Source organism: Solea senegalensis, linkage group LG21, assembly GCF_019176455.1.
Source record: "Solea senegalensis isolate Sse05_10M linkage group LG21, IFAPA_SoseM_1, whole genome shotgun sequence".
Lineage (NCBI taxonomy): Eukaryota > Metazoa > Chordata > Actinopteri > Pleuronectiformes > Soleidae > Solea > Solea senegalensis.
The window spans coordinates 14328381-14400061 of NC_058040.1; the positions used below are offsets into that span (position 1 = coordinate 14328381).

At 40.7% G+C, this 71681-nt stretch overlaps 4 protein-coding genes across 4 annotated transcripts; 2 read left to right on the top strand and 2 right to left on the bottom strand.

Moving 5' to 3' along the window:
- Positions 1–506: 506 nt before the first annotated feature.
- slc26a1 (solute carrier family 26 member 1) lies at positions 507–8625 on the top strand. The gene is made up of 8 exons (XM_044012700.1): positions 507–749; positions 3243–3701; positions 4217–4423; positions 4526–4772; positions 5359–5590; positions 5824–6007; positions 6197–6484; positions 6586–8625. The coding sequence occupies exons 2-8, from the start codon at positions 3294–3296 to the stop codon at positions 7153–7155; spliced, it is 2136 nt and encodes a 711-aa protein (XP_043868635.1). The 5' UTR covers positions 507–749; positions 3243–3293; the 3' UTR covers positions 7156–8625.
- A 2756-nt stretch (positions 8626–11381) lies between these two features.
- On the bottom strand, positions 11382–17339 carry LOC122758485 (progestin and adipoQ receptor family member 3-like). Its single transcript, XM_044012703.1, has 7 exons — positions 17170–17339; positions 16769–17006; positions 15846–16008; positions 14952–15107; positions 14637–14834; positions 14354–14444; positions 11382–13375 (listed from the first exon to the last, which is right to left on the bottom strand). The coding sequence occupies exons 2-7, from the start codon at positions 16963–16965 to the stop codon at positions 13233–13235; spliced, it is 948 nt and encodes a 315-aa protein (XP_043868638.1). The 5' UTR covers positions 16966–17006; positions 17170–17339; the 3' UTR covers positions 11382–13232.
- A 2687-nt stretch (positions 17340–20026) lies between these two features.
- antxr2b (ANTXR cell adhesion molecule 2b) lies at positions 20027–32608 on the top strand. The gene is made up of 17 exons (XM_044012702.1): positions 20027–20328; positions 21374–21445; positions 22175–22246; positions 22375–22456; positions 23395–23499; positions 24012–24080; positions 25901–25981; positions 26071–26131; positions 26788–26883; positions 28129–28198; positions 30012–30090; positions 30314–30409; positions 30569–30622; positions 30944–31039; positions 31187–31360; positions 31447–31527; positions 32442–32608. The coding sequence occupies exons 1-17, from the start codon at positions 20201–20203 to the stop codon at positions 32478–32480; spliced, it is 1455 nt and encodes a 484-aa protein (XP_043868637.1). The 5' UTR covers positions 20027–20200; the 3' UTR covers positions 32481–32608.
- Positions 32609–32817: 209 nt separating this feature from the next.
- On the bottom strand, positions 32818–48415 carry LOC122758483 (ras-GEF domain-containing family member 1B-B-like). The gene is made up of 14 exons (XM_044012701.1): positions 48181–48415; positions 40349–40918; positions 39464–39586; positions 38890–39027; positions 37879–38094; positions 37615–37689; positions 35559–35651; positions 35342–35444; positions 34921–35000; positions 34729–34824; positions 34535–34630; positions 34187–34310; positions 33986–34058; positions 32818–33878 (listed from the first exon to the last, which is right to left on the bottom strand). Exons 2-14 carry the CDS (start codon positions 40910–40912, stop codon positions 33845–33847), a joined length of 1815 nt encoding a protein of 604 aa, XP_043868636.1. The 5' UTR covers positions 40913–40918; positions 48181–48415; the 3' UTR covers positions 32818–33844.
- Positions 48416–71681: the final 23266 nt, after the last annotated feature.

The window sequence follows — 71681 nt, forward strand, 5'->3', positions numbered from 1 at the left end:
AAGGAATACCAGGTACACACACACACACACACACACACGTTTGAGACACTGCATTGACCATTTGAGCCATTAATTTGAACCGTAAACCAGTTAACGCCTAACCCTACCCAATAACCACAATTTAAATCTCAACTTAACCAGTTCCTCATAGGAACGTTTTTTTGACATACTCCATATGGTTTATATGATTTTTTTGGGTCCTTACAAAGCCACACACACACACAGGTTTGTGACACTGCATTGACTTCATTTAAACAGCCTCATCAAACATTATTCCTTACCTTAACCAGTTAACGCCTAACCTTAACCAGTAACCAGTAACCCTTTTTTTTTTTTTTTTTTTTTTTAAATCTTACCCATAAATTGAACCAGTTCCTCAGAGATGAGGTTTGGACTCCATAAGGACCACTGGTCCTGACAAGGTCAGTGTTTATATGTCAGAGAACACACACACACATTCATATAAATGTCCGAGACACACAGAGAGAGAGAGTCCCGCCCACTTGTGGTGATCAGGCCAATAAGAAACACTGTGAGTTAGAGCAAAGCAAAGGGCTGCTCTTATCTCACATCTCACTCATGTGTCCAGCAGAGTTCACACTCAGATGATCTGACACCTGAAGGCTCAGCGACAGCAGAGACAGAGAGAGAGAGACACTGACAGCATATAGCAGAGTGAGAGAGAGAGAGAGTAGTTACAGTAAATGAGGAGACATTAATAAGACAGAGAACACATCTGAAATCTGCAGGTGAGTAGACTATTCCACTTTACTGACTGGAACGAATGGCGTGTTCGTATAATTTGTTTAAAGATGGTCTTGGATTATGGATTGTGAATAATCTGTCTGCTTCACTAGTGTGCAGAATAGATGGTGTTGTGTTGCATGTAAGAGCATATTTAGAGAATGTAATACTCTATTTTATTGATAATTTTATAGCCTCTATTTAACCAGGAAGACCTCATTGAGATTACAAGTTTTACAAGGTTTAAGACACATTCAACAGGGTTAGAGACAGGCAAAAATAACAAATAACAGTATTATTCACAGAGAAATAACAGAATATTCCTAGAAGATTCCTCCAAAACAATGATAAAAAATTAACTCTCTCATTATGCATCGTAAAAGGTACGGCAATCAGCAATAAAACAGGGCAGCGTCATCCAGTTAAAACGTCTACGGCGAGATTCAGGCCACTCCAACTGACTCAAAGTTCATTTAAAACATTCTGTGAGTCCAGATTTTAAAGATTCAATGGGGTTTTTTGTAAAGACAGACATTTAACATATATATATATATATGTTAATATATATTGGACTAAAAGTCCTGTAAGACATCATTTCCACCACTTTAAGGAATAATGTGGCTCCCTAAGTGTATTTGAAACCATAAATTCTCCTTTAGACCAAAGAAACAGTCACTTCAATGATTTTTTTCTTCCAAACTCAGCATGTAAACTGAATAAAACCTTTTTTTATTTGCTTTTGTATGGTTTGGAACACTATATGTGATAAATTCTCCGGCTGAGGGAAACCCTAAGGTTATTTCTAAAGTGTGACAGGATTAAAGGCGGGACACTTTGGTTACAGAAACCGCTTTAATCAATTGTTTTCACTGCTGTCCCTTAAATTAAATTAAACGTCCGGTTCCAAAAGGTTCCTCAGTGTGACTCCTGTCATGGTCATCAGTTAATCAGGTGAATTTTTTTTGTGTTTTCCGTTGAAAGAAAACCTTGTGTAGTTTTGTGTCTCATTATTTGTCCCCCTGTGTCTTTTATGGCTTTAACAAGTCAAGTGGGAACTATAAAATCCTAATCCACACAGACTGGCTCTGTATTGGTTGAAAGTAGAAGGAAAAAAAAAAGAATGAGGACATTTGAATCTATCAGTGGTGTAAAAACAGCAACAAACATAAACTTTAATGTCCTCCTGCCTCAGTAGCCAGTAACCGGGTCTAGACACAGGAGGTGTAAATCACGTATCAAGAGCTGCTGCGATGACTGAGGCTGATAATGTGCATTTTAACACGGTTATCTCAGCAAAGGCTCAGCTGTGTGATGACTAACGTTCACTGTTCACACACACTTCTAGTTTCTGATGCAATGTCTGTCAGATCAGTCTGTTATGTTTTGTTTTTTTTTGTGAAAAACTAACAGGCCTAATCACCGCCGTGGGCGTTTCTCCCAAGAGGATATTTGGACTGAATGTTCTGCATGTGTGTGTGTGTGTGCGTGCGCGAGAGGTTGAACAGGTTCACATTGTTTAGTCGCCTGTGGCAACAGGCCGGCGCTCACGTCCACAAAGTGAAATTGAGGCACAAAGACAAAAGTCATGTTTCTTAAAACATCCTGTAGAAAAAAACAAAACAATGCAAAGAGAAAACAAGCGATTTCTCCTTCAAAGTAAAACTAGTGAGTGAAATTTAAATATGTCCATGTTGCAGGAAAAATAAGAAGCTGTATTTCCATCTGATGTCATATCAGCGAGTGAGTCGTCGTGATCAGACGCTGTCGTTTAACATGGGTTATCTCAGAGAAGTCTCAGACACACTGATCACAGGCTTTTATTCCATGATGTAGTGTCTGTAATCGGTATTAAAAGTGGCGTAAACTTCAGGGGACACTGAATTTTGACGATCGTGCAGCCGAACAACTGTGAGATACAGTCTAACCTAAAGTTGAATTCACAGAAAACGAAATAAATTCATACATAAAACTCAAACTTTGTGTAAAACATGCCTTTTCTAGCTTTCTTTCTTTCCACTGTATTAGCGATCGGCTAAAGGTGCAGCTGCACATGGTTTATTAATGGACACAGATAATTGGTTTATTGCACGACAACGTCAATGAATGATTAAAATCTTTGTATATATAATCTTTAAGTCACATAATTACAGTCCTGTGTGGAAAAAGGTTGAATATGTAACTGTCCATGAGCAGTCCAGATTAGCATTTTGTCCTGTGTCTTGATGAATCTGCAGGTTCAGCTGAGGACAGTGGACCTCAGACTGACCCGAGTGTTCCGACAAAAGGAACTGATTTCACCTGGCCTGCTGTTATTCCATTAACTTCAATTGCCTAATGGCATGACCATTAATTTATGTTTAGTGCAGCACATGGATTGTGTGGAGTGTTTTTCTTTAAAGCTAGGCTCACTTCAGCTCCTGATTCATAATCCTGATTCAAAACAGACCACAGCAATCAATTTGTCTGTCCCTCTTTGACCTCTTTATTTTCCTCTACAGGAGCACAGCTGACACTGAGTTGACCTCCTCTGCCTCTTCCCCCTGAAAAGCATGGAGGAGGCCGCTGGGGACCCAGAAACCACACTGGACCCTCCGTGTCTACTGGAGCGGCGGGCCCGCCAGAGACAGTCCACGGCCTCAGTGCTAAAATCCAAGATGAAGCGGGGCGTGAACTGCTCTGCACCCAGAGTCCGATCCACTCTGGTCGGGTTCTTCCCTGTGGTACGCTGGCTGCCCAAATACAGGCTCAGAGAGTACGTCTGGGGTGATGTGATGTCCGGGTTGATTGTGGGTATCATCTTGGTACCGCAGGCCATCGCCTACTGCCTGCTGGCGGGAGTGGAGCCCATCTATGGTTTATACACGTCCTTCTATGCCAACATCATCTACTTCCTCATGGGGACATCCAAGCACGTTTCTGTGGGGATTTTTAGCCTCATGAGCCTCATGGTTGGACAGGTAACCATCATCATCAACCATGGCTAATATCAGAAGCATTGTTGTGGAAACATCTGCAGAGAAGAAACCGGCATCATGTGTTGGTCCACAACAGCATCCAGCTCCTTATGGATGAGATCCACTTCCAGTGATAGTTTTGCATTACAACCAGACCCCTCACAGCTGGGACAAGACGCCTATAATTGGTATCATGCCGGGAAATCCTGGCCTGGCCTCGATACGCCGTCAAATTAGCGAAAGTATGGCTGGAAGTGGTTCTAGTCTATACGGAGCTCCGAAAGTAAATGGTGAAACTTTCAAAGTTGTGTCCTGCTCCGGATGATGCTGTGAAACCACACGATGGCGGTTTCTTCTCTGCAGACGTTCCCACGAGAGACAGTTTCTCCTTCATTATGAGCAAAATCTGGCCACCGTGACACGACGTGTTGGAGCGATTGCCCAGCCGGCCGTATAATAACCTAAAATTCTGAAGTTTATCATGACACCACTCTCACCTCCTTTCACCTTGTCTGCAGGTGGTGTATAGGGAGGTTTACTTGGCCGGTTTTGATCTCAGTGATGATTCCAAAGCATCCGGAGCTGCTGTCTTAAATGATTCAATGGGCCTAAACCTAACACTAGGGAATGTACACAGTGTGGAGCTGATGGGCATGCAGTGTGGGAAGGAGTGTTACGCCATCAGTACAGCTACTGCACTTACATTAATGGCTGGCATCTACCAGGTAAAGCATTGTCAATTCCCAGTAACCAGTGGTACATTATGCATGTTTTTGATGACTAAAGCACCACTGATTCCTAATCTGGTTAATGCATCACCTCAACAGATCATGATGGCGGTGTTTCGTCTCGGCTTCGTCTCAGTCTACCTTTCAGACTCCATGCTCGATGGCTTTGCCACCGGAGCCTCTTTCACCATTCTGACCGTGCAGGCTAAATACCTGCTAGGCCTAAAGATTCCCCGTCACCAGGGTTACGGCACAGTTGTAGTGACCTGGATCAACATCTTTGCCAACATCCACACTACCAACTTCTGTGACCTCATCACAAGTGCGATCTGTATCTTCATATTAGGTAAAGATTTTACTCTGCACACTGTAGATTGTACGTTACCATCTAAAGGCGTGTTTCCATCATGGTATGGTACAGTTCGGAATGGTGAAAACCTCAGTACCTTTGCAAGGGAGCTTTTCTTTCGCCCAATCAGCTGACTGTCAAGTTCTACTTCCACCCGTACAGTACCATTACCCTGGTGCCCCAAGGGAAGGGCACCAAATAATGGAATGGTTGGAACTAGTTATTTTGGTGCTATTCCTAAAGGAAACCCCCAAAAATGGGGTACCGTACCAAACTGAACCGTTGCACTGGGTGGGAACATTCCATAAGTTCTGACCATGAGTTGTTTCTTTTATATAAAATGTAATAAGGCAGCCCGTGACCAAGTGGAAAGGGAACTTGACTTGTCACCGGTTCAAATCCCCACCCGGCCAAAAAGGGCTGGGGTACCCCTGAGCAACGTACCCAACCCCCAATGCTCCCCGGGCGCTACTCAGCGTGGCAGCCCACTACTCCTAATTCTAGGATGGGTCAAATGCATAATAAATAAATAAATAATAAAATTAAATTCTAATTCTAAATAAGTCTGAACTTTGAACCCCAGTGGCAGGGAAAGAGATCCAGGAGCGCTACAAGGATCGTCTGAAGATCCCTCTACCGACTGAGCTGGTAGTGGTGGCGGGAGCTACACTGGCCAGCCATTTTGGAAACCTGAACACCAATTATGGGTCCAGTATCTCTGGTCACATCCCCACAGGATTCATTCCCCCCAGTGTGCCCAGCGTTGAGCTGATGTCGAGAGTGGCTCTAGATGCTATTCCTCTTGCTGTCATTAGGTAATGTACAACCAGTTTAATAACACATTCACTTTCTCTTATCTAGTTGCTATGTGTAATGTGTAACAACCAGATGTCAATCAATAATAAGTGCCTTCAGACTGATTTGAAAACCTGAATCTGATCAATTAATGTTCCTTCAGTTCTAAGGTCTTCAGCGTGATTTATTGAGGTTAAAGATTATTGCACAGCCTCAAATGGCAACAACCCTGATGCTCTACTTTATCTCCTAGTTTTGCCTTTACAGTGTCACTGTCCGAGATGTTTGCCAAGAAACACGGCTACACGGTTCGTCCCAACCAGGAGATGCTGGCCATCGGGTGCTGTAACATCATCCCCTCCTTCTTCCACTGTTTCACCACCAGTGCAGCACTCGCAAAAACAATGGTGAAGGATTCGACGGGCTGCCAGACACAGGTGAAATTTAAACCTTAAACCTTAAACAGTCAAATCAATTTCTAAGTCCTTGTTATATCGAACTGAAGAAAACAGCAATATATCACCAAATCCATATTTTAACCCACCCCTACTGCATGTCATCTGTTCATGAATTTATAGAACGTTAAAACACTTCCATTTTTCTCCATCTCCCGATTCCTCTGACAGGTCTCCAGTCTGATCAGTGCTCTGGTCGTCCTTCTCATCCTGCTCTTCTTCGCGCCTTTTTTCTACGCACTCCAGAAATGTGTTCTTGCCTGCATTATCATTGTCAGCCTTCGGGGAGCGTTGAGGAAGGTCAGGGACGTCCCTGCCAGGTGGCGTGCCAGTCGGAATGACGCAATTGTTTGGCTGGTCTCAATGTTCGCCACAGCTCTGATCAGTGTAGAGCTGGGCCTCCTGGTTGGAATTGTCTTTTCCATGATGTGCATCATCGTTAAGACTCAGAACGCTAAGGTACGTCAAGCAAGTCGAGTTGCTTATATGGAATATAAAAGGTCAGATTAACTGGCCTTTGGTAATCCCATTATCTAATCTAATTTGATGTCTGTTGGCAGTTCTCTCTGATGGGCCGGGCCAACAACTCTGACCTTTACGAGGATGTGGACGAGTACAAGAACCTCACACCGCCGACCCGGGTTCAGGTCTTCCGCTTTCATTCTCCTCTGTACTACGCCAACAAGGACACTTTCCTCAAATGTCTCTACAAAACTGTTGGGGTTGAGCCTTTCTTAGAAATGACGAAGCGGAGGAAGGCGGAGAAGAAAGCCAAAGAGATGTCCCTGCAGCAGGCCAACGCAAACTGTGATAAAAAAAATGGGGAGGTCGTTATTGGACTTGTCCAAAGGGAGCTGGAGTTCCACGCGATAGTCTTGGACTGCTCCGCAATTCCTTTCATGGACTCAGCAGGCACGGCTGCGTTCACAGGCCTGGTCAAAGAATATAAAGAGATCGGGGTGAACGTGCTCCTCGCCAGCTGTAACACATCCGTCATCGATACTCTGCGGAAGGGACAGTTCTTTGGGAAGAACGACAAAGACATGAGCAGCTTGCTGTTTCACACGGTTCACACGGCAGTTCTGTACGCAAACAGTCTCCAGAGCAGTAAAGCAAGTGAAGCAGACTGATCGACGGACAGACAAATAGACAGACTGTAGCTTTTTCTTGAGTTAATTTAATCATTTTACAGTTTAATGTTCACACTTTTGTGTTTTAGTCCAACTTCATATAGAATTCACTTTTTAATCTCCAAGTTGTGCTTTCAAGAAGTTTACTATACAGGATTTTTCTGTCATATATATCACCTTCTGAGTGATGACCTTGTTAAATATAATTATCTAATTTTTTTTTTATCAACTGTATGAAAGTAAAATTGCCAAATGCAAACTTGCCAAAGGTACAACTTGTATCAACTAACTGACTTTTTCTGTGTTCCTGGGTTGACTCAATCTTTATATTTGTTACACTCTTTTTTTTTCTTTTTTTTTTTAAATTTAATTTCAAGGTGATACGTTTGTTTTAAAGGGTTCATTACCAAAACACTGTGGCTCCCTGGCGTTACTCCTTCAAACTCTATTGAGGATATTTGGAGCTGCGTGGTGCAGTGAACAGCAGACGCGACTGTATGTTGTGTTCGGCACAAGCAGGCAGTTATTTAGGTGTGCGCTCGATTTGATTTGCATTCATTTGGCAAAGCACACATTTCCAATATTGGACGATAACGATTGGGAGAAGCTAAATACATGAACTGATTAAAAAAAATGTTTGTTTAAGGGAAGGAATTTTTTAACACGTCTTAATCCTAGTGTTTGATGCTTTAGTTCACTGTTTTGGATGAATATTAGTGGTCATTTTTTGATTTCTTATTAGTTATTACATTTCTTCAACACACAACACATGGTTTAAAAAGCAACAAAAACTCTCGAGTTAAAATGTCGAAGTATTACTTTTACATGCTTGGAAGAAAAGCTTTACGAGACTCATAAAATAGTGTGTGTGTGTGCATGTGTGTGTGTGTGTGTGTCAGCCTCCGTCTCACGCTGAGAGATAGTTGACTACAAACTATGGTTCATTACAATACCCTTGTACTCTTGACCTGGTCTCTGCTCAGCCAACAGGAAAAAATGTTTTATGACTGTTTCACATAAAAACAAAGGACTTGAAGACATGTGAGAGCTCCTCCTCAGCTGCTGGACGACAGCTACTCATTGTAGGTGCTTTGTTTGGTCAAAATGTGCGTGTCGTTGCCGTTTATTATTGTTCGATCAAATATGTTGTAAAAACACAAACAGCAAGCATGCAGTGTTTGTGGAGTCACTGGTTATTTTTCTGTCATAAATCTAGATAACAATAATAATGTGTAGGTTAATATTTGACCTTAAGATTGTGATAATGTTTATTTTGATTAGCTAGGGAAGTAGCATTGTCAATTCTTTTATTTGTTATGAACATTATCATTTTATAATTTTATAACTTATTAATAAGTTCAGCATTTCCACATGTTTAACCTGAATCATAGTAGCTATTTTTTTTTCTTGCTTCAAACACTGCCTTAATGCTCAAATGTGTGAATTAAACTGATATGATTTTTAATAGAACACTTGTGCCTGTGACTGTTAATTCACTTTTAGGAAAACATACAGTGCTTTACAAAGTTGTTAGACCACCTGTCATAAAAACACAAAATATTTTAGAAATCTAATAACTAATAATAAACTGAATTCACAACATTCAACCAATAAAACTATTTTGTCTGTTCAGGAATACAAGTAAATAACTACAATTTGACATATTAATCAAGAAATAATCATGCAATTCACTATTTTTTCTTTTGTAAAACAGTAAATTAGATAACACATGAATAACTATAATTATATTTTAGCGTTAAAATCATAATTTTGTGTTAAAGAGATTTTACATGCTGTATTGTCATAAAATCAGTGGCTTAAAAACGAATGGAAAACCACAGCTTGATTGGGAAAGACAGTTGTAGTTAGATGAGTCCAGTTTTAGTGTCTGTCAAGCTCATTTGCTTTGGTTTTACAGGCCAGCAACTTTTATGACCTGTGTGAGTTTCATGTGACCTTTTTTAAATCTGCCTTTTCCAGATGTAAAATTGTTGATTTTCCAGAAAATCTCATCATTTTCAGCGAAATGAACTCAACGACAGTGTACTTAATCAGTCAGTTGAATGACATCCTGACTGTTTCCCGTTAATGGTGATTAGTGATGGCAGCCTGAGCAGCTTTTATGGCTGACGCAGCAGCACGGTGTCCACACAACTACCCATTAGTGTGCGAGATTATATTTATGCTATGATCAGGACTTCAGTCCAAACGCTGACTGCTTGTCTTTCTTTGCAAGGCACGTCAGACTCACGCAGGTTATTATTTTGAAGGCCTTTATTTTTACTCATTAACTGTAAACATGGTGATGGTATGTGGTTTGCTTTAACCATGAGAGTCAATGATTAGGTTATTATGTGTGAAAAAATGCTGTGTCATCTCCATGTGACCTGTAATGTATGGTCCAAGTGCTGCAGGGCAAGGTTAGGATAGGACTTTTAACTTTTTATTTTTTCAAATGATTTAGTTTTAATTAGTTTTTAGAGTGGGTTTGCTCATTTTTATTAGTTTTTATTTGTTGTAAATGCTTAGTTTTAGTGTTCGTTTCTTGTAATATGGAGTATTTGCCAGGTACAAGACTCAAAAAGGTGAAAATAAGTAGTGGGACACATGAACAACCATCCCTAAATCAATCTACATGTAAATGTGCATAATAATGCAGAGAAAAAATTAATATACTTCATATGAACTCATAAGGATTATGTACAAAATTAATTTACAAAGACAAAAACTAAGCACATTTTCGCTACAATTTTGGTTAGTTTTATAATCACACAATTCAGTTTCAGTTAGTTATCGGGTTTTTTTTGTTTTTTTTCAAAATGATATTTTTTCTTTTGAATAAATGAACGAACCAAACAAACGGGACACAACACGTTAATCCGCGAGCTTTAAAGACAGATATTGTTGCCTGTGGAAAGTGGTCATTACCCACTGTTTATAGCCTTTATGCTAAGCTTATTAAATTATAGAACTGCTGAGAATCCACCCAAAAAATATGTTCCTGTAAGATCAGGGATGATTCTCCACAATCATCATTACTGTGAGCACAAATATTCATTAGAGTTACAAGGAGGTGAAGAGAAGCTGCATCATTTTCAAGCATACTATAATAAAAAAATTGTCGTTGAGGGAAAAAAGTAAAGCAAGTGAAAACAGGTCTCCACTTAAGTCGAACCATAGAGGCAGTATTTTCATATTTTCTGCTGCTGACAATGCAAGCATGTGACATGGCCTCTAAAGTGCCGAGTCATCATGAGACCCCCCTTGTGTTTAACAGCCACGTAACTTACACAATACAACACAATAGAAGTGCGTCCATCCTCAAAGACTTTGACTGATTTGCCCCAATAAAAGCTGACACTGTTTCCACAGATTTACCTTTTTGAAAGAAGTAGGTTTAAGTAAAACCTAAATGTCTTTAGTCTTTCTTCAGTTTGAAAAGGGAATATCAAAACCCTGTTCCTGCATTTGCAGCAGCTTACCATTTTCCTTTATTGACTTGTCCGGGGTGTACACACCTCGCCTCTCACTCATCTCCTCGGATTGGCTCATGAACGTCAAAGGATAAGCGGCGCAGATACTGAAAAGGAGAAATGTGATATTTTTCTTGATAAGAAAACTCCCCATTGAGGGTGAATATTAACCCTGACCCTGTAACATTATTAATAACAGATACGACAGTTGAGTAATACTGTACAAAGGCTGCGTCTTCTCTTAACTCTAAGAGAATCAGAATGAGCTTTTCAGGCCTGATTATGAACCAAGTACAGCAGCAGTATGGCTGAAAACACTGCAGGAAGTCACAATCTTGCTGAACAGCGGCCTGACTATGTGCCTGCACGTTCAATCACAGCTGCTGTTTCATCAACCACGCAGCTCCAAAGATGTAGACAAAAATCTTACCAAAGCACTTTTTTAAGTGCTGACAGGATTTGGCATGCATACATGTCATTACCATAACTCCCTATACGGATATCTACAAAATTCAAAAACTACCAGAAAGCAGAGAAATACAGCTTTGTGCCCATATACTTGTCATTACGGTAGCCCCTCAGGACTTCTGTGGAATAACGTCAGCTCCTCAGTATCGCAAATCTTAGATGGTTCAATAGAACAGCAGAATAGCAGAAGCACTCACTCATTGAACTTTTTTTTCACAATTCTAAAGCCATAAAATCAAAATAAATCCAGGCGGCCTGAATATTGTATAATACTCAGTGACAGTATCATTTCCCAGCATTCTTTATTCAGTTAAAATATTAAAAAATATATTTTCACAGAGGCACTGAAATAGATATTACACATATTGTGAGTCAGTGCTGTACACACAAACAAGCAAAAAACATGGGATAAAAACAATCACAGGTACATTCATGGAAAAACGTTCAAGCCATTAGTTCAATAAGAAAATCACACAGGAGAAAAAAAAGGCCATTTAAAGTCACTTTAACACCCGTAATGTGTTTTTTTCCAGCTCTGCAGGTGTCATCTTAAATGCATGGCTCATTAAAATACAAAAAAACACTGACCTTATTTTGAAACAGCAGATTTCCATCATATTTGTTCTGGTTTATGTTCAAGTCAAAACAAAATGAATTGTAACAGTGAGTGTGCATGAACAGTTCAAAAATCAAGACAAAATAAGGCAAAAGACGTACATCCATGGGTGCATTAATGCAGAAATAAACAGTAATATTATTGCCTCACTGTTTACTACAGAAAAATATTTATCTTTATTCCAAAACCATGTAACATAGCTCTTAATTTAATAAAAGTATCAAGTAGGTTATCATTTTCATACAGTTTTCACCCAGACTGCCACTCAGTGTGAAAAGTTTCATACAGAATAAATCCCCAACAACCCTTAATTTTCAAGTAATATTCACATTTGTTCTTTGCTGAGCTGATTGTATGTTTATTTGTTGAGGTATCTTAATTACTTTATACCAAAAACATTACCGTTGATTATTTGTTCAAATGTTTTAAAATAAATGAATGAATGAATGAATAAATAAATACATAAATTCTGTTCTGTGCTTTTAATTATTTAGGGTCGAAATCCTTAAACAATTGGGATTTATTTGATATCCTTATGGAAGATTGAGTCAAATTTTCCTTACATTTTCAGAAAAGAATGATAAACACCCTAAATCACACAGGCCCTGATTATTTCAGATGTTAAAAAACAAAACAAAAAATCACAATGAAAACAAACCAAGAAAAAATGACTATCAATAAAAGCCTCAAAGCTCAAAGTTTGTTTGTATATATGATTAAAAATTCCTGATTCATGCGTTCAACTAACAGTTATGATGCGACACCAGTGCTTGCATGCAGTATTTTCTGCACATTCAGGTGGATTCTTCTTTGTTCACTCTCTTTAATTAAAGTCATGACCTTACAGTAGGTTTTCTGACTACGAGCCAACAGACCAGCAAACGTAGTAGAGATGAGCATAAATATTCACTTATTGTTTAAGAGTTTTCGGGAATAAATTAAAGATACAGAATTGAAGAACATGTTCGTGGACTGCATGTGTGTTTGCAGAAGGGATGATATTTACAATGTTACTTGAATGCATCTTGAAGCAGCTCCTTTCATTTTTGTTGTTTGTTCTCTTTGGAGTGGAGAATGTACCTCCGACAAAATTACGTTTGATGTTAAAACATAACTTAAAGTCTGTCCTACAGGTTTGGCTGAAACTTTGAACAACATTTTGCATGAAAAGCCCATCCCTAATAGGTAGACAGGTCTATTGCTCTTTTCTCAGTATAAACAAAGCCACTTTTTATTGATATCTGTCATTAGAGAATCATTTAAAAACAGCTGGCCCGGCCACAGTGGCTCAGAGAAAGCGAACAGCTACTCAGTGCTGTCTGACCATTCACAGCGAACAGTCGGGAACAACTGGTAGTTAGTGGTTGACATACCTTTTAAGTAGTAACTCATAAACAAAAGTACGTGAGCTGGTTTGAAGGTTTGGAAATATTAACATTGTTATTGTTCTTTTAATGTGTTGTTCATCTATTCATCATCGTCGATAAACATTTTAAACAGTGTTATTTGAACAGTTTGACTTAGCTTCTGCTGGTGCGGCCCGGGCAGGCCTGAGTGTGCCTGAAGTGCATGATGTGCACGGCAGTTTGGTGCCACCAGTAAAACATCAAAACCACGAGTATGTGCCACACCTGGTGGCTGGCACCCACATAGTTCAGCTGGCCTGGGAGAGGAGAGAGAAAACAAACACTCTAAACCTTTGGATAGTGTTTTTCTTGTCAATGTCAAAGACACGTCAAGTTTAAGATTTAATGTGTAACATTGCGTTAAAAATCTTTTGTCACACCTTGAGTTGTGATTGGACATAAGGGGAACAGCCCTTATGGGTTTAGATTCTCTTTTCATCTAGGTCAATTTTCCTCAGCCGTTTCTCCTCTAACCTGTGGGGTGCCCCCATGATACATCACAGTGAGGAAAAAATAATAGTAATCCAGTGTGCTGTCTTTTGTTTTTGCATTTTTCTTTAAATTTCTAAATATAATCCCAAAAAATCTGCAGATGAAATGTTTAAAAAGTCTTATAAAATAAAATATAAAAGTACATTATGTACATTATTTCCTGCGGTAAAAATAATGCCTACATAGTCCTAGTATCAAAAATGTGTAAAAACGTAAACACACATGAAATCTTTGTTCAGCGATAGCCTCAGTTATCACTGAATAAAGGTTTCCTTACTGCAAAATAAAACCCATGCGTCAGTTTTCCTTCTCATTACACTAATGTTTCCTTTGTAAGCCCATCTGAAAACTTTAGCAATCCAAATAAAGCTATAAACATTGTAGAAATTTCCCCTGATATTTAATCTCTGTGACCTCTGTTTTGTCTGTAAATGTTTCTCTAAAACAATGACCCCTTTGATGATTTGTACAAGAAATGGCAGCAGATGCGTATTTAAATGTGAACAAATGTCAGGAGTACAAATCCAAACAGTACACTGGGCTGTGGAAGTGCCTGTGTGCTGCTGGGTAACTGGCAGAAGCGTTGTCATTGGATGAAAAATCAATAAACTCCCCATGAGCAGGATGAGTCACTAAACAGATGAAGCCATTTTATCTTTAGCCCCTGAAGTTTTATGTAATTGTTTCCTCCTGTTCAGTTCCCAAACTCTTGGTCTCTCTGTTGCTTTAGACAAAAGACTCACCAGGAAAGTAGCGTTCAGGAATTTTGGTGGCGTAGAACAGGAAGGCAGACCCAGCAATCAGGTACATCACTATCACCCGAGGCAGGAAGAGCTGTATGTGCGGCAAAGAAACTACATTTACATGTGGAACACCTACACTGACATCATTAACACTGAAATAACAGTAATAATAAGTACCATCATTCATTGAGGCTCCGCATCTAAATACATGCGTAAAAATGTGCAAGCACATCATTTCAAGCTCTATCTTTTCTTGTTTCCTCGAGTGAACGTATGGTCTGACCTGTACTACATCAGGGGTGAATCCACCATTGAGCCAGACCCAGTGACAGGCAGGAATCACACTGATGCCAGCTACACAAAAGAAGATTGCCATTCGTATGCGTCGCCAGTCGTTGCTGAGGTAACGCGGGTGCACCTGAGCGCAGAAGACGGCCAGGATCAGCGAGAGAACTGTCAGCAGGTAGACCTGTCGCCAAAACTGCAAGATAAGGGAAACAAATAAAGATTACACACAGCAAAATCACAGCGAGAGCTTTATATCTTGAGGAAAAAGAAAACCAATTTTGACACTGCTATGTTGAGAAGTCACACGTACGGCATTACAGTAGAACGCGTAGAAGATTCCAGGGACATAGCAGCCCAAGATACCAACAGAGATGCCGGCATAGTCCAATGCCAGCCAGCGACGGCACGTCTTCTCTGATCGGTGGCATGAAAACAGGTGATACCCCACTGAACACAGCATGCACACCTGAGGAAAAAGCAAACAGTATTTACTGTAAATACCACAGATAACATTTTATAATTCATTTGTGTTGTGTGTTCTATGGGGGCTATAATGATAATAACAATTTAAAGTTCTGAGTAGAATACATTAGCTCAGCTTATAAAATAACATGTATGGTCAATCCAGATACTTACAACATGCACTTCTGTGGACACGACAACAGGTTTTTCTACAATACTCCATTATAAACTGCTACACAACATACAATACACACCATTCACAGCTAAAAAGAAAAAGAAATCTCGTCATCTAGGAGTGGGGACAATGACCTACACTGCTATTGTAGCACTTCTATGGAACAATACATTTTCACCCAACCTGTAAAACAGCTTACACACCTGGGTAGGTAGAGGTGAATGCACCTGTGGCATGGATTATGTTGTTAATCCACAGAAACGTAACTGTAACATGCAATTGTTATACAAACACTCAATTAAGGAAGATGTTTTTAGTCAATAACAAAAAAATTAAAATCTAACATATTAAAACTACTATTCAGACAACGCACAGCCTCACACGACTCTTGTTGTGTTTCTCAGTTTGAGATTTCCTGCTGATTCCCACCATCTGTGAAAGTTCTTATTCAACAACCATTCATTGTATCGTCAGGAATGAAGGTTCACAGTGACTTTGATGCTGTATCTTCATGTACAAACTATGACAGCAAACCTACACCGACACATCCAGTAAAACAAAATTTACCTGGAAGCAGAATAGCCCTATAGCGTAGATGACATAGTCCTCTCTGTTTGCTCCGGACGCTGGCAGTATGGAGGAGAGGTCGTTGACGCCCAGACCAAAGAAGAGGAGGAAGCCAAGCAGGTGGCTCCAGATGTTCACCGTCTCATTTGATAGAATAAAAATACTGCCAAGAAGCAACAAACATGTTACCAGGGCAGAACAATTTATCATTTGCTATAGAAGCATATCAATAAATAAAGCTGCAATTTAAGTTCATATCTTCAAATACTCATCCTTGCAATATGATATAGAGAAGTTAATGTTTAGATTTGAACGTGTGTGTGTGTGGTATGGCTGAAACAATTACTATGTGAATATCTTCTGGTTTCTTTTCCAAAGAAATCACTTTGGTTTGTGGACAAAACACGACATTTTAAAATATTATATGGACCAAGCGATTGTACAATTAATCTAGAAAATAATCAACAGATAATAATAGTCGTTAGTTGCAGCCCTAGCGTGTGGTAATGCTTAATAAATTGCGGTGCTCTAAAGTAAACATTCCCTGCCAGTTTCAGGAAACCGAAGGAAATTACCTGGCCTCTAAACGTAGCAGAGAAAGCTACATTTAGAGATGCCCCATCCACGTTCAATACATAGACTTTAAGCACTTTATTCTCTATGTTATGAATAAATAGAGAACTCCTGCATGTTCAACTTTTCACAGACCTTTTGCTTTCTTTAGTTAGACAGATATTGTGATGTATCGCTGTATGTATCTTGCAATACAGTGATTATCACAGTATCGTGATATTATTGGTATTGAGGACCATGTATCGTGTATCATATTGTGAGGTCCACTGTGATTCCCACCCCTCTTTGTTATTAACATCATATGCCAGAAGTTAATACAATAAATTGTACATATATGAGTGTCCTCTCACCTCTTCAGACAGAGTTTGGAGGGCAGGTGAGCCCTGTAACCATCTGTGATATAGGGGTTTTCTTTGAGGAAGAGGGGGATTTGTTCGTACGTGTACAGCCTTATCCTCTGAGGTATCAGCACCGGCCAGTGCTGGTAGCTGCCCAGCTCAATGTAGTGGGCTGTCTTCAGCAGCTTCTGTGGCATCTTCAGCAGCATCTTGTTCTCAGCTCCTCTAGTACAATAAAAGAGTGTGGAGTCTGAAAGAGACGAAAATCAAAACCACTGTTCACAACGCTTTAAAACCGGCAGCAGAACATCAAACCATTCTGTGAATGTGAAGCTAAGTTAGCAGCAGCAGGCTAAAGGCTAGCTGACGCCGCTGCTAACATCAAAAGCTAAACTGATGCAAACACAGCTCACCATGAAAAACAGTCCGACGGTCGACGTTCGTGTTCGGTCAACTGAGCCATGACCGGGCGGTTAGCTACAAGACAACGTGGCGTTTTTCAAGCAACATCATTTTAGTAAAAATGAAATGAGCCGTAGTCAGTCTGTGCCTTATGCTTTGTTATTGTTGGCTACAAGGGAAAACGGTGCGTCACTGCCATCTAGTGGTAAACAAGGCGAAACGCACCCTACCTACTGGAAGATACGGAAGACGATTAGGGCCACATGTGGAATTATTTTTGGAAAAACATTTTTTTAATAAAAATAAAGAAGTGAAGAATTATTACTTAAATGTCTGAATTTGGACACTTTTTTCTCAGAATTCTGATTTAAATCTCACTTAAATCACATAATTCTCAAAGTGACTTAAATCTGAGGCTAAACTACAAATTTGCTAAACTAGAAAAGCTATGATGATGCAGGACGTGCAGCAAGCCAGCCAACTAGTTAACTTTAATCACAGAATAATTAATTCTATTTTAGTAATTCTAAAAGTAATTCTATTTTATTCATATTTTAAAGATTTTTTTTTACATGTGTCTCTATGCTCTTTCTTAGAAAGAAAACTAGCTCTTCAATTTTACAGCAAAAAAAAAAAACAACTTCAAAGATTGATTTCATTTCAATGGATGAGATAACTGTGGTCATGCAGAGTTCAAACATACCTCCCCGTTTTGTTTTTTTCCACTGGAGTCAGAGCATATCTGAAGTACAGTGATAATCCCTCATTTTTCCTGCCTTACCCTTTAGCCTGGATGAAACAGATCCAGATCTTTCACTGAAAAAGAAGGAATCCACCTGCAGCTTAAACTACAGATTCCTTCAATTTCCTCTGACTTGAGTGGAAGACTCACTTCAGTCCACAGTGTTTGGATTTGCTGTCATGTAATTTTTATACACATTTTTTTCCCCCTGAAGTTCTTAGAGAACTCAATCTGCACAATTGGAGATTTTTCCGACTTTCCTGTTGGCAAATGTCACACATACTCTAATAAACAACATCATGCATTAATATTTTTTTTACTTCCCCCCTTTGTTTTAGCCTGCAGTTGTTTTAGAAAGACTGGATAAATTGGAAGGGGAAATGAACGAAGCATCCCCCACACCCTCAAATACAACAATGATGACATGACTCCTAACAGCCATCTGTGAAAAATCAGACATGGATCCCTGACCTGAAGCATGAGAGAGTCAACTGAAATGCTGCCATTTACCGACACAATGACTTTGGTATGTTATTATTCAGGCAGGACATTTGCTGACATGATTTCATCCATTCTTGCAGACATTAATGTTATATATACACTGTAATTACAGCTCAGACGGACTGCTGGAATGCATAATGGTCACCAAAGATTGTGATGGTGCAAAAACAAGTTACAGCTTATAGTTGTTGTCCTTCCCAAGACAAAACAAGCGAGGAGAGGAAACGTTCAGGACCGTAATCATCGTGCAAGAGAAGCAGGAAATCCTTCTGACACAGAAAACTCATTATGTCAGTGTGTTGGTTAATCCTGACTTTACATCTGCAATAGATTTACAGGAACAGGAACGTGTTTGGTCCTGAGAAGAGAAACAGCACATCAGGCAATCTGAACATAGAGAGAATGATTAATGAGACAGACTTGGATTGGATTAAGCAGCTGCAGCTCACACCCATTTTTTCCACTACATGAACTTGTCCATGTCCAGGCTGTAAAATAACATTTAAGATGCAAATAAACTCTCCATACTAATGTTATCAGTGAAACTGTTTTAGTTTCCTTAATCTCTGATGGCATATCATGGTAAAATTATGACTTAATATAATACAATTCTTACTTGCAGTACCTTTAACCTAATTAAAATAATGTGAAACTATACCAACATAATTAAAGGCACTGGAGGAAGAGATGAATTCCTTTGTCTCTGTTACACCTGTTTAAAAACAAACAACCAGAATAGACATTCATTCATTCCTATTCAGTTATATTAAGTCGCATGTCGTTCTTTGTATTTCTTTGTCCGGTAAGTCAGTTACTATTTCTGTCCTGTAGTCAGCTGCTCCTGTAACCATGTCAAGTTCAGTGCCACGAGCAACATGGGAGATCTTTAGTCCTTCAAAATAAAAGAGCACGGCAGCAGCAGTAGCACAAGTAGTACAATAGAAGGAATATTATGTAGAAAATAAATGAAATTTATATCACAATGACTCACATTCTTTGCAGTATAACAACATTACATTTTAATTACATGTTAGTAGAGTAGAAAACCACATTTTGCTGTATAATACTATATTATACTACTTGACACCCACCTTTTCACCTATGTATAAATATCCATATTGCAATATATATAATAATTATTGTATTGCATGTATCTTTCTGTGTCTCTGCCTCCAGTGTTAAAAAAACAAAGCTCAGTTTATATCCATTTATTACTCAATAACAGCGGCTATGTTAAAAGCAGTCTTATTGTACATGAAAACACCGTATCTTTGCATTATTATAACAAAGTCATAGCTATATTTATTAAATATATATACAACGGAGTTGAAAAATACAAGACAATATGAATATATATAGTGTTCTTATGAATATATTCAAGCTTATGCAAGTACAACAATCTGCTGTATTTGAATAGACAAATTATTTTCCTATTTATATATAGCTTGAATGCATAAGAATGCAGTGGTAGTTTTTTTAGTTTTGTGTTGTGTGTGTGGCTTTGCTTTAATTTGAAGGACTCTGAGGGAAGCTGAGTTCCGTTGTCATAACAGTTGTGCTGACAGGGGTTTGTGCAGCAGCTGAGCCCTGCCCTGTTTATATTATTACCATTCATCAGCCTGCTGCTGTCAGTGAACTCACTCACACACACACACACTGAGTACAGAGAACACACCAGTGGATCAGCATGTGTGCTGCTGCTGCTGCTGATGTGGACACAAACGCCTCATGGCTGATTTAAGGACCTTCTCTTTTTAAAAAATGCAAACCTCCTGCTCATATGAGACACATGGATTATTATGGATGTGATATGGAGATGCTGTAAAGTCCTGCTGCTGCTGCTGCTGTTGTGTGTCTTGGTGGAAGCAGACGTGAATGAAGACACGTCCTGTGATGGAGCGTTTGATGTTTACTTTGTGTTGGACAGGTGAGTATGTGGTGAAGCTCGTGTGTCTCACACGCTGCACAGATTCACTTTTTCATCTCCATGTATGGATGTGTTTATTCGGCCACGCTCGCTCCTCTGCTGCATCGCTGCACGTCTCTCCTGATCAACAGTGTTTGTTGAGTAAACTGTCGAGAGTTCATATCACAGTTCAGCTCAGTGTGATGTTTGTTATCTGTCCAACAAAAACAAAATAGATAGAACTGAGCACATTTTCTATTTATAAGCTGAGGAAACTGGCCAACATCTGTTCTGCCTTTATTATAGTTCATGTTGCTCTTGCATAAGCGCTGTTGTTATGTAAAATTATCATATAAAACTGTATTTATGTTGCTCATATAGAAAAAAACAAGCTGAATTTAAGTCAAACACTCAAACTGCTGCCATTCTGTAACTCTCTGACTGACTATAGTGACAATTCTGACCCGTCTGCATGTTTATTATTTCAGTAAACAATATATTTTTGTGTCTGTTGCTTCTACATAAGAGTAACATATGTGAAATTATAATATAAAACTTCAATTTTGTAGCTCATGCAGAAAACAAGCTGTATAAAGTGATTTAACACTGATTCAAGTGCTCATTTTGATATACAGTACATTGCATTGGATTATTACTTTAATATTAAATATACAATATAATAATAACATTCAGGACATTCAATTTAAATGTGAAAATGTAGAAATTCATATGCAAACACAGAATACTGTATGTTGTTTAAAATACACATCATAATGAAAAGATTGACAAAAACTGACAAATGAGGCTACTAAGCTTTTCTACTTTTAGTCCCTGGTCCTGGAACAATCTTCATCGCTTTAAATGGTTTTAAATGCAGAATAATTGCTGTCATTTCTTGATAAAAGTTGCTGCTAACTGACCGTGTCATACTACTACATAATAATAAAGATATTAATCTCGATGGGACTTCCTAGTGCATCTTTTTATTATCTCTTTATTCGTGAAATGAATTTATAGACACATTGTTCGAATCATAAATCAAAACTCCTGAATGTTTGTGTTGCAGGTCAGGCAGTGTGTCGGGACACTGGCACGAGATCTATGGCTTTGCGGAGCAGCTCACCAACAAGTTTGTCAGGTGCTTTTGAAGTTAAAGGATGGGAAACCTTTTCCTTCTTCTCCACCCTCCTCCTCATGGATTGTTGTGGTTTTTATACCGTTTAAAAACACACTGGCACACTGAAGCAGGGAGTATTTAAACAGCCTGGAGTCTGTGTATAGGTCTTTAAATTACAATACAAAAGAGCAGTAGTGAGTAGAAAAGTAGGGCATGTCTAATTTGGGGAGGTACCATTAACTGCTCCAAAACCTCCGCCTGGTTATGATGCTCAGGGTGTATGTGTGTGTGATATCTTTAGGTTTAATAGTGGGTTGCTAAATATGACGGAGCAAAAACATGCAGCCAGATGTTGAAGGTGGTGACGGCGACCACAACAGAAAGTCGTGCCTGAAGTAGAAGCAGGGAAGTCAACCTGACAAGCGCTAGAGATTCAGTGGAACAAAACACAACAAGGCAAAAGTCAATGTGACTAAAATGGACTGAGTTTCTGTCATGTGACTGGCTGACCAGAATATTTGCATTAACAAACAGTACAGGAAGTGTACCTAATAAAGTGGCTAAGGTCAGTGAGTTCGCTCCGTGAGGAACATGATTACCTTTCCCCAGAGTTCCAGAAGCCCTGGAACATTCCCAAACAACATGTATTAAGTTGACAATCGTCCTCGAGGAGTAAAATCCAATTTTTTTCTTTTTAAATTTGTACTTCAGACAAGATTCATGCCTTTGTTCTGTGTGTTTGTGTTTCAGTCCCAGGATGAGAGTGTCCTACATTGTCTTTTCAGCCAGAGCAGTTGTAATTCTGCCTCTGACAGGAGACAGGTGAGGAACTCATCTCTATCCTCTCCACAGGGACTGCTGTCTGCTGTCTTATCCCTCTGTTATTTTTTTTTTAATATATTTACACTGCTCTGTCTTTGTTGCTTTGTCTTTGTGTCTCGGCTGTGAAGGTCGAAAATAGATGAAGGTTTGAAGAAGCTGAGCCAAATCAAACCTGCTGGTGAAACGTACATGCACGAGGGCATGCAGGCGGTACGTTCAAGCCACATCAAACATTCAGTTTTACGATCAAGGATCTCCTGTATACTGTCATCCAACACATGAACAGAAGAATCCTAGATATTCAAATGTATATACCAACTCGAAAGGTCAACAAACAAAGAATCCAGATCTACATTTAAATATCTGGATTCTTAGTCTTTTAAAGAGCGCATTCATTGTGTTTTTTTTAAAAAACTGGACTCTCTGGACAAGTCTTGGTTTTCTTTAAGTGTAAACAAAAACTGGTGGAATCCACCATTTTATCTGGTATTGACTCATTACAAACACTGGTTCTTTTTCTCACCACTGTGTTCTCTGTTCTAAAGTGAATCGGTCACCACTTTGCTATGTGTTTGTAACTGGTATGTGTTTTTCTGCAGCACCATACTGGGCTTATCTTCTCCTTTCAAAAATGGAAACATGGAAGTCGTACTTTTTTTGCTCTTTACATATTGTGTGATTTGTTGTTCCCAAAAAAAAACGAGTTTCTTTCTCTACGGGGACCCGCTTTTTAAGATGGCAAATTATTGTGATGCGATCTACAATATAAATCCTGAAAAAGGTAAATGTGTGGGCAGCATAGCAAATAATTAACAGCCAACTCTGTTGGAGTAATTACTGCTTCATGCCATACATGTTATTGAAAATATTCACATAAATCTTAACTAAAAGGTTTTCAAAACCCTGCACATTTGTTTTTAGGACCCATAAAAAACCTATTGTGACCCATCTGTGGGCCCTGACCCAGTCTTTGGGAATCACTGATCGAGTTTAGAGCTCTGGTGAAGAGTTTAAACTAATATGAGCACGTTTCAGTGTTTTTATATTATGCTTATTATTAGTAACCTGATTAAATAAAGACTAAATAAAAATAACTGCACACCTGAAATACCAATTCCACCAAATATGTGCCGCCTTTCTCTCGTCAGGTGTCGGAGCAGATGAAGGCTCAAACCACACCCTCATCTACCATCATCATCATTCTGACTGATGGAAAGCTGGAGGTCTACCCCTATGAACTAAGTGTCCGGGAGGTAACTGTGTGTCTCTCTTTCTCTCCGTCTCCCCAGAGGACATTCTCCATCAGTTTGACTTGTTTTATGGCTCCTGACAGAAAGACTCTTTCAGTTTAACCACAGTACAAGAGAAGAAAAAGGGTTGAGTGGGTTTTTCACTCTTGAGAATGGTTTACGAACAGCAACTCTTGAGTATTTGCGGTCATGAAAGCAAAACACACACACACTGACACATAAACATACTTGTCGAAACCACACACTCTGTTATTTTACCGAGTTACAAAACACCAATGAAAGCTTCACGGGTGGACGTGTTGATCTTTGCATCATGTTAAGTGAAGTTTAACGGTCGCTGCATGGAAGAAACCAACATACGTCACCTTTGAGATAGAATAGAATAGACGTTAATAGTCCATCTGCAGCGGGAACTGATCTTTCTTTCAGATAAACACGATTAAGAACGTTAAATATAAAGCAAAAATAAGGTTTTCTGATTTTCCCATCATCACCAACTGTGTCGTGTTTCCCAGGCGGACACAGCCAGAGGCTTTGGAGCCAGAGTGTACTGTGTCGGGGTCATGGACTTTGACCACAAACAGGTAGAAACATCTAATGTTTATACTCGTCTCTCTTTACTTTGTCTCACTGGTTTCTGTCGTGCCGCTCTGTGGGAGAGAAAACACTTGCCTCGTTTACTGATACTGTTGGCCGTAGAAACACAGGGAGGTTTTTATTTGTCTTTCTGTGTGTGTGTGTGTGTGATATGGTCGTAAATTCAACAGGCTGTTGTTTTTGGGGCCAGATTTATGAACACATCTTGAATTATGGTGAGGACTGAACAGCAGGTTCTTGCTAGAGATTTTTAGTTTGGGGTGTGTGATGCAGTTTGATTTATGAAAGATAAAAAATCTTATTTTCCCAGATTTTCATTGCAAATTTGACGTTAGGTGCAGGAAGTTTTTGTATGTCAGTTATTGGAGTGAGACTAAGGAATATAATCTCAATATGAAACCAAATCTATGCCTAAATTATGACTTTTTTTTGTAAATGTATTTTTTGTGTGAGTTACGACTTCTTTCTCTTCCCATTATAATTATTGTTATCATTTTAACATTATCATTATCATTTTTTGCAAAACAAGTTGTATTTTATGTTTGGATATGATTGTGCACATGTATTAATAAGAAAGTTAGTTTCTATGCTCAGTGTACATTTTTATTTCTATAGTTTGAATGTCATTTCTCATTTTTTGAACATCTTCAATATAAACTTTGAAATGAAAATACACGGTATTATGCTGCATTACCCAACATATTTACAATATTATTTATCAAATTTGCTGTGCAAAAAACCCACTGTAGTTGCATGTAATGTTCCATTAATAACAGTTTTCAATCTTTCCCTGAATAATTCCTACATATGTTATTTGTTATATATTGTCCTGTATTACATATTAGTCTGTGTAATGAATTTGATGAGCACTTTTATTGTATAAATCAGGACCAGAGGGTCGACAGGAGTCGACGGGTGCAAGTGATGGTCTGCCTGGCTACTGAGTGACCGGGTGTACTCTGTGGTCAGGAGGAAGTAATTACATCACTGTCTAATTAAATAATGCCAGACACGCTTCCTGTTCTGCTGTCGTTAAAGCAGGAGATGAAAGCTGCAGCTCCATGTGTCCACAGCTTTCATCTCCTACAAACAGGCCTTCCCTTCCTAAATGCACTGAACCAAAACCAGCAGACCGAAGCTTCTTCTAGAAAGCACTGTCAGCGTTTGTACAGAATATTAACATTTAAACACTCCAGTTTCAGACCCCATGTTTAACGACCATGTAGAAAAACAACACTGTCACCATTTGGTCATAGTTTAATGAAAAACTGTACAAAAAACATAGAGTGTTATTCTCTATCACCCTTTGTCTCTATTAGCGCTAACTGCAGCCTCACAGCAGGAGTCTAAGCTTATTTCTGTCCCTCATTTCCTCGTCTTTGTGAATTTTAAATAAAGATGCAGAGCTTTTCTACGGGTTTTTACATCCAGGGAAGATGTATTTTCGGGACAAACTAAGCTAACATCTCAGCTAGCAAGCAGGAGATAAAAGATGCTAGCATCTCAGCGAGCTAGCAAACCAAAAGCAGTAGTGTAATGCTACTCAGACTCTCTGCAGCTGGGAGGAAACACCTGTAGTTGGTATTATTGCAGGAAATCCTGGCCTTGCCTTGATACAAGCTTGCAATTTGTCAAATTAGCTGCTTGTCATGTGAAAGAATCGCTGGAAGTGAGCAGAGTCTATCCGCTAGCGTGACATTATCCGGAGAATGCTTGGTCATTGCGTCGTTGCAAGAAACTGTTTACGTCATAATTCTTGACTACAAATTTGTATGTTGAATTTTATATTTCACGTTTTTCCTCGCAGCTTGCTGAAATAGCAGACAGCACAGATCAAGTCTTCCCGGTTTTGTCGGGATTTCATGCCCTCAAAGACATCGTCAACTCGGTGAGGTCACGTGACATGAAATGATGCCGAGTGTGACTTTGTGTAGCGTGAATACAGACTTCTAACTCCAGCTCTGCCTGTTCACACAGATCCTGAAGCAGTCATGCACTGATGTGTTCACCATAGAGCCATCAAGTGTTTGTGTGAACGGTAAGAGAACAACACGTTTACATGACAGTGTTTATGTTTGCAGATAGTTAGATACTGTATTTTTATTTTATAGAATTAAAATGCAGGAAAATGCTTTGGCTATTTGTTATAATTACTTCTATTATTTATGTTTACAAATCAAATCAATTACCACACGTAACCTGGAGGCACTTTAAACTCCCTTTTAAAAGGGAAAAAAATCTCTGCAGCACTCACCTGCCTAGGCTGGTTGTGGTGAAAGGAAAATAGTAATATTCTTTTTAACTAGTCATTTTGATCCTAATAATCTTAAGTCATTAGCCTCAGATCTGGATCCTGCAGCCCTGGTAATTATTAAAAGAATTCAATATAGTATCAATATCAAATTCTTGACTTTGATACTGATTCCTGAATGATACATTTAAAAAAAAAGAAAATACATTATATATTACAATACATTTATTTAGCTTTATATCTTGGTCAAACAGCATGCTGCATGCTTATTGGCTCACAGATGCTGATTAGACTTCTTAGGAACCACAATTTGATATTAAATAACAGCATAGTTTTCAATATTAAGTTTGAAACTGACTGGTCGTGTATGTAAAATGCAGGTGCATTATAAATAATTAAGTGAATAATTAATATAATATGTTATGTGTTTAATGTTTGTCCAGAGTCGTTCAACGTGGTGCTGAGAGGCAGCAGCTTCAGTGGATCCAGGAGGACAGACAACATACTCTGTCTCCTCACCGTCAATCAACAGACTCACAGTCAGTAAATATACTGACCATTATGTCCACGACATTAAAACCAGCAAGTGTTGTTTTGTTTTAAACGTGCTACGCGTTCACTTGCTACTGCGATGCTGTTTGATAATCATGTGAAATGCAGATACAGTGCGCAGATCTCTGTGCTGCAGTGGAAAGTCCGAGTCATGACGTCCAGGCACAAACAGTGGCTGCTTTTTATCGACTCCGGGACACAGAACAGAGGAGACATTATTAAACAGTGAGCAGAAAGAGGGAGGACATGTTGTCTCTGTCGTTAGTCTATTAATGGATCAATAGAGACGGAGTCACTGAGAGGACATGAGGAGATAATACATGACAAAACTGTATAATTACTTCCTTAATCTTCCTCTCTTGTTTTCATGTCTTCTGCTCCAGGGTTTTACAGTTTTTGCTTTTGCTTTGCTCTGTTGCTTCAGATTTTATTTCCCGTTTGTCACGATGCCACCTACTGTCTCATGCTTGATGTACGTGAACTAGGCCTAAGCAGAACTAACGTGGAGTCATAACTAGCGGTGTTTGTGGACACTGTTCACTGTCTCTCTCTCCGCCAGATTCTATGCAGAACAATGAGCGGGTAAATTACGTGATACCTTGAATATGATGAAATTGGCCCTGGAAAGTCCTTGAAAAGCACCTGAATTTGATGTCAACCAAACTTTGATACTTGGTAGTTACGTTACATTATTACTTTTGTAAATGCAATTAAAATATGATGGACGTCAAGGTTCAAATCCACTGCATTTGACCAAAACCTGTTAAATTGTGAAACTGCAAACGTGGCAGGTAATAAATTAATTTCTTCCAACTTTTACTGCATCTAATCCTGCCGCTCATCAAAACTAATCTCAATCTCGTAACACAGTAAATCAGAGTTACTTTACTTAGTATTTGTGACATTATTACGGTTTTGTAAACTGTAATCCCTTACACTACCTATTGAGCAAAGTAATAATATATTACTGTGTAATGTATTACAGATCAGTTGTAATATAAACATTGGAGGGATTGTTACAATGTATGTTTGTATGTTATTTCAACATATTATGCACATGTAACATTGATAATTTGCTCACCCAGCTCTATATCTGTTAATGTACAAACCATTTATAATACATGATGTTTACTGGGTAATTATTTCCCAGTACCTATTGTATAAATTGCATATTTTACATTTCATTGTAACAATCCTGTGTCTTTCTTCTTCTTCTTCTTCTTGCCCCGCAGAGCAGAAGCCGACAGTAGTTAAAGACGGGTATCTGCTGTGTCCCGCTCCCACTCTGCACGAGGTCGGAGAGTAAGTCGAGACAAACACACAAACACATAAAGTGTGTGTGATTACAGCGTGTAATGTAATGATTGTATAATATCACAGCGTACCACTCTGGTCGTTACGATTTTACTCTGTGAATAAACCGGAAACCACAAGAATTTCATAACACAGAGCAATGAAACCGCATTCATGTGTTGTGTTGCATGATTGTTGTTATTGTCATTTCTGTTCTAGTGCTTGTATATTTAGTTTGTTATGTAGCCAATTTTGTTTTACATGAACTATCACTAGATTTAAGGGTATTAAGAATATGGTTATCCCATCACAGAATATGGAGACATTTGCCTAAATGCTTAAATTCAAATTATTTTTGGTTTTTCAAACACACTTGTGTATAGTGTATTTAATTTCACCAAAACATGAAACTTTACAATATAAAAAACACCGCTCACTGTTGTGTGTATTTGTATTTGTCAAATTTGGGACCATTTTCTTGCATAAACACTGACCTTGTCAGGACCAGTAGTCCTCATGGAGACCAAAACCTGGTCCTAATGAGGCAGAATCTTAATTTCTGAGTATGTGGTTAAGGTTAAAATTAAGGTTAGACATTAACTGGTCCTGGTTAAGATAAGGGAGAACTATTTATTTTGTCAATAAGTCAATGCAGTGTCCTAAGTAGTATAGTAGTGTGTGTGTGTGTGTGTGTGTGTGCATGTCTGTAGTAGGCTGTGAGGACCACGTTTGTTTCAAACTCATAATTGAGGACATCATGACCCTGTGAGGACATTTTGGCCTGTCTTCACAAATGTTTGTGGCTTTTTGAGACTTAAGACTTGGTTTTAGAGACAGGGTTAGAATAGGGTTTAGACTGTGGCTAGGATAAGGCATTTAAGTGTGATGGTTTAAGTTAAGTTAAGGTAAGGGGATAGGGAACGCATCATGCATGAGTATACAAGACGTTGGAGAACTTTTTCATTTCTGTGTGTGTGTGTATGAGAAACAAGAACAAAGTTTAACAGCTCAAAGTGTTGGATGAACTGAAGCCAGTCCGACCAAAATATCTCTGTGGCATTTAGAGAGTGAGCCAACCCAGATTTAACTGCACCCACTTCAAACAGCACCCGGTCTCTCTCTCTCTCCCTCACTGTGTCTCCTTATCTGTCTCCAGCCACCCTGCAGGTCTCACCCACTCACTGAAACACTCACTCGCTCACTCACTCACTGTTTGATCACCGATCAGGGACAAAACTGAAAATAAAATCTCAGCGTGATAGTTGGAAACAAAGTGAATTCAATAGTTCTGCAAACTTTTTAAAGGCAAACAATGAAATAAACTGTGAAATGCATGGACTTACTTTCATAACGGGATCAGTGATTTTGGCGAAGTCATTGATTCTCTTACAATAAGCCCTTAAAACTGAATGAGAGGAAATAATAGTAGAAAATCTAGTCATAGCAAGAACATCACTGAGGTCATGGGTGGATTGTGAATGAATCACAGGTGTGCAGCACAAGGGGGTTAGCCACGCCCCCACACCTGCCACTCACACACACATATACACCACAAGATGTGCAACTGGAAACAACTGAAGGCTCCTATTGCATGATACCAGCTGTCAATCACACTAGTGTCCACCCATATGTATATATTACACTCTGTTTTTTTTAAATGGACACAATATTGACATTAAACTCTATTTAGACTGATTTAGACCATAAACTTATCTTGGGAAATATTACGAGATGTTGAAAATGAAGTGAGAAGTAAAATAATTTTCCCATATACTTTACGTTACTGTTTATTTTTAGTGTTTGTGTTTGCGATCATTCACAGGTCAGTTGAGGTGCTGGTGAGTCTGAACAACGGACAATCTTTCATCTCCACTCCCATCACCATCCACGCCACAACATGTGTGAGTGTTGTTCACAGAGGACTGTAAATATGCAAATATTGTATAAAATATTATTTTTATACAGTTTTTATGGGCTTTTTTCATATAAGGCACTAAACTTTTCCAGTGCACCCTCACTATTTTTCTTGTACAGTATTTATCTATCTGAAATAAAATAAAAAAACATCTACTAAATGAATAAATGACGTGTTGGTGCTTGTGTGTGTGTGTCTGTGGACTGCAGTCTGACGGGACCTGGGTCCTCTGGTTGCTCTTGGCTCTGTTGCTGTTGCTGGCTCTTGTTTTACTGTGGTGGTTCTGGCCCCTTTGCTGCACAGTGGTGAGTCCATGTTTGTGTCTAACTCAGAATTAGACCGTGTGGAAGCATGAACCATAATGTAGTGTTATTTTTATTATTATTATTATTATTATTATTATTATTTATGGAAGCAGCCAGACAGCCAGAGTTTCCATAGTAACAGTCCTTCATTTCTAACAGGTGATCAGAGACCCACCACCATCTCGACCTCCTCCTCCTCCACCTCCTGTCGTCGTGAGTGGACCGCAGATGTTTTTATTTATTTTAAAATCTTTGTCACAGGGCCGGCCCAAGCCTTCATGGGGCCCTAAGCTTAATTTGGGGGCCCCAAAACCAGTGTCTCTTGTTTTGTTTTTTTTAACCTTAGGGGGCAGTAAAATTTAATGACTGTGGTTTTTAAAACTTAGAATAGACGAACTTAAGATAGACACTATTTAAATATCTAAATATATAGATTCTTTATTATGTTACCTGTTGGCATAGTAACAGTACACGATTATTGTCTTTTTGGGACATACTATAGAGTTATAATCATATTTTGTGGTTGTTTTTAAGGAGCTGGAGGAGGATCTCACACCCAAACACAGGTGGCCCACAGTGGACGCTTCATACTACGGAGGCAGAGGACCCGGAGGAATCAAACGCATGGAGGTAAATAAACAAAAAAAAGCAAATTAACACACACACATTTGATAACGTGGACATCCTTTTTTCGTAATGTCACTCCCGATATCACCACCAGTTTGTCAGTGTTGCAGCATCTACGATACCGCGTCTGCCGCTTGTACTTGCTTTAAGGTTCGCTGGGGGCAGAAAGGCTCCACAGAGGAGGGGTCACGACTGACGAAAGCCAAAAACGCTGTGGTCACTGTGCCAGAGGATGTGGAGGAGCCCATCATACCCCGACCCCCGCCGAGACCTCCTCCAGTCTACAGCCCTCAACCACAGTCCAAATGGTACACTCCCATCAAGGTGAGTCCTCGTCAGTGCTTTTCAAATTAAAAGCCCTTCACATTAAGTAATGCCGGGAATTGTAAAAGACATTGTTTGACCTTCAGGGGCGTTTTGATGCGTTGTTGGCTTTACTGAGACGACAGTACGACAGAGTGGCAATCATGAGGCCGACACACCAGGATAAGGTAAGAAATCGGGCGGTGGAATCTCTTCTGATTTCTTGAATTGATTCAAATCTGATTCACGAGTTTCTGATGCCATTTTGATGCTGATTTATTTATGATATTTCAGTTTCCATACCAGTGTTTTTCCACAGAGATTTTCCTCAGAACTAATGCGGCAAATGCACTTTTAATTTAATCTGACCACACAGTGCAACTGTACAGTACAGTCGTAGGTGACAACCTGTTTGTCTTTCGAAATATACAACCTAAAAGTGCATCAGTAATTACCAAATTGTACAAACTGTCCTCTTATTATCAGTATTTGTGCTTATAAATCTGCAGACTCAGTTGTTATTGTTGTTGTATTGCGCTCAAGTCTGAGACTGAGGTGAGATTGAGGTGAGATTTGTGCAGATGATTCAAGAAATGGCATAAAATAAAATATTTAGATTTAAGGTGGATTTTATGAATCAGTATTGGATCTTTCAAATGAAATCATGAGACGTATTTGTTTGAGCTCTTGACTTCACAGTGGATGCCGATCAGATTAAAACACAAAATAACAAAGCCCAGTTTCCTCTCTCTTATTATCTGTTATCACCCAGCCCGTTATTGCATCAGCCCTATTGTTCATATTTACAGTGTGTGCTTGCACAGGGCGTCACCAAACACCGCACTAACAGACTCCACTCTTACAGGATTGTTTGATTCTTTAAATATTTACTGATCCATTGTTGGCGATGTGACTTCATATTTTGTCCATAAAAACAGAAAAAAATATTCCTTCAATCCTTGTTTTGAGAATGATGTTGACTTGTTGCCAGATATTGGATTCCAATTCCATTCTGATAAATTAAAACATGACTTGCAGCACATGTGGTTTGCAAGTGTTGTTCCATCTATGAATCTATTAATTATGTTTTTGTTGTTTCCAGGGCCGCTGCATTAACTTCACTCGAGTTCAAAGTCACTGATGTTCTAACACGAGGATGGACACTTTTCATTTTATTCCTGTATTTTTAGACACAAGATGACTGACGTGTACACACACACACAGATCAATGTTGGAATGTATATTGTAAATAAATGTCTTTTTTCTTTTTACTTAAAAACCACATCGTCCCACCAGCGTGTGCAGCAATTTTGTTTATTTGAAAGAAAAATATATAATAATTCTCTTTTTTCACAAAGACCAAAGTCAGTACAAGTACCCTGACCCGGCGATGACACAAATGATACACAATAAAAAAAAAAGACTGGGGCGGGAAAAAAAACATAAAAGCATACACGAGAAACACAAATATAAAATACATGAACACATAAAAATGTAGCATCACTTCCACTCAGAGTTCAAATGGCATCAGTGTGTCAATCAAAACCCAAACACTTTTTCATTTCATTTCATTTCATACAAGAACTGGTGTGTTAACGGAAAATAGCTTACCAACACAGAGCCAGCCAACCAGCAACAAGCTCACGGTGAAGCATCACAGAAAGAGCGTACAGGAAAAGGAAACACTTGTTTTGTTTTTAAGCCTTCTGATACAAAATACAACTTAATACTGTAAAGAGTGACGCCTCAAAATAGGAGTCAATGAAAACCTATAATACAACACGCACAGCGCCACGCTCGCTCGCTCAAGTGCATTTGATTTCCGCTGCATGATCGTCACAAAAGTCGCGTCGCAAATTCGCCAGCGAGAGTGCCCACATCGCACAAAATGCTAACAACCAAAAAATGCGGCTGACGTGAGTCGAGTTGCAGCGAAATAGCAAAAAGAATAATTTGACGACAAGCAGCAGCAGCAGCAGCAGCAACGTGTCTTCAAAAGCAGCTGTTGAGGGCCTGTTATTGATGATACAGCTCGCCTCGCCTCTCTGGTTTCTGACTGCCAGGAAAAAAGAAAAACAAAGCAGTGCTAATGTTGTCCGGTAAACCAATGAGGGTTAAAAGGAAAAGAGCATCCCCCCCCTCCCATGCTGCTGCCATGATGGAGGTCCATCCACTGGAGGATATAAAACGAAATCCATACACGTCTTCTAATGTCGAGTTAAGTGCCTCAGATTGAGCAGTTGAGGAGGAGGAAGCAGCAGCACACAGTTTGTAATCCACACCAGGAATGTGAAGCTCCTCATGGGAATCATCGCAATTCAAGAACGTTTTCAGGCGCACGATAGTCGTCTGTGATAACACACAACTGCAGCAGCTTTCATCAAACACTTTAAGAGTGGTCCCAGCTGCATGTCCTCCTCTGTACATAAGATGATGTCGCTTTAAGGAATGTCTTAATAGTGTCATAAACGGCGTCACTGGTTTCACAGTCCGCAGCGCTTCCTCTTACGACCGGTTCTCGCGATGCAGCAGCGACGATCTGGAAAAAATGGAAAAGGATAAAATAAGCAGCGTTACTACTACATATGTGTTAAAACAGTGGCGGTTCATTTTCAGTTTTGGCTGCATGCACGTGTCCACGCCCACCTGAGAGACCTGCGACTGTCTTTCTCCATGTTGTTCTCCGGCCCTTCGCTCTCATACGAGGCCAGGTGCAGCTCTGCAGCGACAAAACAAGACCAGAGTCGGGTGAGTTTTTGACTTTGACGAGACAAGATGAGCAGGTGAGTCACGTATTGAGGATTATATGTGAGGAGACGCGTGGAGAGGAGGAGCTTGTGTACTGACCGTCTTCCGTGTAGACCGGCGTGGTGACGAGGTACTGGAGGATCCGTCGGTCTCTGTCGAACGGACAAACCACCTGACGCCAGACCAGGAACTCGCTCACCTGCTTTGCCAACTCCCACAGTTTCTGTTCAAACACAAAACATGACACACTTTAATATTGGCAACAGAATAACAACACAATATTATATTATAATATTAATCTTATGTCATCTAAAAGTAAGAGGTAAAAGTGATATCATTTTTAGCCACAAGGGGGCAACAACACATCACATTCAGCAGATGCATCGTCTCACAGGGAATGAATTACCCTGACTGTACAACAACAATAACACGTCGTAATGAGCTGACCTCAAAGTTGATGTGTCCGTTTGCCAGTCTGCTGGAACAGCCTTCATTCAGGAAGTAAATGTCTTTAATCAGGAGGCTGAAGAAAGGAATCACAATCTGGAGAAAAAGGGGAAAATATAATAGTTTTAGTTTCACATTTTAAATCAGAATTCTTTTTTTTTTACTTCAAAGAACAATCCTCGGCGTTCGCTCACCTTCTCCTGGCTGCTGTGAGCCGTCTCAGACCTCTGGGTGGCGCCGCGGAGAGCCGTACGGTAGTTGCTGAAGTTACTGGACGGGTCCATCTGATGCTGCATGAGACCAGATTAAAGGAGACGTTGAGCAAACACGAGCCAAACATGCCTGTAATATCAAACGTACGCGTGTACCAGTGCTGCTTTTCTCACCTCCAGGATTTCAAACTTGTCCGTGTTGACTTTACTCCAGGTTTTCTTCAGTCTGGCAATCGGACTCATGTTCATCCCAGCTGAGAGACAATGAAACATAGAACATGAGTTTGCAAACTAAACTGACACCACTTCTTTTTTGATGCTTTTTAATATTATATTTTTGCTTATCTGACTTATGGGAGCTACAGATTAATCATAGCGATTTATATTAAACACCAATCTGTGCAAAAGTGGTTTGTGGCAATAATCTCTGTGTGATTTATGTGATAATCTGCACACATAATCAGTTTTGGGGGTAAATCTAAGCACTAAACTCCATCTGTACTACATTACCCACAAACCACCTGTCATTCAGGCACTGTGTGTGTGTGCGTGTTGCCTGCTTTTAATTATGTGTGTGTTCTTGTCGAGCACTCACTGATGATGGCCATGAGGGAGTTGAAGTTGCCGATGTTGAAACACTCCTGAGCCACGTCGATGAAGAACTCGATGATCCGCGCCCTGTGTTTCTTCTTCACGGGCTGAAAACGAGAGAGAGAGAGAGAGAACACACGACAGGAAGTCAGTCAAAGTTATTATGTAACAAATGGTAAAATTTGATTTCTGCATGATAACTTTAAATGTGTAAAACGTACCATGCAGATCTCAGTGGCCACCAGGAAACTGAGTCTGTTGAACCAGTTGACGTAGGCCTCCAGGTTACTGGTCTTACGCTTCCGGAAGAAACCCTGAAAAAAAACAACAACAACAACAAAAACAAACATGGTTCAGTTTATACGTTTTTATGAATCTGTCTTTCTATGTTGTGTTCTTATAAGATCCAGTCTCTTATTGCTTAAAGCAGAGATTCCTCATGTGTGGTTACAGCCCCCCAGTGGGCACCAATGGTACTGCAGGTTGGCTTTAGGGCTGGAACTACAGCTAAATAAATAAATAAATAAATAAATAAAAGTTTTTCACCCTCAGTTTTATAATAATCAAGCTCCGAAAAACAGTAAACTATTGAGCCATTTAATAAATGAATAAAACAAAGCTGTGATAGATAGGTAGTAGTGATAGTGGTAGTAATAGTATATTACAAATACTATGAGAGTATTACATTATATACTATTGTTATTAATGATGGTAAGGATTTTTGTGTATATGATGATATTGATCATGTTAATATGTCTAAATAATGACAATGATAATATGTTTAATTGAGTATAAAATGAAATAAATATAAATGAATGGTGGTTTTGACTTTTTTCTCCCTTTTGAACATTTATTTTACATTTTTAAGGTCAGGTTATTTTGACTTAAATGTTGTCCAAAAGTGTTTTTAGTTGTTGTTCTTATTGCCTTCTTTTAACCTTTAAAAAAATACATGGAAAAGGTCGTTTAAGGGACAAACACCACTCCAACACACCTGTTAGACACGTGAGCACAGGAATGAACCAAGCGTAAAACCCCACAACGTTATGGGATTATGGTGCGGACACTTTTTAAATGTTTTTTTTCCAGAGCTTCTCAACAACATCTCACTGTTTTCCTTTGCCCTCAACAAATCATGTTTTTGTCACAGTACTGAGAAGAAGAAAATAGTCCTGACGCACGACAACAAAAACATCATTCACCGAGGAAATCGACGGGACGTTTTTTTTGCCAGTTAATCGCACACTTAATCATGTGGTTAATTTTGCGGGGCACATTGTCGTTTTCAACAACCCGGCGATAAATAACATTATTAAGAGAAACAATGCGATCAACAGGCAGATGCTGTTGTGTAATTTCCTGTGCGAGCGGATCTTGACAGGCGTCACACACCCACACAACGTGTGGACCTGGACGCCGGAGCCTGTGACGCGTCCATTGTTATTTTCACCTCATTTACATATTTGTTTCTCTGTGGTCGACCCTTGTTTTTTTTCCTCTCTCTCTCTCTCTCTTTTTAACCAAACAAACACCATAAAGGAGTTGTATAAATAAACTCGACCCGGCCGTGGTGATGTAATCCCGGAGATTCACAGCTCGGCTAAATGCTTACACAACAACCGGCAGCCCACTCCACTCCAAACTTCCCTTCGACACTCCAGAACCCCTTGTGCTGACTCAACCGCTCCTCTATACAAAGTGGGGCTTATGTAACCGGTGCGCAACCGCCAGTGGAACCGAGATGAAGCGCGGTCACAAACACCAGCTGAGAGGGCCGGTTCTCAGAAGCCCACGACTGAAAACAAACCCTCCAGCTGACTCAAGAGGGGAAAGTGCCCTTCAGACACACTGAGACGCACGTACTTGGCTGTTTTTTATTGTGCTCTGATGAAAACACGAGAAAGAAATTCACATTTTTATCTGCCGGGGAGATCTTTTATGTGGTTTCTGAGGCAGATGAAGTTCTAGCGACGCTCAAAGCGGGAAAAATGGAGACACTTCATCAAAATGATACAGACGAGAGCCTGTGTTGTTCCTTTGCCGCACATAATTGTAAACAGACCTCACTTGTTCACTGTCTTACACAAAAAGATATGTGTAACATGCTGCTGATTCTGACTCGAATTTAACCCGAATGAAATTAACCTTTAACCAGCAACAGAAAAAGCCAAAAAACAAGACAATAAAAAGTCAAATTGTGGAAAAAGTGAAATACTGTGAGAAGAAGAAGATGAAGCTGAGAGGGATGATAAACGGTGCGTTCAGTTTAAATTGTACCTTATGGTTCTCTAGAGGATCCTTCATCGCGAACGTTTGGATGAACTCTTCGGGGCCAATGAAACTCAGTCTGTCCTGAAGGCAGAGAAAAGAGATAAAAAACATTAAAAAAAGAGATAAATAAGCATAAGAGGAGGATTGAGAAGACACTAATATAAGTAAAAACTTATTAATGTACATAAAAGTTCATCTTTATATTCTAAAATTGTCTTTTAAACACAAAACAGATCGAAGTATCACTTTTAAAGGGGTAAAGCTCCTCACCAGCTCGATGTGTGTGAGCTGCTGAGCGAGGACGAAGGGGTCGTCGCACACGCTCAGTATGTCGCTCCGCTGGCCCGACGCCTGTTTGCTCTTCAGGGCGGCGGGACGCTCGGCGGCCACGGCGTTCAGCGCCGCCACGGCCTCCTCGTACTGGCCGAGCGCCGACAGACGCTTGATCAGGCGCTGGGTCATCTGCTGCATGGCTCGCCACGAGTACTGGAGGCGTGACACAAACGTGACGAGACTTAAAACGTGTCACGTGACACTCATAAAGAAGACGCTTGAGTTCACCCTTAAATCCCTAAGGCATTTTTTTCTTATGCAATTTGTAATTGTGTAATAACAAGGACTGTAATTCACAGTTAAGTAATATCCAGGTTACTATAGGCTACACCCTCACATTTGTTTACTATCTTCCTAACGTTAATGCCAAGCTATCACTTGTTGATTGCAATAAATATACACTAGTATAACTATAATATTATAATAATATACAATATAGAACAGAACAGAATCTAAGTCTTATAGATTCAAAACAAGATGGTGCATCATCACGAGGGAAACCATTAAAATGTTATTTTTACAGCTGTTTCTAACATTTATATATTAATATTATTTTTTTTAAGAATGGCATCAAACATAGGATTGCATTCTTTCACAAAATGAGATTTTAATTTGACGATTGAACAATGAATTCCTCAGTGACGTGTTACTGAATTGTTGTTATTAATGTCACAAAAATATGAAAACATTTGCTATTTATCACTAATCTCTTTCAAGTAGGACTGATGAGAATGTCACTAACTCTGCACATCCCCGCACACTTATTATAATCCACCCTGAGCGGTATTTGATTGCAGCAAAGCCACGGGTGTGTTGTGTTAATCCCAAAAATAATCCAGCGTCTGGTGTCACCAAAGTGTCAAAAAGGTGTTTTTTTATATTCTATATTTTTTCTTTATAAACACTTGAGTGTGAGCGCAGCTGCAGCGGATGACGTCCGACACTAACCTCGTCACCTCGGGCCACGTGGTGCGTCATGTCCTTGAGGCAGCGCATCATCCTCTCGTCCCTGAAATCGTACGGGAACGTCTCCGTCCATTCGGTCAGCAGCTGAACCAGCTTCGGCGCCACCTCGCGGAAACGGATCTAAAAAAAAAAGAAGACATCGTACGGTATGTTAAGCGTCAGTGATAGTACGCGTCAAAGACAGAATTCACGAGTGTAATCTGAGACCCTAAAATCCCCCGTTATTGTTATAGCGTCTTTCATATAATTTCGTCGTTTGCTTGCTTGCTTTATTGTTGCCATTAAAATGCGCTCCTTTCACTTTTATTTCCCCGGTGTCACTTTGTGTCCAGATTGTCTTTGCTGATTCAAATGTCCATAAATATTTTGTCCCACAACAGATTAACAGAAGCCTGCGTGTGCGTGGTGTGCTTCTGTTCTGTGGGTGAGAGAGTGACACCGTTACTTAGATACAGTGGGTGTGAGTTTGTGTGGGCAAGAGAGAGAGGGGAAAATAATTATAGCTCTGTGTGAGTGCATGTGTGCATGTGTGTGTGTGTGCGTGTAATCCTCCCACCTTATCCAGCAGGGCGTCTCCGGAGCGCTGCTGCTCCACACACAGGTGACAAACCCTCGTCATGAGCTCGTACGGGTGCAGGAAGAGGCGTGAGCTCAGCAGGAAGGTGAAAACATACGACCTCTAAAGGTGGCGAGACAAAGACGCTGTTAGAAAACAACTCGAGCCACATCGTCCATTTTCATTTCTTTAAAAACAAAGACAAGTCTATGCCGTTCACGCTGCCCGCAGGTTTTATAGCCACAAAAACAGAGAAGTCTAAAAACTCCAGGCTGCATTTAAGGGCAAATTGGCTATTTACTCACATGGATCTGGCATTTTGGAAGCCCTAAAAAAAAGCTATTTTTGCCCAGAGTGGAAAAAAAACTCAAAATGCCACCCTGGCCTTTTTTGTCCAACTTTGGTTTGGTCGGACAAAAACAAAAGGCCTTCGGAGACGGCGATGCAGTTACCCGCATTCACTTCCTGTCTTCCTGTTTTTTTTTTTTTGACTATCAGCTCTGAACAAAAAGCTCCCTAAACATGTTCAGTTTCACCACAGTAGAGCTGAAACAATGAATCAATTAATTGTTTGAAGATTTCCGATTGTTTAAGCTTCTTAAACGTGAGTCTTTTCTTCATTTCTTTGCTCTGGATAACAAAGCAATCATTAAAAGTCAATCATTTTGGTTTGTGGACAAAACAAGACATTTGAGAACATCATCATTTACAGGTTTGACGAACACCGAGGTTTTCTGATATTTTATGGACCAAACGATTAATCGAGGAAATAATTGACAGATTAATCGATTATGAAAATAATCGTTAGTTGCAGCAGGCAAAAGAGAGAGAGAGGAGGAAAATTACACCCGCACACGCATGAGCCCGGCGTTTTAAAGAACTTACATCAGGGTAGTAGTCCACTGTGGGAACCAGGTGCTGGATCAGAGCCTCAAGGGACGCTGAAACCAAACTGTTGTCATGGTAACACATCTCCCCGTAGCTTGCCGTGATGCCATGTCCGTAAAACCGAGTTTTGCCCGGGGCGGCGTTGTTCCGACAGGACTGCTCGCTGCCGCTGCCACTGCTGCTGCTGGTGGTGGTGGTGGTGGAGGAGGTGTGGCGGTGCGCGCGGCCCGGACACGAACTGCTGTGCTGCTGAGGGCTGCGCGGCTGCGGCGAGGACGCGTAGGGGTTCTCCGAACAGCTGCCGTTGTTGTTGTTGTAGTGGTGGTGCTGCTCCTTCGTCGCCACGGAGGAGACGGAGGAGCTGCGGTAGGAGCAGTGGGGCTGCGGGATGTCGTAGGGGTTCTCCGCGGCAGAGTAGCCACCGTTGTAGATGTTGTTCTCCTTCGAGGGCTTGGGGGCGGTGCCGCTGCGATACGGACTGTGAGGCTGAGGATGGTTGTTGTTGTTGCTGTAGGGCACGCAGGTGCTGAACTTCCCTGCATACGGCGTCGTGGGAGGCATGGTGACCTGCAGAAGAGACACGAGGAGGACATGGTTGACATTGGGGAACACGGTACTATGGGTCAATATCGCTGTATGAATATTGACAACAACCAGATATGGAAGTCTGTTTATGGTCAAATAAAACAAATTAAAAAGTCCATTGTGCATATTTTTGTGTGGTCTGATCATGTTTTTGTCGACAGGAAAACAAACAAACACACAGCTGCACTTTTTTGTGAATCAAAAAACCATGACTACGGGTTTCTCGGGTAACTGTTTACCACTGTGTGTGTGTGTGTGTGTGTGTGTGTGTGTGTGACTCAATCTGCCCGCCCTCCAACATGCAAAGCTGAGACTTAGAGGTGTCTGAGAAATAACTACACTTAATCACATAATGTTACCCCTCCTCTGTTTACTGTTTTGGCTTTGAACTGCTGGAAAGACGCCTCCTCGTGGAATTCACTTTCTCTACAAAAGTCACGTGTTGTTGTTGTTTTGGATCCCCCCCCCACACACACACACACTTCCAGCTTCTGTCACGTTCTTGAAGCTAAGTGCTTTTGGAAACAGGGTGGCATGAGGTTGAAAGGAAAAAGGGGGAAAAACACAAGTCGACAGATGGATGATCTTGAGACGCCAATGACTCTGTGTCTTAATGGTTAAGATAATTGGATCTGAGGTTGGTAAGCTGATCCCAGGACTCCACCAAGGCATGCTTCAACTGTGGAGCCATCGCTATCCTCCTACAGTTGCCTGTTATGAAACCACATGTCATGGTAAATCTAGCTGGCCGCACACACACACGCACACAGTATTCTTAGTGGGTGACACTCATTGACTTAATGCATTTCCGTAGCTTTAACCCTTTAACCTTTAACTATCACAAATAAATGACCAAACCTAACCCTGACCCATATCTAATTCTAATCCGAACCCTAAAACCAAGTCCTAACCCTGGAAAAGCCCTTCAAGGTTGTGAGGACAAGGCAAAATGTGTCCACCATGAAGAAAGCCTTGTCAATTACCTTAAACATAACCAGTTAATGCCTAAAATAAACTACAATTCAAAGTGTTTATGCCAGAAAAAGGTCTTTACGAAGCATCCAAAACACAGTTGTTACCGACTCAATGTGGTTGAGATAACGACGACCTGCACAAATGAGAATCTACACGGACATTTTTAAGGAGTACATGCACACACACACACACACACACACACACACACACTTGACATATGCACATGCACACACACACACTGTGCCAGAAAACAAAACCCTGCAGGAATCCAGCAGACTTTTTGTTAGTCCATCACAGCGCCAACAGAGGAGTGTCTGCCTGAGCCAACATCTTACAAACACACACACACACACACACTTGTCCACCAATGGCCCAGCCCGTGAAGCTTTAATCCAAGAACACACACACACACACACACACACGTCACGCATAAACAAATGATAGTCTGAGTGATGCACACACACACTCTCTTGTACACCACAGAGCCTGGCATCGTGCCAGTGTAAGCCGGTCCAGTGCCCGCCCGTCTTGTGAACTCTGTGATCTCAGCCTGCTCTTCTTCTCCTCCTAACTTCCTACAGAGGCTTCACCTCCCTAACGTTACCATATGTACTCAAGAACTAGAGCCGCGACTGACGATTGTTTTCATAATCGATTCATCGATTGGTCCAAAAATGTCAGAAAACCTTAAAAAATGTTGATCGGTGTTCGTCAGACCTGGAAATGATGATGTGCTCCAATGTCTTGTTTTGATGATTTCTTTGTTATCCAGAGCAAAGAAATGAAGAAAATATTTTTCATTTAAGAAGCTTAAACAATCTTGTTTTAATCAGGAAAAAAGCTTCAAACCAATTAATCAATTATCAAAATAGTTGTATCAAGAACACAGCTCCGATGGCCAACATGAGATAAAAAAAAACACATCTATTATATAATATTCACCCCACTTTTTTCTGGTGTTTACATTGAAAGGTGACCTTATACAAGAGGAAAACACATGTAGAAATATAAAACCGGCCGTGGTTCTTTTCCCAGACTGACTTCCTGAAAAGTTGACCCTCTGGTTAGCTGCGGTTTCCGAGCTGCAGCACTGAAATTTTACTCTTTCTAAATGATAGGTTGGACTCTCTGCGGGCGACTTAATAACGGCGTTTGGGAGCATAATTTCATATTGAAAGCATTGTTTACATTCTCTTGTTTGTAAACTTTGAAGATTGAAGCCTCGTGAGGAGGTTTGATGTGGCGGTGAAAGAAAAAATCACAGCAAAAAAAGAAAAAGAGGCAGAAATGTTACAAAGTCGTACCAATGAAACCACAAGGATGAAGTTTCACATGTGCAGGCTTTTCTCATGTATTGGAAGCTTCTGGAAGTGGAAGTTTTTCACTATTGCAGTTTATTTTTCCCTTTGACCGACATCAGTTTCAGACCATGTCTGATGTGTTGACCGAAGGCACAGACTGTTGTGTGTATGTGTGTGTGTGTGTGTGTGTGTGTGTGTGTTTGTTGTCCTTCGTGTCACAACCGAGTTCATTGCAAGGTTAAAACTAATCCAGGCTTTGATAGAGCTGCAGACAAATATCATGGGATTTAAACCCAGTGAAATTTGCCCAAACCACCTAAAAATAAAAAAAATAAAAAGATGACACAATATTGCGGCTTATACGGGACAGTTATCAAATGTCCCATGAACGCTGCTTTTGTCTTTGCCCAATGACATTTTGTAATAGTTTTCAGAGGCTTTGTTTTTAATCTGACAAGAATAAATTACTAGAGGGGCAGTGGTGGTGTTCCTCCATTTGTTTTGCGGCTTGATTAGCTTCACTTTTCCGTCTCCCGGCAGGTTTACAAAAGCACCAATGGCAAGACTAACTTCATTCTAGAAAACAACCCAAATCTTTTCATCCTCGGGCTTCAACCTTAGACTGTTTCTCCTAAATCACATAATGTGGTTTTTAAAGGTACACCGAGCCATTCTGAGGCCGATTACAGCAGGAGGGGGTGGAGACAACAAGGGGGTCTTCAACAATGGAGGTATTATCTATCCTGTCATGGCATTAACAACCGCACAAAGACCCCCAGGAAGAGATCAGAGCAGATCACAGCAGATCCGACACACACAGCAGCTTTCACACACTCTGTTTTCCACCGTCAGGCCGTATGACGCTCTGCCTCTGCGTGAACCCGAGGCCGGGATCATTTTCACATCAGTCAAACCAGTAGAGCAGACTTTCTTGTTCTCCTGTAAGGTGTGAATTCTCATTGTACCTATGACAGACACCGTGCCATGTATCTGCCCTTTTACTTAAAAGCACAATAAACGTCATGGAATCCGTCTGTGCGACAGCGGCGCGTCTGCCCTTTTACTTATAATAAACGCACTGGAATCTGTCTTTGTGACGGCGGAGTGTTGAAGGAGGATATCGAAACTCCCGTATTTACTCAAGGAAAATTACTGCACGTGGCTCAAGGACGGTGGCTTCCATGCCTGGGGCAACGCGATGGCGTCTGTGCAGAACGCAGCTGTGCACATTGTCCTTATTCAAACCCAATTAACCCCAGCAAGCATCCACGTACCCGCTGACCAAACAATAGCTCAGAGCTGAAACCCCCGATGGTTCAATACAAGCGGAGCTAACAGACACATGAGAAGATTTTCAAAGCAGAGACCTCCTCTTCTTTGTGTTATTTTTAAAAGGACTTTCCGCAGGTCCATGTTTTAGTCTTTCAAAAAAGTCAAGTACGTGGTTAAGTTAATCTCAAATAGCTACGACGTACTAGGAAGTTGTGTGACATTGTGTCAATGTCGTGTTTGAATGTATTTGAACACAGAGCTGAATGATTTGCGAAAAAACATCTAATTGCAACGTTCCTGCCCGATATTGAGAATATGATGGATTTGCAATAACATGTATTAGTCAAGAGCGAGAGAAGCAGACATGGATTCCTTTGTTCTTGTGTTTGTTCACTTGCTTTTTGGACAATCAAACCACCCAACACAGCAATAACCTGGACTGGACAGTTTATCTCGCCACTGTAAGATACGCATGGTGCAATACCGGTCTTTTAATTCAGTTTAGTTTGACATTTAAATTTGGATTTGTTGTTGATTTGGACAAACAGCCCCACTATTGACATTAAAGTATAAAGAGATGGCGTAAGATGTGCAACAAATTGCAGCCTTTGTCATTTGCTTATTGCATTTGAAGTCAATTATTCAGTTCTACACCGATGACACAATAAATTCCAATGAGGCACCTCATACATGCGATAAACTGTGTTCACGATTACGTTTAAAGTTCAGTTTAAAGTGTAATCAACCACAATTTGGACATGTGGCCTGAGAGAAACTTTGTCAGCAAAGTCAAAAGAGGGAACACCCAGCACCTGTAAAGCAATTTCAGAGTCGTAAAAAGGCCAATATATTGTAGTACTAGCGCTGTACCTTCTGAACTTTGATACTAATAAGTTACGAGCAGGTAAGGATTGTGGGAAGTAGGCGTGCTAAAAACCTGTCATACTCTGTCTTGTTCCTGAGAATATATGAGGCTAAAGTCCAGGCGGCGCTCATATCACTAGTTTTTATCAAAGCTGCAGATTTTATATATGCAGAAGTTGTCCCTTTAAACAAGCGGCCTGATTAATTATATTGATGTTATTGTCCTGGAAAATGGTGGCACCAATATCTCTTAACAACATACTGATGGAGAAAACAAGTACACATGTGGAAATGCAACCATTTTAAATGAAAATGAATTTTTAGCCACTAAGAGAGTGGGTCTAAAAGATTCCAGACAAAATCAGTTTGCCGTCTATTTAACTGTAGATACTTGTCCGTAAATAGTCTGATGCACTTCCAGGCTGTACATTTTGAACATGAATGTGTTGTTAAGGTGATATAATTAGTTGAATACAACAGGTCAAGATCAAATGTGCATATACAGTGTGGTTTCAGCCAGGGTTTGCTTTTGTTTAACTTTTCTTTAGTGTAAATGTTGTATGCATTTAATTTTGGGGGTTTCCTAGATGCAGAAACCAGCAACAAACCTGACAATGGACTTTGTCTTCTTCTATTCTGTTCATAATAGTTAGAAATGTATGACTAAGTGGGCAAAAAATGAACATCAGTCCAGGTGTTATTTTGCTCCAACTTGACCGTCCAAGCACAGGAAGCTTTTCCCAACGCGTTACACCCTTAAACCATTGTGTTCTGAGATTCGTTTCCTGTCTGTTGCTCAAATTACATTTCAGTCTTCTCCGCATCAGCAGACAGACTGCAAGCGTCATCATTACCTCTCTGACCAAAATGACCATAAACAAACGGTAAAGAAACATCAGACATGACAACACAGAGCCTCAGGAGAACTGCTCTGCTTGTGCTCTGGTAAAGCCTACAGCTCAGATAAGAGCTGCCATCAACAAAACACCAGACCCACTGACCAACCCTGCACCTGCACTTACATCTGATAAACAGGCAAACAAAGCCGGATACAGACAGACACCTGACTCAGATTGACTGAAGAGATATGTGGTGGTATACCATTCACCCACTGCTGGTCCAGTTTTCACCATTCCCTCCCCCACTTATACACACACACACACACAGACACATTTAAGAATGCATTTCCTTGTGTGTAGGCTGCACACACACACACACACACACACAGGGTTACAAGTGCAAAGCCAAACACACACACACACACACAGGTTTGCCCAGCTATTCTTCTTAGGACTGACATATTTACTTTCATTCATTTGCCTAACCCAACAATAATTGAAAATGTAGCCCTAAACTTTACCAGATCCTCAGATATTAGGTTCTTTGGACCAGGTTTTGGCCTCCATGAGAAATAAAGGTCAGTGTGTATGGCAGAAGAGGTCCCAAAGAGGCAACAGATACAACTACAGCACACACACATACACACACCTGTCCCCTGTATGATCTGGCAGGCTAGTACAGTATTAACCTAGAGTCGGGATAAAGACAAATTATCTCCTCTGCTGCTTAGATATAATAAACCTAAGCCCGTGTCTGTGGCTTTTCTCACACTCACACGCACACATTTACTTTTTTAAACGCCTATAAACCAACAAATCTCATTAACTTCCTTCACGCAGCACAATGGACACATTTGATCCAAAGATTAAAGTAGCTTTACGTGATTAAAACAACTGGATTCGATTTTTTTAGACCAGCTGATGTCGCAAATGTTACTAGTGCAAGCCAGACAGCATTTGTGTTAATCATTGAATCAGTTTAACAATTCTATTCGACTTTAATTTAAGCAGCCTGACTTGCAAACTGAGGCATTTATTTCAGCAGGTTAAGGTAGCGCAGGTTTATTTTGGTGACTGTATGTGTGGACAAAGAGGCGATTCATGGTTTATTTTAAGTGAATTTGGGCAGAAGTACACACACGGTGTGTCTCGTTCTTTCTTCTTTCTCCCTACAGACACACAGACAATCTGTTATTCTCTCTTTCTCTCACACACACACGCCTGGTCCCTATTACGAGCTCCAAACTGAGTCAGAAACACAGTAAAAGCAAAAGCTTGACTGTGAAGGAGGCATGCTGTGCAACCACAGTCCCATCACAGGTGCCGGACTGGTGAGTAATGTTTGTTTGTGGATGGCAGCCAGACTAATTATAACCCACATGGGTGGTAAACAATAACAACAACAACAACAAATGCTGCAATGAGGAAAAGAATGACATTTGTTTTTACATTGGTTTGTCAAATACCACAAAACTGGCCATTATAACTAACATGAACATGATTTTCTAAGTTAAAAATACAACTTTAAAAGAAAGTAAGTTGTGATATACACATAGATGTTTGTGTTATAACAGCAACTTTAGTTTAATAACTTTACTTTCAATAAAATATAAGTAAATTAGGTGTTAATAATAGATTATTGTACTACTTTACTTTTTCAGTATACATAAAATATAAAAGAATACATGAATACAAAGACATGCTCTACAGCTATACAAAAAGTAGTAATAAAATATCAATAAATACGTGATGAATTACAAGTATTAAATTACATACTTACTAATATGCCTAAATGAAGAGGAAATCAACTTAATTTGAGACTGTAAACGTTGAATTAGTGATGTAAAGTGTATTATTATGACCTCATTACACAGACAGGGGTTATGTAATAAGATTTCTGCACAGTTAAACCTAACTAACTTTCTGACCGTGACCCATAACAATTTAATATTCCACGTCATGAAATTGTGCACACGCACAGTAAACAACATACCTCGTATTTGATGCAACTCAGAGTCCAAAAGTAGCAGAAAGTGTCGAAAAAAGAAAGGGAAAGTAAACAAAAACTCGTAGTAGTAGTTTGGCTGCGTCTCCACAGCAGCACACTAAAGACGTGTGCGAATGTGAGACAACACACAGATAAAGTCTGCGCTCACTGTGTTCGTCCCTCGCTCAGCTCCATTGTGTGTCGCCGCTTCTCATACTTCAGTCAATTTGAAGCAGCAGCAGCTCGGCGACGACGATGATGGAGCCACAAAGCGAGGCGTATTATTCAAATGAGGCTTCACAGAGCCGGGAAAACCAGCCAATCAGCACGCGGGGGGCGGCTGCCTCCTGGGATGACTCCAGCCAATCACAGCGCAGAGGACGGAAAATCAAAAAACCACCCGCGGCTCTGATTGGCTGCCGCTCTCTCTCTCCCTCTTTCTCTCTCTCGTCCATCTAGACCAGTTCATTCTTTTGAACCGCAGCGAGAAGCGGAGTGAATGTTTTTGTTGGAGGAGTGTAAGGTTTCCACCCGGAATGTGATTGTGTGCGCGCCTGCAACTTGCTGTTCCCAGTCACTTAAACATTTAAGTTTGTAAAATTAGCCTCCAAGCTACTGCTGCTGCTGTTGTAGACTGTGTTTAGAAAGTTTAAGAAGAGATAGATAGATAGATAGATAGATAGATAGATAGATAGATAGATATTTTGCATCATAGCTAGCTAGCTGGTTAGTTAACTTGCTAGTAAGACATTAGCATAGATAGATAGATGAGGATACATAGATTTAGCTATTTTTTGTACACAAACACCCTTTTGTATGAATTGTCATTTTATTCCTATATATTGCTATGTTTCCATCAAGCAGCTTGTTTTTTTCTGCTCGGGTTTTGGCTGTTTGTCTCAAAAATATGTTTTTTTTACAATAAAAACAGTAATAGTTTGCACACTGGAATCTCTGATTTAGGTCATTTTTTAAATATTTATTGAAGTTATCCATCCGTATTTGGTAACTTAGAGTCAATGAAAGGGCTTAATTTCTTTCTAGTCACCTGAAAAACCTGTTCCATTTACTATCGGAAAGTACCTACATTTCCCACTTTCACATTAACCTGTCTGATTGTTTTCTTCTTCTGGGAAACAAATATTCAAACATTTTGTTCAAATCACTTGCTTGTTTTCATTTAAGGGAAGTTGGTGAGAACAGACATCACAGGAAAGAGAACCATGACAAATGCATTTATTAGATATATTTTGACTGATTCAGCAATTTTGTTTGTTTTTCCAAAGGTGTGTCAAATCAGAGGCTCATCTGTTATTAGTGGTGGCTAATCCGTCTGTTGTATAAACATCACGTTTTAATATTTGTATTTAAAAAGTAAAAACACAAATTGCCCAATACACATTAGAACAGCCATTCAGACTAAAGCTACATGTATACATGTGTAGATGTATAAACACGGATTTACTTGCAAAGTATCCAAAGTGGTAATTTTCAGTTTCCTTTTATTTCCGGGAACTGTATTAATTACATGTTGGTGAGTCAACTTCTTAAACCTTTTCCAGGAATCACTCTGCGTAAGAAGGATTTTCTTGATATCCGATCGGGATTTTAAAAAGGACTTGACAATCCTAGAAGGTTTTAATGAGATATCAAAACCCAACTGACCCATAACACAAACTTATCCTTAAATTGGAGTGAAAACATGAGAATTATCAAACAGCTTTTTCGTACCAGGATGATTTAAGTGTACAGTCATTCCTGTTGTAGTCATTTGTTTTATGATGTTTCTCTTTTCAGGCACCAGCAGGGTAAAACAGACTCGCTAGAGAGCTTTTTTTTTATTTGTTAGTGGATAAATATACACCCTCTCCTATGGTAATCTCCTTTTCTAAATGTTTAGAATTATATATATACTAGGCCGCCCCCAACGGTCTAATTTCCCCGGAAATATGGTAATTAAATCAAGAATCCACCCCTACTCCACCGCTGTCATCCACCTCAGCCCAGTCCAGTCCTTTTCATTGCATAAACATCAAAATTACATAAACACAGTTTTACATTTATTGTTCAACCAGGGCCCTAAGGTTGTGGGCGGCGCTCTTTTTTCTGCTCACTGCCGCCTCTTACATTCTGACACATCAGCATTAAGGCAAGAATAGCTGATCTCTGAATCTTTCAGGCTGCAGGGTTTTCTCATTTCAATAACGCTACTCCTACACTGGGCAGCCGAGCGCACAGCTTCCGGGTGAGTGTGGGTCACAACTGATTCACAGGAATAAAAGTGGGCCATGCACATGCATTACGCATAAGCCTCCTCTTCCGGTGGTGCTTGACCATCCCAATGTGACATTCCGCATTTGGATTTGGCGTATGGATCTTGAGTGTTGATGAGGATGAGTTCCTGGCAGAGTTGCAGATGAAATCATGGATTTAAATCGGAAAGATTACCCTCTGAAAGATTAGCCCCTTGGTGGTCAGCATTAACCAACACTGTGACCCAAATCCTCAGTTTTATGGATGTATCTGGTATGTTCCTCTTTTTTTGGTGTTGAATTCTGAGCCGTGTACAGCTATGTAACTCATATTTAGCTTTGTTTCGTTTCAGTTTGGAATGGTATAGTCCTGGGTCAGGTTTGCAGTTTGACTGAGAACAGTCCCTTTACTCGGTAGATGTTGTGTTGGCTGTGCCTGATGGCTGCCTAGTGTGACGTCGTACCAGTACAATGACAACAAATGACGTCATTGAGCAGACAACAAAGGAGCACATCCAGCAGCTCGTATTTTGCCCAATTTGTTGCTTTTTGTCTCAACAAGACTTCAGGCTTTGCATGAGAATAGACTTCCATGGGATATTTACACCGACAACCGTGACGTTTTTCTGTCGCTTAATCAGTTGACCGTACCGCACCACTTTATGGCTCCTCAACACAACAGAGAGAACTAGTCATGTACTGTATTGCGACTTTAATTACCTCATGCTCTCAGAAATAATAGCAGAGGCCCAAGTAACGTGGTTTAATCATAGCCATGAATTGGTAGAATCAGATGAGAAGGTTCTTTAATCAGGTTTGGGTTATTTCTGCATTGTCTCCTTCCAGAGGAAAATGAAAGATGAAATCAGCATGTAAATGGACAGAGCTGATGTGGAGGCACAGCGTAAAGGTCACGTTGTTAAGGTTGGCTCTGTATCTGCAGGAAACACAGTGGAGAAACACTCATCGCCTACACGTTTCACTCACAGATGGACAGTAAGAAAGAAAGAGATGTTCCCGGTTTTCACACCGCAAGGGTGTTGAAAGCGTCATCAGGAGAAGCAGTGAAAGCCAGGGTCTTGACCTTTATTCTTAATCACCGTGCCAACATACACTGACAGAAGAACTGTTCTGCGTGAGATCTGACGCAGTACAAGTAACAGTTTGAACCTCCCTGGTGTGAGGATATTGGCTAAGGCAAAGGTGAAGTGTGAAGTGCTTGAAGGTTTACTTGCTCCTCATCTTAGGCAAAGTATGACGCCAAACCACGAGCAATCAGAGCATACGTTTTGTGCTTACGTGTGAAGACTTTTGTGCTAGATTTCATTTAACATTCAAGACTTTTGTTCATCTTGTTACTCGTTCATTACACAGACGTTCCCTCCAGATGTATTCATGTCCAAATGTCCAAAGTAAATAAGGATAATGAAGGTTCTTTTATATGAGCTCTGGATGTGTGTGCCCACTCGTTTGCAAGTCTTTTGCACCATTTCTATGTTTATTCTCATCTTCTGAATGGAGCTAAACAGTCGATAACAATGCTCTCTCTCTGTCTCTCTCACTCTCTCTGTCTCATCCTGGAACAGCAACAACCGGTTATTCTATTGACGTCGACAGGTGAGACTTCACATACAGGTTTTGGTGGATTTTCCAGGATTTGAATATTGCCCTCTTAGTCTGACCAAACCCAAAACATGTTAGTCTGACTGATATGTACCAAATCATATTTCTCAAAAGTAGCCAAGATAGACGCCTTATTGTTATTGCATAGTTAATACAACACAAGTACAAGTTCTCCCTCAAAGGTGCTTCAAAAACACATTTACATACATCTGATCACACACATTCCAATCCTAAAACAAGGCAGAGGAGAGAGTGTTGCTATCAGTATATCGTCCAATGACTGCTGCATGGATACATTCATTCATTCATTCATTCAATGTCTACCGCTTTATCCACATGAGGGTTGCAGGTCACTGGAGCCAAAACCCGCTGACACAGGGCGAAAGGTGGGGAGCGCCTTGGACACTCTCTCATTTAGGGCATTCAATTAACCTCTGCTTGTTTTTGGACTGTGGGAGGAAACTAGAGTAACCGGAATAAACCCACACACACGGGGAGGACATGCAAACTTCATGCAGAAAAGGAAGAAAGCAAACCCAGGTCTTGTAGTTGCACGGGAACTGAGCTAGCCACTACTGTGTATGTTCAACTGGACCCAAATTGGCGACATGCTCTTCGCATGCTCCAAGGTTCCAACTCCAAGGCTTGAAATAACAGAAGAAGCCACCTAAATTGTGCATTTTTGGACTCACAAGGACACCAAATTCATGCTATTTTTAACTTTAATTTTAAGAATTAAATATTTTGTTAATAGAAGGAAAAACATGGAATGATGCCTGACATGCTACCAACCCTCCACCCATCCATCCATCATCAACCACTTATACAAAATCGAGTTGCAGGGGGTAGTGGTTCTAGCAGAGAGCACCAGACTTCCCTTCCCCCAGCCACATCGTCCATCTGGGGGATCCTCAGGCACTCCCAGGCGCCATGGTGGCATCCTCACCAGGCGCCTAAAACACCTCAACTGGCTCCTTTCCACGCAGTCCTTTCCCGATAGCTGAGTTTCTCACCCTACCTTTAAGGGAGACCTCCAGCCACGATCTCATTCTCTCTGGTCATGATCCATCGCTCATGACCATAGGTGAGGGTAGGAACGAAGATCAACCAATAGATCGAGAGCTTTGCCTTTTGGCTCAGCTGCCTTTTGGTCACAACCAGCTACCAACCAGATTAAGTTAATTTGGTCCATGCCAACCTGAAATCACCCAATAGTAACAAAGGTATCACCACAATTCATTCAGTAAATCGATTATGTCCATAGCTCAGTTTAATTGTGTACGTAAATGTACAGTTTATATGTATTCTGACACTAAATTCAGCTTGAAACTCAACAGTCATCGTGGGAACGTCGAGCAATTAAAGGTTCAAAGCATGTAGACAATGGTGGGAGGATTCTGAAATGAGATGGTTTGAAAAAAAGAAAATCTCATTACAATACCCTCACTGCTACTTTCACACTGGGCACGCTGTTTGAGATTAAACTAAAGTGTTCAGAGTTCTTTTGACAAGGCTGTGTGTTTCGGATTTCAGGGAAATTGGTGACATGGACAAAACAAAAATGATGTCATTGGTCATCATCAGCAGCGACAGTGGCAGCAGACCTGTGTGCTGCAGAGAGTGTGGGTGGGATTACACAGTGACAGCTGGGTGAGATCATTACAGTTCGGGAATGGGGGGTGGGTGGAGGACGGTGGGATCAGGGTGTGGGGCGAGAACTGGGGGAAGGGAGGGAGACGGGGTATAATGGATTGGGACAGAGGGGGGGGTGACACTTTTATTGTGGTGACATTCCTTTCTCTGAAGAATGCATGCGCTTGTAAGACGAGAGTTCGGCAAAGCAAAATAAAATCAAAGAACGTCGGTGATGGTGGCAATAATAATCTAGCCGAATTACAGCAAACTCCCACCATGCTTTTGGTTTACTTTCACATGCGTGGAAGAGTGCATGGCGTGAGGACAACACGGGGTAGTTGATATGCAGGGTGAGGGGGGGGCTTATAGGGGAGAGGATGAGTGGATTAGGGGGCAGATGAAGACGAGTGACTCACATGCTTCCAGTAAAAGGACTGAGTCAGATACTGGAAGCCCCCTGACCCTGTCTGGAGACAATATGCAGCCCACAGTCTGTGTTGTTCACTTTTCTGGGGAAAAAGAGAGACACCACAGGTCATTAACACTGCGATTTCAGCGAGGGAATTATGTTGGCTAATCACCAGCTGTCACTCTCTAAAGTCATGGGAGAAATCCCCCCCATATGTCACAGAGTGCAGGTGTTTTTAGGTTTCACTATGTGTCCCTGAAACAGAAAATAAATCCTCCTTAGTAACACATTTGCACCTCATGCAGCCGAAGTCAACAAGGGGAAGTGATCACAACACAACGCACAAGTCGCAAGCCCTGTGACTTTCACACTGTCACACATTACTGTGTGGAAACATCCCCCTCCCATTCATGTGTTTCACTCAGTCACCCACGCTCCCTTTTCTTTTCCAATATTGCTTCTCACCTTGTGACCCTTGAGTTGTTTCTCTATAACGGTGCATACACGTGAAAAAGGGAGCTTTTTTTCACCCGCAGAAACGCTGGCTGTGAATGAAAGGAATCGGTTATGAGTCACACGTGAAGACAGCTGATCGGTCGATGTGCCAGCATTTACAGCAAATAAAAATGTTTTTTTTCCGGTTAACACTCGCGCTTTTGGCTTTAGCTTTGGGGAAACAAAATGCAGATATTGTGTTGATTACATAATCCTTGTCTTCTGCTTTCTCTTTCTCTTACCAGCTCACATGAGGAGGCATCACAGCCAGCGGGACTCTGCTCTGGCTTGTCTTTAACTGTCCTCCGTATTCCTTTCTGTTTCTGTGTTTTCTGTACTTTTCAACGGAAACTTCTCAGAGAGAGAGACTCAACATTGTCACGGGCGATATACTCTACACCAGGACCATCACCAAAGTTCTGCCCGTCAGACTAACATTTAGAAAAATGGTAATATTTATAGAATAGGGAATAATAGTATTACTGTTTATGCTGTTGTGCGATAGAAATGGTCCTTAAAATGATCTTAATCTGTGTGTACAGCACAGATATTCGAAGAGGCAGGGGTGGAAATTACCTACTTCACAAACAAGGTTGCAAGGGCATCTTAAAGAAACAACCAATTTTTTTAATTTATATTTTGCCCTAGAGGCCACATATGAATGGTAGCCAGAAGGGGACTTCCCATTGTTTTTACCACTCTAGAGGGGACTTTAGGGCCCGTCTTGTGACTCAAGAGGGCACTTTAGGACCCGGTGTTTTTGTCCATTAATTACAATTGGTCATTTAGTAGAAGGCAGAAAATGAAACGTTTACATGCATACTTACATGCATACTAGCTAAGGCCATAGTCTGACTAAGACAGGCAAGTCCGAGTATACACACGGAGGAGAAAATCAATTTATTGGCTGTTTACGTATGACTCAGCCTCCGTAGGTGGCGCCGTATCTCTCTATTACCCAGTGCGTATTGAATCAGTTTCCTGTTGACCTCTACATCGCAGAGAAGTAAACAGCGAATACTGGTGTAATGGACAGTGAGATGATTGCGCTGTGGTTGAGTATGTTTTATTAGCTTTTATTCTCGCCAACGCCGTCTTTTATACATGGTCTCCTACTTCTGTGTCAAAGACTGGGGAGGAAATATAAGTGCATGCATAGAATGCTAAATCCGACTCCAATCCGACTAAGCGTACACTTGGAGGAGTAATCGGACTATGAATTATCCAGGTATGTTGTATGTCCGACTAAGACTACCTCGATTTTAGTCCGACTAATGTGTTTACATGACATGAAGAAAACTGAAGGACTGTCTTAGTCCGACTAAGATCGGACTCTTAACATGCATGTAAACGTACCGATTGTTCGAAACTGAGTTGCTCACGTTAATGCAGGCACCTTACAAACATGACAGAAACAAAGTTATAATTTAGTTGTTAAAGCTAAAAGAATGTTACATAACATATGGGATCCCAGTGTTTGTTGCAAACACATGATACTACAATAGGGGTTTCCTTTTGGCTTATGGCCCACTATAAAGTTTCACTTTCAGCCCTCTAAGGGTAAAAGTTGTGCTCCCCTATAGTTGACACAGTGGTTAGATTTATTCCATGTATAATGTCGCTGCAGATTTGCTCCATTATCCGGGGTAAGTTTGTGTTAACCCGATCTTTATGCGAAGCCCAGGAAGACACTTAAACGCAGCCTCTTCTTCCTCAGCTTCCTCCGCCTCTGACCCTCTCTGCTGGAGTCCTGCGGCGGTGCCCGGTGATGGATGGTAGTCGGTCAGAGGGTCTGTTTCCTGGACATGTCCCGCACTTCCATGTCACACACACAGATATCCTCCGAGGACGAGAGGTGAGCTTACACATTAGCACACATGCCCTGCTTTCACACACACACACACACTCACACGCGCACATGCTCTCCTTACTTCCAGCCATTCATCGACAAACCCTGCATTCCTTACACTGAACCACATCTGCTTTACGTTATTACATACTGATGTTGAACATTTCTGAATGTGTGCGTATGTCACACACATACCTGAGGTCATATTACAGTGCAGTGAAGCACCTGTGAAAGATAATGCACCCCATATTTCCACATTCTATTATATAACGTAACAATCTGGAATAACAATGGACATGCAGAGATATGGAGAAAGATTTGGTCACACAGTTACGTATTTATGACATTGTTCCTTTGGAAATTTGCACAATTTTGAGTGGGTGTAGGTTCCTCATTGCTTTAAATATAGTAAATGTATTTTGCAGCAATTGGGAAAAAGCTTTGTTTTTGTATTATGATATCATGGATACGACGGAGGGCTTGTGCTATTATAGGCCTCTATCTGTTTAGTGCATAGATTACAGATGGTGTGAAGCTACATCAATATTATCTCTTTTGCTCCATGTTTTTTGAAATGACCAATAAGTTCCTCTTTCTTTGTCTTCTTTTAAAGGCCTTGTTTAAAAGTAGAGTTTGTGATAATCTGAAAAGTCCCTAGTGGGTAGTTCTTTCGGTGAAAGTTTGCGGTCGAGGGAACGTTTTTCCCCGGGTAATTTTGGTGGAAACGTGCCAAGGCTTTTCAAAATCCCCAGATTTGACATTTGGAAATCACAGTACATTCCAGACCAGACAGACAGACAGACAGACGGACAGACAGGCCCAGAACAATGGCTCTCAACTTCATTGATTCATTGATTCCTCTGCTCTCAGGAGACCACACATGTAACTAATCCCACGTGCAATATAACCTGTGTAATTTACAAAAGTGCAATATCCCTGTCAATGTTTTCAAGTGTCGTTATTTTTCTATATTATACATTAATAGACGTGACAATGCATGTGTTATTATTTATTACCTTTACCAAGACTCTCTTTTGCCGCGGTAGAATTGTACATTTCTCAGTTGTGGGACTAAAAAAAAACCAGATGGTACCTTCTGCTTTAATCATCAGGTTGTTGTATTAGTGCACATAAAAGGAATCTAACCCTCAATTTTTCCAATTTCTGTTCACTTGCGCATACAGTAAAAACAAAACCCATAGAAACAGGGACAACAACACCTCAACAAATAAGTGAAACATAAGTTACACAAGAAGGGTTGAATAAAAATAGCACAGGAGTGTCTTGGAAAAAATGTGTGAAAGATACCACTTCCTCTTTATTTGACATTCACTACTATATTACTATAAAGAGCCTTTGACGTCAACACTGAACTGTTAGTGATTTTTCAAACATAATGTGAAGCTTTTTACACTGTAGTCTGTTTTATCCATTTCTGTTTCGAAAGTCCCGTTTTCTAAAAGATAAGCAATGTAGATGCGGCCCTTTTTGTACATTTGTAATATAAAGGTCTGACTCCAGTTCACCACCCGTTCTTCTTTCAATTATCCCTCCTTTAACGAGCCGCTTCGCTGTCTAATTAAAGCCGACGAAACCATGAAAGGTAAATATTTGAAAAGGAGTCAACAAAAACACCCAGTCATGTTGTTCAAGACACAAACGTGGGCACTCCTCGCTTCTCCCTTCTCTCAGTTACGCGGCGCCCATGCACTCTGCTGCCTCCAGATCCTCCCAATAAAGCGTTAAAAACCCAAACGGAGGTCTGAGGTGGAACGTGGGCCGCCCACACTCTGCCTGAAAACAAGAGTAAAGATACATCTGGGAATGAGCGCGAGTCTGCGAGTGTTTTGATTTACTCGTGTAATTTCACTGTAGTTTTACTGTAAACCACTCCTACACTGTGTCTGCACATGTGGCACTGCGTTCAGAGCAATATGAAGTAAGAGTGAGTGTGTGTGTGTGCGTGTGTGTGTGAGAGAGAGTGCGTGTTTTTATCAAAGCAATCTGACTTTTTACTCTTCACAATAACGGATGAATGAGCAACGAGGTGATTCAAAATGCAGCCAAAGTCATTCAGAATTGCTTCTATTATTGGTGTAAAACAATTCAGATGAAAAAAAAAAACAAACAACAAGAACAAAGCAGGAGGTGCTAATGCTTTCTTAACCCTGCAGAGTGGTCACTATGGTATTCACAGCTTTTCAAGAGCTATTTTCTTGCACATATGTGGGTGTTGATGGTATAATTGCACACTAGCCACCACAGTGGAACTTTGTGCACCCCCCCACCCATACACTGTCCTCCCACCCACTGAGATCAGGTTTGGCCCTGGAGACCATTGGACACTGCTTAAGGCCCTGGTATATACTGACCAAACGCACACGGTGCACATGACACGATTGCCCAGATTTCGGAGCAAAGAGCACGTTGGAAACACGCGAACTGAACCACCGACAACAGAAGACACTCGAACCAGACGTGCGCAAGGGAGCTGTAGCACGGTTCTCTTCTTCTTTGGTAGGAAGGCGTCGTATTCTTTGCGTCCAGACTTGTACTACTACAGGACCCTGACACGCGAGTATACCAGGGTGCGCACGGCAAAGCCAAAAATGCAAAAAGATGCCATTCACACGAAAAACGGCCCAAAAAATTATGTTCAGAACTGTTTTTTTTTTTCACGGCCCCAAAGATGAATTAAAACAAAACAAATCCTGACTTGAGGTTGTCATAATTCGTGCGTGAAAGGGTTAAGTGTTGAAAATGTGGGCCCCACAAGACGACACAAACCTTAATAAAAAAATGTTAACACACCCTGTAAAGTTTCAAAGAGCCATTTGAAAAGAAATTCTATAAAAAAAAAACAGAGAATTCATCTGTAAAAGCTGCTTTTTTCTTGTCCAATCACAACAGTTTTATCGTCACGTTGTCATAAACTATATTCAGATGGAGCCACTGCGTGATTTCAAAACATAAAACATGATGTAATTACTTTAAATAAGTAGGGTAAACTCTTTTTTTATTTATTTATTTTTTTATTACACATAATGGATTGAACTGAGTCACATTCTTCACCCAGAACTGCTCCTTTAATTTGCGGTAATAACAATTTGGACAGTTAACTTTGCAACTAAACAAACGCCTGCCAGATCCGGCCACACACATTTTCAAATAAGACATAAAAAAAAAAGGGATCTGTTTATTTTTTTTTTTGTTTCACTCCTTTGTGACCCACATTCCTCATAATTTAAACAAAAGAGCAGAGCAGCTGCTCACATTCCTCTCATTCCTCTACATAATATGGTGGATGTACAGTACAGTAACATCTAAACTTAACCCCGCTGACCGTTATGTAAACAATCGCCAACGCGAGGGAGGAATCTGACGCATCCTGGACTTTCTATTCATGAACTGTCAAGGAGCGCTGCAAAACAAACTTGTTTTGCTGTCAGGACTCGTATTGTTCCTGCATGTGTTGTTGACCGACTAATGAATCGAGCTCCCACTTGAGTGCTGTGCGGCTAAAATTGTTTATGTTGGCCTTTAGGCCGCAGGTGCACGGTCCAAGCCCAGGGAAATGGAGGGGAGGGGTTTCAAGGCGACACAAACAGGAAAAAAAAGACGCCTTGTGTTCCCTCCAGCTAAGTGGCCGCACACGGAAGGCTCGCTCCGAATGTTGCCCCTCGTGCTTTGCTGGCTTATCTAAAACAATATGTGTTGCCAGGATCTTACATAAGAGACACTGTTGAGAGACATTTACTCGTATTTAATCACCAGCCAGGCTTTTCTGGAAAGAAAACAGATCTAACTATGTTGTTTACATTTATCGTTTACATTGTCCATCTCTGGTCATTGTTACTTTGGTTTTCTTGGTATTCTGTGAGTAAAGTTACATAAGAAAGGAAAAAAAGGTTCAAAATTTCTTCAGAATTGATCAAACGATGCAAAAAATAACCCTTGAATAATTAAAAACCCTTAACTTATTCTCCCTTAAGTTTGAGCAACACGTCCAGAACTTGTCTGCGTTTCAACACGAACGCACTTTGATTCAATTTCATGAAGTATTTGGCCAGACGTCAGCGGATTGTGAGCGTGAGCCGGGGTGTATTTTCCTTTTATAACAAGGCTTGAAACTACAAAGCTGCAAAAATAAGTCCTTTCTCGGTTCAAAAGTTCCTTGAAAAACTGAGAAAAAAAAGAGAGGACCCTCTGAAGAAAGGACTGGCACGTACTTTTAACTCTCGCTGAAGGAAAACAGAGCGGCGCGGCCAAAACAGTTTGTGTTTCACGAAGAAACACGATGTGCCATCATTCAAGTTTATTCTGCAACATTAACGATTTGGCCGGACTGCAGCAGACACAGTGTGCGTCTTCATCGTGCGAGAGTGGGGTCAGTGGGACGTGTCCTACACGCCGTGTGAGAACAGGTCACAGCTTCTGGACAGGAAGGACATTAGGAACAACATGAGTGTTTTTGGGGGGCAGGGTGGGGAGGTTAGAGGGTGTGGAAGGAAGGGCCTTTCAGGGAAAGAAGGAAATGAAATGAGAACACCCTCGACTTTGCATTCTCACAACAAGACCCCGACTCCCTCCCTTCCATAACCTCCTCACCCACATCTCCCCCACCACCACCACCACCACCACACAACAATAAATAGTGCGTCACTAACGAGTCACGGCACACATTCCTGCCCGTTTGAATCCATTTATTCCCGCCACACAGACACACAGACGCACAGACAGACGCTCGTCTGTGTGTCCGACTCGATTTGACCTTAATTTCAAACTTTTACTTGTAGACTGACCGGGGATTATTGAACCCGCCGTAATTGTCTTTGCCTCCGTTTGACCTGGAAAATGTTTTCTTTTTCAGATGTAACTGAGAAGAAACCGGGGGCAGTCTGTGGGTCAACTGTTAAAAAAAAAATCTGTTTTGGAAGTGGTTGTTTTATAAGCTATCATCTGATGTCTGCTGGAAAACGCCGCGGCTCTGAAATTTCAGAAAGTGAAACAAACGACCGCAAAGGCTCCGGCCGCACTGATCCGACTATTCGATCCAACTCTTAAAGTGTTTCATAACATCGTGGAAAAAAAAAAGGTTTCCTTTAGCATGTAATCCTTGGACTGGATTAATATGTAACACGAGGTCCTGTCCTGTGACAGCAGTGATTTGACCTGCCGGCCCACAAACATCTCTTCTGTTAACAGCAGAAAACAGCAGAAAAAAAGAAAAAGAAAGAAGGGTTTTGAGAGGGAAGCGTCACTCCAGCTCCTCTCATGCCAGTGAATCACTCCTGGAGCAAAATAGAGACACAGACAATGAGGATGCACAAAGAGAGAGAGACATATTGTCATGTCCATGAGGTGTTGTTACAATAAAAACTTTGAAAAAATGCATTTCTTTAAAGCTACAGTGCGTTCATTTTGTTCATGAAGTTATTCTGCCTCTGTCTTTACACCTGCCAGTACGATGAATTTGTTTTTGTACCTGAACACTTGTACAAGTACAAGTGTAAATACACATATGAGGAGTTCGTCCAATAAGAGATTTGACGTGCTGCTGTTGTTGTTGTTGTTGTTTTTCTTGATATAGCGACGCACAGGACGTGACGCTGTAGTCTGCTGCTGGAAGTCTTTGTAAAAGAAGAAGAGGGGGAGGTGACGTCAGGGTGACGATGCTCCCCATCTCTGGAATTCACTCCCACCAGACATCCACAACTCTGAGTCTCCTCCCCCCTCTTCAAGTCAAAATAGCCCGCTCTCTGTAATTTCACTCCGTTATCTGTTCACTGTGTCGTCGTGTTGTCTGTTTTTATTATCGCTCGTCTCTGTAAAGTGTCCAAAGGGGGGGGCGGGGCAACCACAATGATAAGCAACCGTGATGCTGATGATGACTGGCTAAGGTAGAGTCAAATTTCAAAGGCAGAGTTGAGACACACGCGGCGACGGCGAGCCTAAGGTAGCTTTTCCAAAGTGGTACAGACTTTACTTTTCCCTCATTGGGATAAAAGGCAAGGATGTATATTTATATAAAAAGTTCCCCAAAAAGAATCCCAATTCTTTGACATAATTTGAACATAGAAAAGTAGCTACACAATAGTTACTTTACCTGTGTTACAATGCAGTAACACATTTACTACTTTACCTCGTACTTTTTTAAAGTAACGTGTCCAACACTGCTGCTCACAGTATGACTGTTGTTCTTTCACGGTGTAGGAAAAACAGGACATGTCGCTCTGTGATGGTTGATATTTTTCTCCAAAACAAGCAACTAACAATAAAAGCTACAAAACACACACTCACTCACAAAACTGACCTGAACCACACTGAACAAATGAAATACATATGAAGTTTAAAACGATGAAAGCCGTGCTAAGCTCCCCGTAATGGGATGAAAAAAAAAACAACCCCGTCTTCCCACCAGTGTTTTCGTGTGTACGCGGCACATGATCCGAACACGAGCCACAGAACTTTCAGTAATACTTTAATAGACCACAGGGCTTCACCAGCATCTGTAATCACATCACAAACTCACATGCTCCCTGTGGATGGAGCTCCAGTAAACTCAGTATGGTCAATGACTGGAGTATTACAGCAGAGCAGAACTCATTGTGTAAGTCCTAAGCGTTAAAATTAGACCGCGTGTACGACAACAATGGCCGATTCATATGCCGTTCGCTTAGCGACCAGGTTGCGGTTCGACCTTGTGACCCTAGTTTTTGTGCGGGACTCTCGATTGTGGCCTCTTAATGAGGTGAACGTCACAATTGTCTCTTTCATAATATCGCTCAGGCACCGTCTGTCTGTCTGTCTGTCTGTCTGTCTTCCCAGGCTCACGGTTGGTTTTTAGGAAGACAAGACATGGAGTTGTTGAGCCGCAATTACAAGGGAACTCTATGTTCCAGGTTTAAACGAGTTTGTTCGTCATGTTAACCCTTAGTGCTCACGCAGGCACGGATCTGTTTCCTTCGTCTTCTTATGTGTCGTTGAGTCAAAGTTATGATGAGGTTATATCGCAATAATTGTGCAGAAGTCACAGAATTTTTCTTTTGTTTTTGTTCATAAGAACGAGCCGAGTGAACTTTGAACTTTTCACTATTTCACAAATTCAGTTTATATAGTTGGTGAAAAAAGACACTTTATCTTTCCCATTCTTATAGCCTCTGTATATACTGTACGTTTAAACATAGAAATGGAATTTTGTTGTAAGGGTTAAAGACCATCGTAATCCATTAAAGTCAATTTAAATAGTGAGTTAATTTTCTGCACCTCTTTGTGTTTTGTTTATTAGCGCACGAAAATTGTGTTTCCAATTATCAGTGTTTTCATGTGGGTTGAGCCGACGTTATTTAATATTATTGCACTTCATTTGCCGAGAGGCCACGAGAGCCTCAACATCAGCGGCGTATACAGTACGCGGCGTATAACGTTTATAGCGGCATCTTGTCTTTGTTAAAGGTCTGATGTTTTTACGGGAATAAATGCCACACCCTCCGCACAGAAATAGCCTGTGGCCGGTGAATCACAGATCACAGAATTGTAGATAACCCTGTTAGACGTAACATGGGAAAGATCACAAGGCAGCAGTGCAGTGAGTGACCAGATATCGGCTTTGGGTGCAACACATTTCCTGTTTTTAAGGTCACAAACACATGTTTTTCTTTTTTAGCCCAACTGGCAAGAACAGGTTTGGAGGACTACAAAGCCACAACACGCTGCACTCGTGTTACACTGTAGTGTCACTGATGAAGTTCAGCATAAATCACTTTTTCAGTGGTGTTTTGACTGTAAGATGTTGATGTTTGTGCAGTGATGTTTAAATTGTCCAGTGAGCTGCGTGGTCAAATGGTTTGGCTGTGAGTCAGTGCAGCAGCTGGTGTCAGCCATTGTGTTTGGAGGCGACTGACCTCTGTCACTGACACGGGAGAGGGAAAAGTTGAGAGTGTGATACTGTGTGTGTGTGTGTGTGTACGTGTGGATGGCAAAAGGACACTGTGTGAAACTCATGTGCATGTGAGTGAAAACGTGGACTCTGATAAGGAACATGATGTGACTTCCTCGTGTGTTGGTTGTTTTTTTTTTTTTTTTATCACTCAGAACACTGAAGACCTCCTGACTCGTGATCGTAATCTCCTGCTCTTTGAAAACGTAAATGTCAACAAACTGTCACGTTGGACTGATGATTCTCATCCACTTATGCCGCTTTTCCCTCATACAGTTCTGGCACGACTCGGTTCGGTGTCAGTCGCGTCGTTTTCCATTATTGTAGCGCGTCATCGCCAGTGTTGGGAACGTTACTTTAAAAAAGTAATTAGTTATAGTTACTCACTACTTGTTCCAAAAAGTTACTGAATTACTGAAGTAACTCGTTACCAGGGAAAGTAACAATTTGCGTTACTGTTAAAAATAAGTTGCTATATGTCAAAGAATTTGGATTTTTTTGTGTAGTTTTCACAAGTCAGTTGAAATGAGTAGAACAGACAGATGTTTGTACATAACTTTCTATATTTATTGCACGTCGACAGACGGCAAGATGTTTATCCTGCACTTCAAGTATGATCTTTGTAAGAAAAGTAAACAGTTACACCATATAAAGTGCATTTAATTCTAGCAAATTAAATCAAACTCTCTCAACCTGAGACAACAAAAGTAAACTTTTAAACAACAAAAAAGTGTGTTTAGCTCTGTAGTCTTATTCTTAATTAAATAAATCAAACTCTCAATAATCTGTGTTTTTGGCAACTAACTTTGTAGATGCGTGTGCCATTGTGAGCGTGTGCCATGCTTCATTAAATTAGAATTGCTTACAACAGAGTTTTTGCTCTGGGACATAATGTACACATTACATGTACGTTCTTGCCTTTGATCACAATGAACTTGAAGAAGTGATTTTATCGCCACAAACAATGAAAATGCCAACTTTACATCGGAATCCTGACTCGCCATCTCTGCTGCTTCATCGATTCTCTGTTTAGCTGTTGTGTGTGTGTGTGGCGCGTATGCTGGAACACGTGAAACGTCAATCATAATCGCTTACCTCGTTATTAACCCGCCTCCTCACTAGCTGTGAGCCAGGGGTGCGTTGGGATTACACAGTTTATTCAATCAATGCATAGTAACGCACCGCATTTTACGTCCAGTAACGTTAACGGCGCTGTAACGACGGGAAAAGTAATTAGTTAGATTACCCTGTTAGTGAAAAAAAAACACTTATTCCAAAACACTTATTCCAAACACTGGTCATCGCACAGCTGCACAAAACTGTTGTGACGTTGTTATATACGTGACACAAACACAATAACTAGTGACGAGCAAAGCAGTTGTTTTTCGGCAGTGGTGTCGCTAAATACACCAGATTAAATATTGAGATTTTACACATTTCCTTTGCTAAATGTTGGAGATTAACGCACGTTTTCAGGAATTTAACTCATCTACAGTTGGGCATTATTCGGTTTGATTCTTACGTCGCGCTCATGACTCTTCCAGTGGCGACACTCTGTGACCAATCAGTGGCCGGCAGTCTGTCGACGTCACATTTTAGTATCGGCTCAGCTCACCTTGGAACCTCACCAGAGCGGGTACTAAAACAAACAGCACCAGACACCAGGTACTATCACTAATGGAAAAGCAGTAAAACTGAGTAGAGCTGAGCTGAGTCGTGCTAGAGCTGTGTAGTGGAAAAGCGGCATTAGAATGGAGCAGAGTCTGTGTTTGTCTCAACAGGCTGTGTACGAGAATAGCCTGCAGGCGCTGTCCATGACATTGTCCTGCCGCCCCGATCAGCTGACTGTCATGGATTTTACTCTGGTACAACCAAGGGTAGGGTTCATTATTTTGGTATTATTCCAAATGGAAATGCAAAAAAAAAAAAAAGAAGACATACCGTACTGTACTGTACCAAACTGATCTGAACACCAACAAGCGTTGACGTGATGATCACTTGAGGCCAGCGAAACAAAATCCACTGATACACTTCATACATTCAGCGTATCCAGTGTTGTATTGAAATAAAGTACAAATACTTACTTATTCATGTATCTGTACTTGTTATTCACATTTCTGGCAACTGTTCCAGTTCCACTACATTTACTCTAACTATCTTTGTTACTCGTTACTGCCAAATAAAATCAGAAGAAGAAGAGTTGTAATGGTCTGTATTTATATAGAGCTTCTCTCGTCCTGAGGAGGTTTACACTACTTAAGTGTTACTTAAATGAATTTTGTACAGTAAATACAAGTAAATTTACAAGTACAGTAAATGTCATATACTTTAAGACTTTTACTTAAGTAATATTATGAAAAAAGTGACTTCAACGTCTACCAAAGGTCATTTTCTGGTAAGATACTTGTACTTTTATTCAAGTATCCCTTACTTAAGGTGTTTCATACAAGCTTGAGCTCATCCTATAGCAGCTACACTGTTTTTACCAAGTTATACTAACTGCAGCAAACTCAAAACACAGCAAAACAAGCTAATTTGGGGGTGTTTATTTGGTGTGACTACGAGGTTAACCACCTTGCGTGAACACTGTCAGGAGTTCTTCCCATGCAGTACAACCACCAGCATGCAAGGGCGTAACGCTGGCTTGGAGTGGATTGAGGTCGTTGCTCTACCTCCCATCCCTCCCTCCCTCCCTCCCTCCATCCCTGCCTCCTTGCATCCGGAGCAGCACAATATGTTTTGTTTTTAACAATTAAAGATGGAACACAACAATTTGGCTGTAAATGTGTCATTGTGATGTTAAAACCAATTGCAACACGGATAGAAAAACAACACCATTTGCCTTTTAACAAGCTTTGCTTTCACGAAATTCTCACTGGGACGGACGGACGGGGGCTTTCGCAGAAATGATACGACGATAGCGAAACTGAAAGAGAGTTTTCTTGTTCTTTTCATTATGAAACAGTGTTTACCAAACAGGAACCACGGGACACATGAAAGATGTCTGCCGTGTCTCTAATTAAGTATACTTAGATGAAGCTACGTATATGATCCACATATGTGAGAGTTTTGTTTTTTTTCACTGCTTACAAACCTAAAAAAACTGGGTGGGAAAAAGTTATTCTCAGAATCTGCAACGGGTCCCACTTGTGGCTGTGTTCCGTGGTATAAATACGTTACTACACTACACTATAAATACTATATACTATCTATGTTTTTAACATTAACGTCCTCATATCGAGAAAATGTTGTTGTTATGTTTTCTCTTTGAAACATGCAAACTAAATAAAGCCGTTGTGCGTGACTCAGAGTGACTCACATCCCAATCACTTTCCTGCAAATGTGGGTGGATGCGCTCGCACCCGCGCACACACACACGCACGCACACACACGCACACACATACAAAGGCAGCAAGGAAGGTGTCCCCAAGCAAAGGTACAGCAGCTGTTCCCAGCATCGCGTTGCACATTTTAAGAGAGAACTATCAAATATCTGAGAAGTTCCCCTGAACATCTGAAGAGGTGCCTCTAGAGACACACACACACACACACACACACACAGACACACACTGGTGTGTCTTACATCTTATTCCTACTTGTTGTATTTTGCCAGGGATGAGAACAGAACAATGAATGACGGCTGATCAAGCTCTGGCCTGTGTCTCATGCGCACACACACACACACACACACACACACACACACAGAGGATCAAATGTCCGTCTCTGCTCTTTGTTGGTTTTGTTGAAGATGTCATGATATCTCAGCTAAATGCTCAAAAGTGCCCAAAGCGAAGAGAAAAAAACAGCAGCCGCTCGACGGTCTCTGTCCTTTCCGATCCAACGTCCATCTGTGGATGTTGTCCGTCTTTCTTCCACGTCTCTGCCCACAGACTTTCTGTTATTATTTGTATTAGCCGCCTCTTAAGGACCTTCTCTGGCATAAAACGCTGACCTTGTCAGGAGCAGCAGTCGTCATGGAGACCTGGTTCTAAGGAGGCAGAACCTCATTAGAAAAATGTGAATTGTGGTTAGGTACAGGTGAGGGTTATAAGCATTAACTGGTTATGGTTAGGATGAGGGATAACGCTTTAATTTAGGCAGTGTCTTGAGAAGAATAACTGCACAAACGTGTGTGTGTGTGTGTGTTCTTATGCAACTGGCTCATAAAAAAAAATGTCACTCAGTTACTGTATTTATATGGAAATGGGCTAAATGGACTGTTCAAGCCAAGGTTGACATTAAAGCCCACACAGGATTTCATGCCTCCTTCCATTTTTACTTCAGCTGCATGAAAACACGGTGACTCACTCATTCTCGACTCCACAGGTCAATACTGTGGCAGTCTTTAACGTTTTTTTGTTTTTCTTATTTTGCAACTCAGTGATTCAACTCCTGTGAAAGATGCACAGGTGAGGAAGGAAGAATGGAAAGCAGGGAGAGGAAACGCAGTGGACACTCAGTGTCATCCATTATGTTTTTTTCCGAGAAGGAAACAGGTTGTTTTTTTTTTTTGCTCACTGTTTTCTTTCCTTCACATGTTCATTTAAACACACACACATGCAGCAAAGTGTCGGTGGCAGTGTGAGAAAAGCAGCAGAGACCTTTGAGGCTTGTCCATCCAGCTGTGTGATGTGTTTTTGTTGTTTTAGCTGCTGCTGGACTGAAATCCGTCCCGATCCTGAATCTCTTCCTGGTCTACGCTGCTGCTGTTATATTCTCAGCCAGGTGGTTCCTGCTCTCTACTTTGCATTGTACCAGTTTCGTACAGAAAAGAAAGTCAACAACCGTTTTGAACGTTGACGTTTTCTAGTAAATATTTTTTCCGCGTTCAGCCACCTGTTTTATTGTGTGGCGTAAAATGAATCGACATTACATTACATGTTTTTAGTTGTAAGCACAGCAGCACAGTTAATCACAGCCTTTCAAGCAAAACTGTTGTGTTTTCTGTTCTTTTGTTTTAAAGAGCAGAGACGCTGACGGGCACAGGTGTCAGCAATAACATTAACGAGGGCCCCGCCCACTTCACGTCTGATTATTCACACCTGTGCTCTTCCTTCTGTGACCTGAGCCCAGTAACATTAAGCCTTATCAACACTCAGTGTCCTTTTTTCATTTAAGAAATAACATTTCATTTAACTCTTAGAACACACAGCATTTCTGCTTTTTTATTAAAACGTATAGTATATACAGAGGCTATAAGAATGTGCAATATAGAGTGTCTTATAAAAAATTTCATTTCATTAACTATATAAACACACCTGAGCAGAAAGTACTCACAATGTTTAAAATTAGATTGAATTTGTCTAATTTGTAAATATGTGACAAGTTCACTTGGCTCGTTTTTATGAAGAAGAATAAAAGAAAGAAGAAAAATGGTCTAATTTTGACTTCTGCACAGTTATCACTACTAAAAGCCTGAATATGTGACCCATAAACACCCCCGCCCCCAGGGTGTCCATATTAAAGAGTTGTGTATTATTCCCACGGCAGTTTACCATGGGTGCACCTGGGGGTTGCAACACTTTTGCACTTTAGTGAAAACTCGCTCGTCTATTGGTTAATTAATGCAGGGCAACTTCTGTTTCCACCACATAAGAGCAAAACGTGGAGTTGTAGCAAATCCTCTCGGTCTTTTATTTACATTTTTATATTTTCTTTTATTGCGAATATACTACGCATATACGCTGCAACGATGGGCTCCCGCCTGTTGTTCTACACGCGTGTGTGTTTGGTTGTGTTTACCCACGATGCCCTGCCTTGTAGTCTGCTCCCTGCAATTGAGAAAAATATAACATTTCCTGCCATTGCATGAATAAATGTAATAAACAAACTGATTAGGAATGGTAGCATGAGAGTTACTGATTCATCACCACATGCCACCTCTTTATACTTCAAATTTTGTGTAAAAAAAACCCCGATTGATTAGCATCTGAATTTCCCCTTAAATGTGTCCTGGTGGACAGAGAAGTGTGAACTAGTCGTCAGTAGAAACATTGTTATAGGCCCTGGTGTGCCAGTTCAGCTTTAAAGACTCCCGCGGCCTAAAGACAAGGCGGTAATCCTCTCAGCGTGGGATCCCGGCTCATTAAAAACACACCACCACCGCTCTTGTCATGAGAGGAGCCGTCGCCAGCTGAACTGTGACCCATTTTTGGGCGCAACCCCTTCGCTTAAGAGACCGTGCAAGAAGTGCAAGAGTCTATTATTCCACTTCCTGGGAACTAAAGCCGAACACTGCAGCGGCTTCTCCCAAGCCGAGAGGGCGAGTTTGAATCAGCTGCCGGATAAAAGCCCACATGTGCTCTTTCATTTTAATAGACTCAACTCTGTCAAGCTGCAACTTAACTGCACAGTGTTGTGTGTGTGTGTGTGTGTACACCTGGTATTCCTCATGTTGTGGGGACCAAAATGTGTTATCACAGTCACATTATGGGGATTCGTCTTCCGTATGGGGACAAAAATCATGTCCCGATAACGTTATTTACTACTTTTTAAGGTGAAGACACGTTTTAAAGTTAGGTTAAGTTAAGGTTAAGGACTCAATGTCCTCTGAAGTCATGGAAACCAGCATGTGTGTGTGTGTGTGTGTGTGTCGGTTACAGGGTGGAGGAGTTCAGGATACAGACATCACAGTGTGTCCTGCTGTTTGAACAATCACACCCAAACTTCCACTTTACCTCAATCAGCAGCCGGCTATTTCCCGCCTTTAACCTCTGGTTCCCCTTTACTTCCTTTCTCTCTCTCTCTCTTGTTAAATTTGTGTAAATAATCTGTAGCCTTTTATTAATCCCACCAGTGATTTCTTCCACTTTATTTTGTCATTTCTGGCCTTTTTCAATGCAAATCAGCTAATGCCACTGTCTCTTGTGACCTATTTACATGCTTTTAATTCCTTTTTTTGTGTGTTTTGTTTTAAATGAATACAAGTACTGTTACTGTATGTCTGTTGTGTTATTCCATCTGCCCACCAGATGTCCCCAGACTTTTCTGAAACCTGCTCCCCGTTTCCTTCATGTCCTCGGCTTAATTCAAAGCAGTGCTTTTCCCTCACTCAGTGACCAGATTCCAAACAGATTCCAGCTGTTTATTCTGCAGGTTGTCGTCATCGTTCTACCTCAAGCCTGGTCTTCATCACACATGCTGAATTACAGTGCCATTGTGTAGTTTTTGACTTCAATAAAATAGAAGGATTTAATTTGAATAAGAGTTTGGCTGCTGCAACAATAACTGATTAGTATTTTGATAACTGATTGAGTTTGAGTGGGTTTTTTAGCTACCTAAATCTGAATATTATCTGTTTTTTAC

What these genes read in the sequence shown, in the direction of transcription:
- slc26a1 (XM_044012700.1), top strand. Translation starts at nt 3,294, where the DNA reads ATGGAGGAGGCCGCTGGGGACCCAGAAACCACACTGGACCCTCCGTGT. An exon ending in GATCTGTATCTTCATATTAG is followed by an intron (nt 4,773 to 5,358) that starts GTAAAGATTTTA and finishes TTTGAACCCCAG; the next exon opens with TGGCAGGGAAAGAGATCCAG. An exon ending in ATTCCTCTTGCTGTCATTAG is followed by an intron (nt 5,591 to 5,823) that starts GTAATGTACAAC and finishes TTTATCTCCTAG; the next exon opens with TTTTGCCTTTACAGTGTCAC.
- LOC122758485 (XM_044012703.1), bottom strand. Translation starts at nt 16,965, where the DNA reads ATGCTGCTGAAGATGCCACAGAAGCTGCTGAAGACAGCCCACTACATT. An exon ending in TAGGGCTATTCTGCTTCCAG is followed by an intron (nt 15,108 to 15,845) that starts GTAAATTTTGTT and finishes CTTTTTCCTCAG; the next exon opens with GTGTGCATGCTGTGTTCAGT. An exon ending in TCACCCCTGATGTAGTACAG is followed by an intron (nt 14,445 to 14,636) that starts GTCAGACCATAC and finishes CCGCACATACAG; the next exon opens with CTCTTCCTGCCTCGGGTGAT.
- antxr2b (XM_044012702.1), top strand. Translation starts at nt 20,201, where the DNA reads ATGGATGTGATATGGAGATGCTGTAAAGTCCTGCTGCTGCTGCTGCTG. An exon ending in TGCACGAGGGCATGCAGGCG is followed by an intron (nt 22,457 to 23,394) that starts GTACGTTCAAGC and finishes TTCTCTCGTCAG; the next exon opens with GTGTCGGAGCAGATGAAGGC. An exon ending in TCAAAGACATCGTCAACTCG is followed by an intron (nt 25,982 to 26,070) that starts GTGAGGTCACGT and finishes CTGTTCACACAG; the next exon opens with ATCCTGAAGCAGTCATGCAC.
- LOC122758483 (XM_044012701.1), bottom strand. Translation starts at nt 40,912, where the DNA reads ATGCCTCCCACGACGCCGTATGCAGGGAAGTTCAGCACCTGCGTGCCC. An exon ending in ACAAGTTTGAAATCCTGGAG is followed by an intron (nt 34,825 to 34,920) that starts GTGAGAAAAGCA and finishes GGTCTCATGCAG; the next exon opens with CATCAGATGGACCCGTCCAG. An exon ending in GACAGTCGCAGGTCTCTCAG is followed by an intron (nt 33,879 to 33,985) that starts GTGGGCGTGGAC and finishes CATTTTTTCCAG; the next exon opens with ATCGTCGCTGCTGCATCGCG.